The sequence below is a fragment of the Scyliorhinus canicula genome, chromosome 16 (genome assembly GCF_902713615.1).
Source record: "Scyliorhinus canicula chromosome 16, sScyCan1.1, whole genome shotgun sequence".
Lineage (NCBI taxonomy): Eukaryota > Metazoa > Chordata > Chondrichthyes > Carcharhiniformes > Scyliorhinidae > Scyliorhinus > Scyliorhinus canicula.
In genome coordinates this window covers 136952798-137024886 of record NC_052161.1, presented here as the reverse complement: position 1 = coordinate 137024886, position 72089 = coordinate 136952798, and the positions used below count along the sequence as shown (strand labels likewise).

Here is a 72089-nt window from a genome sequence, read left to right as displayed (position 1 = left end):
CGGTGAGGGATTCGCAACGTTTTTCCTGCCGTGAACCTCCCATGGATTCTCCTTTCGTGCCGGCACTTAGCCGCTGAAATGGAAAATCCGGCCCCCTGTCTCCCAAATGGTAGCATTGTGGATAGCACAATGGCTTCACAGCTCCAGGGTCCCAGGTTCGATTCCCGGCTTGGGTCACTGTCTGTGCGGAGTCTGCGTGGGTTTCCTCCGGGTGCTCCGGTTTCCTCCCACAGTCCAAAGATGTGCAGGTTAGGTGGATTGGCCATGATAAATTGCCCTTAGTGTTGGTTGGGGTTACTGGGTTATTGGGATAGGGGGAAGTGTTGACCTTGGGTAGGGTGCTCTTTCCAATGGGCCGAATGGCCTCCTTCTGCACTGTAAATTCTATGATTCAAATGGAGAATCCTGCCGGAAGCCTCCTCATTGTAAATTTAGATTCTCAATAAAGGATTCAAACAGAGATTCAAACATTTGGGGATGATTTCCTGCTGGGAATGATGCTTTGAGTTGTGCAGAGAGGTATCACTGTATGTACTGCCGTTTCCTGCATCATCACCATTGCTTCCAGTTGCTAGCAAGACATACAAAGGCCGGAGTAACTCAGTAACATCAATCAAACTAAAAATCAGATCCATTACGCTTTTCCAGACTGCCAGAGAAAATCACTTAAAAATCACACTGCCTCAATGATTCAGTTAGTGGATTAATTTGTTGCATTCAAGGGCTCAAAGTGCTTTCGCTAAAACCTTTTCTCCATTTAGAAATAGATTTGTTTGAATTGTAACTTATTTTCAGCACTTACGGAAAATGTCACAACTGAGAGAAATATAAGAAAAGTTTAGAGTTACCAGAGGTGGCTATTTACAGGATGCCTGGGTGGATTATTACAGTTGATGGACTGTCAGCATACTCTCACTGGCAGAATAAGGGGAAATCTCATGCAGGCTTTTACTGATGGAAGAGTCCCTTCAAGACTCTAGAATTTTAAAATAAAGTCTGGGTCAAAAATGCTCTTTTATTACATTCAGTGACCCTCTTTGAGGCGTTATTCACAAAATTTGTGCTTGTGATGCACTTTAATGAGATCATAGGATTAACAGTGCAGAAGGAGACCATTCGGCCCATCGATTCTGCACCGACTCTTGGAAAGAGCACCCCACCTAAGCCCACACCTCCATCCTGTCCCCGTAACTCAGTAACCCCACCTAACCTTTTGTGGACATTAAGGGCAATTTTAGCATGGCCCATCCACCTAACCCCCACATCTTTGGTCTGTGGGAGGAAACCGGAGCACCCGGAGCAAATCCACGCAGGCACACGGAGAACGTGCAGATTCTGCACAGACAGTGACCAATGCCAGGAATTGAACACGGGTTCCTGGCGCTGTGAAGCAATGGTGCTGACCGCTGTGCTATCGTGCCGCCCGTAGAGATGCTTGTTACTAAGTAAGCATAGCTTATTCTGGGCTGAAATGAATGGAGGTCTTAATGACTCTGAAACATCGAACGTTAAAGTTGATGCTATAATGCAAATGGTTAATGGATATCATATCCCAATGGTCACCTATTCAAAAAAAATCATTCATAGAGTGTGAATGTCACTGGTAAAGCCAGATCTACTGCCCATCCCTCATTGCCCTTGAGATGTGGAGCAGTTGGTGAGCCGCTTCCTAAAACTGCTGCAATCTATGAGATAACGGCACACCCCACAGTGATGTGGACAGACCCCACAGTGATGTGGACAGACCCCACAGTGATGTGGACAGACCCCACAGTGATGTGGACAGACCCCACAGTGATGTGGACAGACCCCACAGTGATAACGGCACAGCCCACAGTGATAACGGCACACCCCACAGTGATAACGGCACACCCCACAGTGATGTGGACAGACCCCACAGTGATGTAGACAGACCCCACAGTAATGTAGACAGACCCCACAGTGATGTGGACAGACCCCGCAGTGATGTGGACAGACCCCACAGTGATGTGGACAGACCCCACAGTGATGTGGACAGACCCCACAGTGATGTAGACAGACCCCACAGTAATGTGGACAGACCCCACAGTGATGTGGACAGACCCCACAGTGATGTGGACAGACCCCACAGTGATAACGGCACAGCCCACAGTGATAACGGCACAGCCCACAGTGATAACGGCACAGCCCACAGTGATGTGGACAGACCCCACAGTGATAACGGCACAACCCACAGTGATGTGGACAGACCCCACAGTGATAACGGCACAGCCCACAGTGATGTAGACAGACCCCACAGTGATGTGGACAGACCCCACAGTGATGTGGACAGACCCCACAGTGATGTGGACAGACCCCACAGTGATGTGGACAGACCCCACAGTGATGTGGACAGACCCCACAGTAATGTGGACAGACCCCACAGTGATGTGGACAGACCCCACAGTGATGTGGACAGACCCCACAGTGATGTAGACAGACCCCACAGTGATAACGGCACAGCCCACAGTGATGTGGACAGACCCCACAGTAATGTGGACAGACCCCACAGTAATGTAGACAGACCCCACAGTGATGTGGACAGACCCCACAGTGATGTGGACAGACCCCACAGTGATGTGGACAGACCCCACAGTGATGTAGACAGACCCCACAGTGATGTGGACAGACCCCACAGTGATGTGGACAGACCCCACAGTGATAACGGCACAGCCCACAGTGATGTGGACAGACCCCACAGTGATGTGGACAGACCCCACAATGATGTGGACAGACCCCACAATGATGTGGACAGACCCCACAGTGATGTGGACAGACCCCACAGTGATGTGGACAGACCCCACAGTGATGTGGACAGACCCCACAGTGATAACGGCACACCCCACAGTGATAACGGCACACCCCACAGTGATGTAGATAGACCCCACAGTGATGTGGACAGACCCCACAGTGATAACGGCACAGCCCACAGTGATAACGGCACACCCCACAGTGATAACGGCACACCCCACAGTGATGTGGACAGACCCCACAGTGATGTAGACAGACCCCACAGTAATGTAGACAGACCCCGCAGTGATGTGGACAGACCCCGCAGTGATGTGGACAGACCCCACAGTGATGTGGACAGACCCCACAGTGATGTGGACAGACCCCACAGTGATGTAGACAGACCCCACAGTAATGTGGACAGACCCCACAGTGATGTGGACAGACCCCACAGTGATAACGGCACAGCCCACAGTGATAACGGCACAGCCCACAGTGATAACGGCACAGCCCACAGTGATGTGGACAGACCCCACAGTGATAACGGCACAACCCACAGTGATGTGGACAGACCCCACAGTGATAACGGCACAGCCCACAGTGATGTAGACAGACCCCACAGTGATGTGGACAGACCCCACAGTGATGTGGACAGACCCCACAGTGATGTGGACAGACCCCACAGTGATGTGGACAGACCCCACAGTAATGTGGACAGACCCCACAGTGATGTGGACAGACCCCACAGTGATGTGGACAGACCCCACAGTGATGTAGACAGACCCCACAGTGATAACGGCACAGCCCACAGTGATGTGGACAGACCCCACAGTAATGTGGACAGACCCCACAGTAATGTAGACAGACCCCACAGTGATGTGGACAGACCCCACAGTGATGTGGACAGACCCCACAGTGATGTGGACAGACCCCACAGTGATGTAGACAGACCCCACAGTGATGTGGACAGACCCCACAGTGATGTGGACAGACCCCACAGTGATAACGGCACAGCCCACAGTGATGTGGACAGACCCCACAGTGATGTGGACAGACCCCACAATGATGTGGACAGACCCCACAATGATGTGGACAGACCCCACAGTGATGTGGACAGACCCCACAGTGATGTGGACAGACCCCACAGTGATGTGGACAGACCCCACAGTGATAACGGCACACCCCACAGTGATAACGGCACACCCCACAGTGATGTAGATAGACCCCACAGTGATGTGGACAGACCCCACAGTGATGTGGACAGACCCCACAGTGATGTAGACAGACCCCACAGTGATGTGGACAGACCCCACAGTGATGTGACAGACCCCACAGTGATGTGGGCAGACCCCACAGTGATGTGGACAGACCCCACAGTGATGTGGACAGACCCCACAGTGATGTGGACAGACCCCACAGTGATGTAGACAGACCCCACAGTGATGTGGACAGACCCCACAGTGATGTAGACAGACCCCACAGTGATGTGGACAGACCCCACAGTGATGTGGACAGACCCCACAGTGATGTGGACAGACCCCACAGTGATGTGGACAGACCCCACAGTAATGTAGACAGACCCCACAGTAATGTAGACAGACACCACAGTGATGTAGACAGACCCCACAGTGATGTGGACAGACCCCACAGTGATGTGGACAGACCGCACAGTGATGTGGACAGACCCCACAGTGATGTAGACAGACCCCACAGTGATGTGGTCAGACCCCACAGTGATGTGGACAGACCCCACAGTGATAACGGCACACCCCACAGTGATGTAGACAGACCCCACAGTGATGTGGACAGACCCCACAGTAATGTAGACAGACCCCACAGTGATGTGGACAGACCCCACAGTGATGTGGACAGACCCCACAGTGATGTGGACAGACCCCACAGTGATGTGGACAGACCCCACAGTGATGTGGACAGACCCCACAGTGATGTGGACAGACCCCACAGTGATGTGGACAGACCCCACAGTGATGTGGACAGACCCCACAGTGATGTGGACAGACCCCACAGTGATGTGGACAGACCCCACAGTGATGTGGACAGACCCCACAGTGATGTGGTCAGACCCCACAGTGATAACGGCACACCCCACAGTGATGTGGACAGACCCCACAGTGATGTAGATAGACCCCACAGTGATGTAGACAGACCCCACAGTAATGTAGACAGACCCCACAGTGATGTGGACAGACCCCACAGTGATGTGGACAGACCCCACAGTGATGTGGACAGACCCCACAGTGATGTGGACAGACCGCACAGTGATGTGGACAGACCCCACAGTGATGTGGACAGACCCCACAGTGATAACGGCACAGCCCACAGTGATGTGGACAGACCCCACAGTGATGTGGACAGACCCCACAGTGATGTGGACAGACCCCACAGTGATGTGGACAGACCCCACAGTGATGTGGACAGACCCCACAGTGATGTAGACAGACCCCACAGTAATGTAGACAGACCCCACAGTGATGTAGACAGACCCCACAGTGATGTGGACAGACCCCACAGTGATGTGGACAGACCCCACAGTGATGTAGACAGACCCCACAGTGATGTAGACAGACCCCACAGTGATGTGGACAGACCCCACAGTGATGTGGACAGACCCCACAGTGATGTGGACAGACCCCACAGTGATGTGGACAGACCCCACAGTGATGTGGACAGACCCCACAGTGATGTGGACAGACCGCTCAGTGATGTAGACAGACCCCACAGTGATGTGGACAGACCCCACAGTGATGTGGACAGACCCCACAGTGATGTGGACAGACCCCACAGTGATGTGGACAGACCCTACAGTGTTGTTTTCTGCAGTGATTTGATGCTCTGCATAGTGTGTGAGGCCATTTCTAAGTGCAGTTAACCAGTTACATAATAATAATCTTTATTGTCACAAGTAGGCTTACATTAACACTGCAATGAAGTTACTGTGAAAGGCCCCTCGACTACCTACCGTACATTGCTGCGGATCTGGAGTCGCATCCATCCAAGACTGGGTAAAGATCGCAGACTCCCTGCCGCTTGAAGAGCATTCATGAACCAGGTGGGTTTTTAGAACTATCCGATGATTTGATGATTGTTATTGGGGCCAGGTGGAAATTCCCTGCCCTTCCTGATAGCAGAATCATCCGGTCAGGCCGAAGGCCCCCCTCCCCCCCCCCCCCCCCCCGCCCTCCCCTCCTCGTCAAGCAGGGTGAATTCAGTCACGGCGACAATGAAACTATCATTGAAGGTCACAAAAACCCTTCTGGTTGACTAATTCCCTTTAGGGAAGGAAATTTCCCGTTGTGACCTCTTCTGGTCTACATGTGACTCCAGACCCACAGTAACTGCCCTCTGAAGTGGCCGAGCAAGCCATTCCGTTCACAGACAATAAGGAAGGAGCGATGCCCAAGGATATATTTATAAATCTCCCTCAGCTGCTGTGGCGAGATGAGCTGGTGTGTATAGAACGTTGTGAATGGCCCTCCATGCTACCTTGCACTTTTCCATGCCATATACATTTCCATACTTCTTGGCTGAATATTGCAAGATCTGAGCATCTTGTTATATTGCCCTCTTTGCTGCCCTCTCTGTTTGGGAGGTGTTAATACAGTTAGTGCGATCATGGCTGCCTGCAGGTGCTTGAGTTAGCCTAAGTGCAATACCCAATAGAGGCTGCGCACTTTAAACTTGGACATCCTAAGCGGTGGCGGCTGCATTGCACAGCAGAGTAAATTGTCAGTCAATCCATGAATCTTTGGAGAATCTTTGACTGCAGCAAAAACATTTAATTGGGAGCAAAATAAAGGCGACAGGATTAAATTAATGGAATGAATGTTCCAGGGTTTTGCCTGTGACTTATGATCCAACTGAAAATGCACGAGAAGAGAATTCTGGAAGCCGGAGAGAACACTATGTAACCAAAGGAATGATGCACAAGCGGCCAGGTTATGTTTTGTCCATTGCTGCAGTTTTGACGGTCTATGTCAGTAATTGTCAAAAATACATCGTTTCAGATTAAACATTGACCAAACCTGCTTTTTTCCCCCTCCCCACTAGTCTAGACATGTTGATGTTTTCACTCCATTCCAAACCAGAAATCCCAAGTAATGATAAGCATTGAGTGCAATCGTATTGGCTGTGAATCATTGAGTTTGCCTCTCATAAAAAAAATCATTAAAACCCAATAGTAGTATGGTTATAGACTGAAGATAAATGAAACAGCTGGAGATATTTTCCCCATCTCTCTCTCTGTCTCAGCGCAATGTGCTTTTAATCATCTTGAAAAGTTATTTTTGGAAATATGGAGAAATGCCTTTTGCACCATGTTATTTTTCTTTATTACAATCCTTCCAAATCACACAAAGTCCTGTGACTAATGTCCATAAATGTCCCGAATGCACACTGCTGGAACCATTTGATTAGTGAGAAATCATCTTTAAATCGTCAGGACGAGCATCTCCCTTGTTCTAGTGAAATGCTACTTGGAGAATCTGGGAAACATTTTGCCTTTCCAAACATTTCAGCAGAGTTTGCCCAAGTTAGGAAATTGTACAGACTTGTCACCGTGAAGTAGACTCATTTTTTAAAATTAGTCGAGTGTTCACTGGCTGGCAATGCTGAAAATATTTTCCATCCGTGCATCTTCCGTTCTCTGGGTTACCTGCCAAAGGCGTCTCTGCAGGCTGTTGTACAAACTGCTACCTCCGTCTCCTCCTGTCTGACACATCTGTAGCTCGCAGGCCAAGAAAGTGAATGCTGATGCTTTTTGCCTCGTTAAAGAACCTGCATTGCCATCGCACCTTTCAGGACCTCGAGACATCCTAAAGCTCTTCACAACCAATACAATACTTTTCAGAAGCACAATCGCTGTTGCAATGTGAGGGAACACAGCAGCCAAGTTGAGCACAGCAAGCTCCCACCAACAGCAGTGTGATAATGGCCCAACAACCTGTTTTTTGTGAGGTTGACCGAGGGATAAATATTGGTCTAAGGACAACAGGGAGAACTGCCTTGCTCCTCTTTAAATTGTGCCGTGGGGTGTTTTTGCCCATCTGAGTGCTTAACATCTCCTGAGAGACAAAGCAGCTCCTGCAGAGCAGCACTCTCTCAGTATACTGCAGTGGCAACCTTGACTTGGTTCTTACATCTCTGCAGTGGAACTTACATCCACAACCTTCTGACCCAGAAGAGAGAGAGCTGCCCTTGGAGCTATGGCTGCTTCGAAAGCATGGACACCGACAGTATTTCATGGGATTGAAGTTTTGAGTGGATTAGAGAAGTAATTTTAGGAGATTAAAGATTAAATAGGGAGACCCACATGCCTGCCTTACCATGTGGCTCCTCACAATCCCTTTTCCAAATATGGTGTTGGCCTGAAGTTGCCTAACCACAACCTGGGCTATTGTTTGTGGACATTCAACCGGGCGGGTTGAGGCAATCACTGTCTAGGTTTCAGAATGACCCATTCAAGTCAGCAAATCTCTCTCAGTATACTGCAGTGTCAACCTTGACTTGGTTCTTACATCTCTGCAGTGGAACTTATATCCACAACCTTCTGACCCAGAAGAGAGAGAGCTGCCCTTGGAGCTATGGCTGCTTCGAAAGCATGGACACCGACAGTATTTAATGGGATTGAAGTTAGGAGATTCAGTATAGAGCTCCGAAAGAAGTGAGTGCGCTGTGGCATGGAAGCATGATCTCTGGCTTTTATACTCTCCATTGTCATACCCGGTAAAGGCAAGTCCTATTCATAACTCTTAAAACATGTACTGTACTCAGTGTTAAATCTTCTGGGACTGATTTGTCTCATAAAAATGGACAATAAAGAGCTGCAAAAGATGGCCACCACGAGTCACCTGACTTAGTCTTTGGATTCAAAGCTGCTCCATCGTCTCAAAAGGACACATTCCGGCCTAAGGACATCTCACTAGCCACCTCCTGATATATTTTCTGACTTGAATGGGTCATTCTGAAACCTAGACAGTGATTGCCTCAACCCGCCCGGTTGAATGTCCACAAACAATAGCCCAGGTTGTGGTTAGGCAACTTCAGGCCAACACCATATTTGGAAAAGGGATTGTGAGGAGCCACATGGTAAGGCAGGCATGTGGGTCTCCCTATTTAATCTTTAAGCGTTGTCTGCAAAGGACACAGCAAAGACAAGAGTAGCAGAAAGGGTGTGAAGAACTAGAGACTATAACATTGTCAGGTCTTCAAGCATGTTCCCTTTGGCGTTTAACAAAAACAAAACTGACCTCCTGGGGACGAGACTACAAGTAACAGGCAAATCATATGAAATACAAAACTATCAATCTGTTTATAATTTATAAAAGTGCACTACTCTCTTTAACTGTACATTTCTTGAAAGAGAGAGCGAGTGTGTGTGTGTGTGTGTAGTGGGGGGGGGGTGAGTGTGTGTAGGTGAGTGAGTGCTGTAGCACGGGTTCATCAGGATGAATGTGTGAATAAATAATCCTCTTTATTTAAATCCACAAAAAGCTTACCGCTGGTCAGTCGTCCACACGCACAGGGGTTAAGAAACACAAGTATCTTCCTTTCCAAAAGCTCCCAGGTTATGGACAGTCGTGAAGGGAACAGGGGTTTCAATATTTCTCTCTCACCCAGTCCCTAACACCGGCAGTACTCTCTATGAAACCATAGATGGTGCCATCCAGGTGCCAGCCTGGCAGTGCCATGGTGCTCAGTTGGCACTGTCAGCATGGCAGGGGCACTGGCAAGATTCCAGGCTGGCAGTACCAAAGTGCCCAGGTTGCAGTTTGCCTGTGCCGGGGATCGGGCCCAGGGGCTGCCCAGCCCATATGAAGTGGGGTGTGGGAGGGGTGGGGGGGGGGGGTGGGGGGGGGGGGGGGGGGGGGGGGGGGGGGGGGGGGGGGGGGGGGGGGGGGGGGGGGGGGGGGGGGGGGGGGGGGGGGGGGGGGGGGGGGGGGGGGGGGGGGGAGGGGTGGGGGGGGGGCTCGAGAGATCGGGGCGCCATTTATCTCTTCCTCCAATGGCAAACGGAGCTCCTTTGGGAAGGAAATGAGACTGAGTGTGGCCTCGTTGGAAAGTAACAGAGTCCCGTCCGATTGCGGGATCGACCCTGCTAACCCACCCAACATGGGACCATTTTTTTTGAGTAAATCGCGCCCAAAATACTTTCTCTCAAAGGGCCATAAGGCTTTGGAACTCTGTTCCTGAAAAGGTGGTGGAAGCAGAGTCCGTGAATATTGTTAAGGCGAGGCAGATAGATTCTTGGTCAGAAAGAGGGTGACAGGTTGTCTGGAGTAGGTGGTGTGCAGACATGAGGTTACCATTAGATCTAAATTGCAGAGCAGACTGAAGGGGCTGAATGGACCGCTCCTACTCCCTTTGGTATGTGAGATAACCCAAGGTAAGGCTACCACCATTGTCCTATACCAATCCATGCCTGTGCACACATCCCTCATCAACTAGCCCATTCTATCAATGGCTAAGGACAAGTTGATGAACCACATGCGCAGTTGTGAGGGATCATCTAACAGAACTCAGACGACGTGTCTCGTGTGCGCTCAACCTGCTGTGGCATGGGATTTGGGCTTTGGATTCGAATCTACAATATTCATAGCCGGGGGGCCTGAGGGAGATTGCTGCCTATCTTTATCTTTGGAACTGTTCAGAAGCCTGGTCTCAAAGAGAAGACTGAATTTGTTGTTAAAAAAAGTCCTCCTCAGGATGAAGACATCACATCCACCCACCCAACCTCTCTCTCAATCAGCAAAACTCCTGTCAAGAAGTGCGAAATGGGCAGTTGGTGCAGGGTTAGGAACCACCTCGGAATCAACAGCCAACAACCAGCTACCTAAGTTGTTGCCTTGTTCAGGAAGCATTGAGAAGGAGTTCAAGATTAGGATGAAGGGGACCCACTCTCATCGGAGGAAAGCCCGTGAAGTAATCTCTTAGTTTGTTGCACTATTTTTGAAGAAGGGCTGAAGAAGACTGAGGGAGTCATAGAATTCCTACAGTGCAGAAGGAGGCCATTCAGCCCATCGAGTCTGCACCGACCCTCCGAAAAGCACCCTACCTAGACCCACTCCCTCACCATCCCCCCACTTAACCGTTGGACACTAAGGGGCGATTTTTATCACGGCCAATCCACCTAACCTCCACATCTTTGGACTGTGGGAGGAAACCGGAGCACCCGGAGGAAACCCACGCAGACACGGGGAGAACGTGCTAACTCCACACAGTCACCCAAGGTCAGAATGGAACCTGGGCCCCTGTGAGACAGCAGTGCTAACCACTTCTGACCAATATTTATCCTTCGGTACAAAACACAAAATTATCTGGACATTATTACACTGAAGATTGTGGAATCTTCCTGTGCGCAAATTGGCTGCCAATTTTCCTGCCTTAAAGCCAGTGATTACTCTTCAAAAGGCACTTCACTGGCTCGAGATGTCCGGTGGTTGTGAAAAGGTTTCCATAAATTAATTGGTTTCATATTATCGCCATTTTATCCAGAGAGCTTGTTTCTGCTGCTGCTGTAGGTGCCAGCAAACAATTCTTTCACCCTGCCCCAGTTGGAGCACAAAGTACTGCCACTGAGCTAGTTTCAAAACAACTGCAAGCATTCATTCCACACTAGCCTGCCAAATGGCACCGGCCTCTGTAGCTTACAGCGAGATGCCCTGGTAAGCTCTCTACTCTTTGAAGATCTTCCTGTTGGGTCTGATGTCTTGGAAGTAAAGTTAGTTTCTCTGCGATATTGGGAAAAATATTAACTACCCGTCTGGCAAACTACACATTTGCTTGATGTCCTGATCCAAAAACGAAACAGAAAATCCACTCAAAGTAAAACTTCAGTAAAACCTGAAAAGCTGTAGGTTCCTTCAACGGCTCCCATACTTAACTTACCACGACCGCCTGGTGCGATAGGGCGGAACCTGCGCTGAGAAATTTGGGACGTGATTTTGAGCAGAAGAGTTGTTAGGTTGCATGCAGGATGCATGGCAAGTGGAGTTCAGATTGTTTGTGAGCAAGTCACAGAGGTTGGGAAGGAGTCACAGCGTCAGGGTCCCGGGTTCAATTCCCGCTTGGGTCACTGTCTGTGCGGAGTCTGCATGTTCTCCCCGTGTCTGCGTGGGTTTCCTCCGGGTGCTCCGGTTTCCTCCCACAAGTCCCGAAAGACGTGCTCGTTAGGTGAATTGGACATTCTGAATTCTCCCTCTGTACCCGAACAGGCGCCGGAATGTGGCGACTAGGGGATTTTCACAGTAACTTCATTGCAGTGTTAATGTAAGCCTACTTGTGACAATAAAGATTATTTAAAAAAGGGAAAGATTTCAGCACACACACAAACAATGGGCCAAATGGCATCCTTCTGTGCTGTACTCCCCAATGTAAAACAAGCCCTTTAGTCCCTGCCGAGTTAAATTTGGCAGACAGCAGAGGATTTCATGTTGCTGTCGGGTTTTCTGTGTAGTCGTTTAGTGAAATTGAGGAGACAGAAAAAATATCTGTTGGTCTTGGGGAAAAGTCCTCATACAGTGCAGAAGGAGGCCATTCGGCCCATCGAGTCCGCACCGGCCCTTACAAATAGCACCCTACTGAAGCCCCTGGATCTACCCTATACCCGTAACCCCAGTTAACATTTTTTGGACACTAAGGGGCAATTTAGCATGGCCAATCCACCTAACCCGCACATCTTTGGACTGTGGGAGTTACTGCGAAAAGCCCCTAGTCGCCACACTCCGGCGCCTGTTCGGGTACACGGAGGGAGAATTCAGAATGTCCAAATTGCCCTTACAAGCATGTCATTCAGGACTTGTGGGAGGAAACCGGAGCGCCCGGAGGAAACCCACGCAGACACGGGGAGAACGTGCAGACTCCGCACAGACAGTGACCCAAGTCGGGAATCGAACCTGGGCCCCTGGAGCTGTGAAGCAACTGTGCCAAGCACTATGCTACCAAGCTGCCCTGCCGTGCTGACGTTGTGACAGCAGACATCCTCCCTAGTCATTGGGTTTCTCCCCATTGCTGATTTGCTGCTTATCAGTTACCTCCCATTACACACTACAGCGGACCACCTGAAGCAGCTTTCTCCCTTATGTAGAATTGATTGCATTTCTTAAATATTCCCGGAGCAGTAATGGTAAATGTCGTTCGGAAACTGAAGAATTGCCTGCGGAGCACTTGAAGATGCGCTGAACACGTGCAAAGGTTATACAAAATGCAAATCCCTTCCTCTGATTTTAGGTGTTGTTAATCTCATGCAGAAAACTTGTGTGTTTCGGCTCGTCTTGTCCCTGATTTAAGGAAATATTGGAGCTCTCTGCATCTTGACCTTCTGCGGGTAGTTCAATGCTGTGAAATCAGCATTTCCCTGCCAGGTCATTGAAAGACCAGCCAAAGTGCGTGGAACTGAAGAATTATCAGCCTCGCTCCTCCCTGAAGATCATTTATGTTCGTTTTTTTTGCTCTTTTTTTGCCCTCTTTGATCCAGGTAGCTGAAGCTAAGGTCACCAATGATTGGGTGTGGTGCCCATGAAGCCAGAATTGGGGGAGGGTCAGATGCTTTGGAGGGTTGAGGTTACAGAGATGGGAAGAGATGGGAATTTTTAAATGTCGGGGTTAAATTTTTGGTCGCACTGCAACAGGAATCAGAGGAGAACCAGGCACAAATATCAACTTCTTTTGCCAGTGCGGGTTCCCTGTCCCCATCCCACGCCCAAGCCATTATTGTGAAGGTGGGAGTGGGGGGCCAACGGGGCTACCTACGTATAACAACGCCCAACTGCAGTGGGTCTTAAACCCTGCGCCTTGTCACCTTGGAGATCTTGGGCGAGCGCAGTTCAGTACCGGTCTCCACAAATGGAATGGCAATTGTGGGCGTCTCCCAGGAAGCCCCCAGGTGCAGGGTGGCTGAGGCCCCCCTTATTGGTGAGTTGGGGCTGGGGGGGGGGGGGGGGGGGGGGGGGGGGGGGGGGTTGAGAGATCCGTACGCTACTTTTAAATGGCTTCCCGATCTCATTCTGCTCTGAGGGGTTCCAGTGAGCTGAGTTCCTCAGAGCAGAAAACGGGACTAAGTGCAGCCTCGGCCGAGTGATCCCTGCTGACAAAAAGCTCTAAGCCTTGGGGTTTGGAGACAAGGGTGTTGAGAACTGAACTACAGTGAGATTAAAATACAATGCAGTGACATCATTCATCCCAAATGCTCCCTTCTCTCCACGAACATGTAATATAGGAGCACGGAATCACAAATGGGTCATTTAACCTTTACAGCCTGTTCTCCAATTCTCATCATTTTGTTTGCTTCAGGAGACGAGGTCGTTTGAATTAATTAAAAAAGGTCAATGTTATTTGAATGTTAACAGTTCACTTTTGAGATTGTAACCGACTGCGGGTTGAGTATCCCTTGTTCGAAATGCTTGGGGCCGAGACTGTCTTGGATTCTGTCATTTTTCCAATTTTGGAATGTCAAATTGCAAAGAGCCTCAGACTCGGAGTCGCCGGTAATTGCTGTTTCTGACGGGGCGTGGGTTACACAGCTTCCCTCCCGACAGGGAGTCAGGTACCAGGTTCACATTCGGTGCAGCTAACTTGTGCCGTCGTTGGGAAGGATACACACACGCGTGTGCTCGGCCGCAGGAACGGGACACAGTGCCAGGAACAGCCGGCACTGAGGACTCAGAACAGGATTTTGGTGCTGGAACCAATGTGTAGATTTCGGACCTTTTTGTATTTCAGAATTTTGAATAACGGCTGCTCAACCTGTATAATCCTAAATATGAATCTGATGGTGAGCGTCAATGTCCGACTTCTATCACTCCACTCGTCACAAATCACAGGACAAAGCAGCCCACTTGATTGGCACCCCATCCACCACCTTAAACACTCACTCCCTCCACCACCAGCGCACAGTGGCAGCCGTGTGTACCACCTACAAGATGCACTGCAGCAACTCATCAAGGCACCTTAGACAACACCTTCAAAAGCCTTGATCTCGACCATCTAGAAGGACAAGGGCGGCAGTCACGTGGGATCACCACCAACTGCAGGTTCCTCTCCAACTCACTCACCATCCTGACTTGGAAATATATCGGCCGTTTCTTTACTGTCATTGGGCCAAAATCCTGGAACTCAATCCCCAACAGCACTGTGGGTGTACTTACACCACATGGACTGTAGCGGGTCAAGAAGGCTACTCAGCAAGGGCAATTAGAGATGGGCAATGAGAATTGTGGCCTAGCCAATGATATCCATTTCCCGTGAAAGAGTAAGAAACAATATCCAATGATCAAGTCACTGTGGTGGTGGCGTAGTGGTATTCGACTAGTAATCCAGAGACCCAGAGTCATGCTCTGGGGGCCCGGGTTCGAATCCCACCAGGGCAGTTTGTGAAATTTGAATTCAATTAAAAAAAAACAGGAATTAAAAGTCTAATGATGACCATTGTCGATTGTCGTAAAAACCCATCTGGTCTCTAACGTCATTCGGGGCAGGAAATCTGTCGTCCTTACCTGGTCTGGCCTACATGTGACTCTTAAGTGCTCTCAGGGATGGCCAAGAAATGGCGGACAAGCCAGCGACGCCCACATCCCATGAACGGAAAAAAAATAAATAGATTCTAACCGTGAGCAATTGTGAGGTTTAAATGCCACTCAGTGTCGGCATTTCATCTTAGTGCCTGCAAATAACCCACACTGATATTTCGATGAGGATTGACACAACATTGAAAAGGACACTGTATGGAGGCCGCTTGAACGGCGTTCTTTTCAGACAAATGCCAGGGACCTCCAGTAACTTTAGAAAGGATATCTGGAAGGATTCACGTCGGATGAGGTGATGGATAATATTCAATTAGTGTGAAACCATACATCCATATTTGGTGAGTTGTTTGGTCTATACAGTCACAAAGGAAATATCAGGTTCCACCAAAGTTCTGTGTTATTGCGCACGAAATTCCCCCTGTATTAGATTGAGCACTGCTTTAATAAATGAACACAGCTAATATATAACATCGCCAGTCACTTCAACTCATTTTGGTATCTTACGACTAACTGCCCATGGCCAACGACATAGAAACATTGGAAGAGGAATAGGCCATTCGGCCCCTCAAGATGGTTATGCCATCCAATTAGATCACAGCTGATCTGCATTTCAACTCCATCTGCGGGACTTATTTCTGTAACCCTTAATGGACGGGTCTGACAAAAATCTATCAATGACAAAAGGTTATCAACCTGAAATGTTCACTTTGTTTTTCTACCTCCACAGATGCTACCAGACCTGCTGAGGATTTCCAGCATTTTATCTTTTTATTTCAGATTTCCAGCATCTGCAGAAGTTTATCAATTTCGGTTTTGAATTTTTCAATGGACCCCCCCCCCCCGCCCTCCAGTCTTACCAGCTTTTTGGGTTCCAGATTTCCATGACCCTTAATGTGAAAAATCCTTCCTGACACCACCCCTGTATGACCTGACTGAGGACACATGTGGGCTCCACTGGTGGAATGCAGGTCTGGAAAAGAGGCTGGCTCTCTGGAGAGACTCACTGGTGGGAAGAACAGGGTAGGAAGCACCAAAGAAACACCCCAAATGGCCCAACGGCTAATTGCAAATGGGGGGGCGGGATTCTCTGATCCTGAGGCTAAGTGTTGACGCCGTCGTAAACGCTGTTGCGTTTCTCAACGGCGTCAACGTGGCATCAGGTGCAGCGATTCTGACCCCCACAGGGGGCCAGCATGGCACTGGAGCGGCCCACATCACTCCAGCTACTGATCCCCGGCGTCAGATGGGCGCCGCGGATCTGCGCATGTGCAGTGGGATTGGCGCCAATCTGCGCATGCGCAGTGGCTCCCTTCTCTGCGCCGGCCCCGACACAACATGGCATAGGGCTGCAGGGGCCGGCGCAAAACAAAAGTGGCCCTCAGCCTGAGAGACTGGTCCCCCAATCGGTGGGCTCCGATAGTGGGCCAGGCCACAGCGGAGCCCCCCCCCCCCCTGGTCAGACCCACACCCCCCTCCACCAGGCTGCCCCGGATGGATCCATGGCCAAGTCCCGCCGGGAAGGGCAGGTGTGCAAGGCGCCGACGCGATTCGGCTTTTTTTGCATGGCCACTCGGCCCATCCCAGGCGGAGAATCGGCGACTGGCGCCGTGCCGGCGCCAATGGCGCTGATTCTCCACTCTCTGAAGATTCGGCGGGCCGGTGTCGGGGCGGCGTGGTGTGATTCACGCCCAACCCGGTGATTCTCCGGCTAGCCCCGGGGTGAGAGAATCCCACCCGGGGTGTTCTATTCCAGAGAGCTGCTAGGTAACAGATAGTACTGGAAAAAACCTTCACTCAGTTTTAGATTTAATGACAGGGTGAAACTGTACAAGTATACACCTCCTAACTCAACTATACCCCAGTTTCAATAAATATCTCTTTTTAGCTTCTCAGGCGAAACCCATCACTTTCAGTGACTGCATAAGGGTCTGAGTGAGGTCAGTGTTTGACGGTACCAGCAACAGTAATCAAAAGACCATAGGCCGTAGGAGCAGAAGTGAGCCATTTGGTCCATCGCATCTGCTTTGGTCCATCGCATCTGCTTAGCCATTCAATGAGATGAAAAATGAAATGAAATGAAAATCACTTATTGTCACGAGTAGGCTTCAAATGAAGTTACTGTGAAAAGCCCCTAGTCGCCACATTCCGGCGCCTGTTCGGGAAGGCTGTTGCGGGAATCGAACCGTGCTGCTGGCCTACTTGATCTGCATTCAAAGACAGCGATTTAGCCCTGTGCTAAACAGCCCCAGATGACAACTGATCTGATGTGATAATCCTCAACTTCACTTTCCTACCTTATCCCCATAACCCTTGATTCCCTTACTGATTAAAGAGCTTTATTTTAAATTTTCTAATTAAGGGGCAATTTAGCGTGGCCATTCCACCTACCCTGCAGATCTTTGGGTTGTGGGGGTGAGACCTCTGCAGACACGGGGAGAGGTTGGAAACGCCACATGGACATTGATCCAGGGCCGGGATCGAACCCAGGTCCTCAGCGCCATGAGGCAGCAGTGCTAACCACTGTGCTACCGTGCCACCCTGCCTCGAACATACTTAACAACCCAGTCTCTGCAGCTCTCGGTGGTAAATATTTCCACAGATTCACTGTGGAAATTCCACTTCATCTCTTTATCACGCATCCTCTGCAATCATTGTCCATCAGAATTCCAAAGCCCTCGTCTTTAATTATTATGAGCTGGCAATACGGGGCAATAGGAGTCGAGAGAATCTCCGGGATGTCTTTATTTTTGCTTCATTGCGTCTGTGTTTGAAAATCAATCAATCTTACAGATATCCCTTAGGCAGAACACATACGCTTTGAAAACTTAAAAACGTCAATTCAGGTCAGGTCAAGTAGGCAATAAAATGGAGATCTCCATATCATCAGAGACTTCTTCACTCAACAGAAAACAAAGTGGGTCCCTTGGGAGGTTACAGCACTTGACACAGAAACTCTTAGAAATTGAACTTGCAAGTTGTTAGTATTTGACATCTAACAGCTAAAACAAATAAAATATTTGAGTTGTTTAGGTAAATCCACGCAACATAAATCCAATTGCATCACAACATCCAAGTGTCCATCACAACACTATTGCGCATGGAATCATCATATTAGAGTGACCAGCCTGACATCTCTCTGCAATTGGAAACACCTACTTGCATGATGTTCTACAGTCATTAACACATGCTACGCACGGTAGCACAGTGGGTAGCACTGTTGCTTTACAGCGCCAGAGTCCCAGGTTCGATTCCCGGCTTGGGTCACTGCCTGTGCAGAGTCTGGAACATTCTCCCTATGCCTGCGTGGGTTTCCTCCGGGTGCTCCGGTTTCCTCCCACAAGTCCTGAACGACATGCTTGTGAGGCCATTTGGACATTCTGAATTCTCCCTCTGTGTACCCGAAGAGGCGTCGGAGTGTGGCGACTAGGGGCTTTTCACAGTAACTTCATTGCAGTGTTAATGTAAGACTACTTGTGACAATAAAGATTATTATTATTATTGTTATTATTGCAGGAATCAGTGGAATTGGACTTTAACTCGAAATGGTTTACTGAAAGGATGAGTCGAATCTTCACCAGCAGCTACCTTGTCAAAAGCAGCAGCAGCTGTATATTGCTGCTCTGTGTTTCTCAACCTTAAGCTCAGGAGGAAGCTTTTGTTGGGGTTGGGACTTGGGAGAAGTCTCCAGTGGGACTTTACCAGCTCTGAAAACAATCACAATTGCTTTAGCTACAGGTTTGCTTTAGACATTAGGACCTGATTAGGTCGAACAATTTGGCCAGGTTCATCCGGAGTACATTGTAATGTTCTTGTTGGATGGCCTGATTTATTACAAGAACAGTTGTGGTTAAAGTTCTAAACGCTTTATTAACAGTAACTGGGGGTAACTATATACAAGACAACAGATGAATAACTGCAAAATCATGCACATGCAATCTCTCCCTTTTACTTCCTCCAGCCAGTGTCTGGTCAGCTGACTTTACATTCACGTATATGCTAGTGAGACTCCTAGTGGCCAGTCGGTGAATTACAACACAACCACGCTAACACTACATATGTGATTGATACTCCTCCCAGAAGGCTGGCAGATCTATTAGTTTGCTCAAGAGTGTAGAGGCAGCAATTTAAAAAGATGCCTCCATGTGGATTCTAGGGAGTATTACTATGGATCTGGAGTCACCTGTCGGCCAGAGCAGGTAGGAAGATTTCCTTCGCTAAAAGGGAAGCAGATTGGTTTTTAATGACAATCGATAGTGGCTTCATGGTCACCAGTCGACTTCTGTTTAACTCCAGATTTGTTTTTGTATTGAACTCCAGTTCCATCATTTGCTGTGGTGGGATTTGAACCCTGGTTCCCAGAACATTACTCTAGGCCTTCCAGATTACTAGCCGAGTGACCATACCACGACACCACCGCCACACATCACAATGTCAAGAAAATGGCATTAAGCTCATTAAAGCTCATCTCTCTGGCGTACTAACCCTTCCCTCTTCAACTGACAAACATGCAAATATAACATGAGCACATTATCATAGCAATCTTCACCAGCCAGAACCTATATTACCCCTAAATGATTGGCAGGAATGCCCCCTCACTCCAAAATAGGAATGTTTCATCGCAGGCAAGAAGAGATTTAGATGTCCCGAATGCTCCTGCAATGATTGCAGCCTAAGTCGGTAAATTCTTTGCAATGTTCTACATACTGCACCTTCATTAGATTACAAAAGCAAGGAAGTCATGTTGGAGTTGTGCAGAACATTGGTGAGGCCACAGCTGGAGCACTGTGTGCAGTTCTGGTCGCCACATTGTAGGAAGGATGTGATTGCACTGGAGGGGGTGCGGAGGAGATTCACCAGGATGTTGCCTGGGATGGAGCATTTAAGTTATGAAGTGATATTGTATATGCTTGGGATGTATTTGCTGGAGCAGAGAAGACTGAGGGGCGACCTGATCGAGGTGTACAAGATTATGAGGGGCATGGACAGGGTGGATAGGGAACAGCTGTTCCCCTGAGTTGAAGGGTCGGTTACGAGGGGACACAAGTTCACGGCAAGGGGCGGGAGGTTCAGGGGGGATTTGAGGCAAAACCTTTTTACCCAGAGAGTGGTGACGGTCTGGAACGCACTGCCTGGGAGGGTGGTAGAGGCGGGATGCCTCACATCCTTTAAAAAGTACCTGGATGAGCACTTGGCACGTCTTAACATTCGAGGCTATGGGCCAAGTGCTGTCAAATGGGATTAGGATTGGCAGATCAGGTGCCTTTCATGTGGCAGACTCGATGGGCCGAAGGGCCTTTCTGCACTGTATTTTTCTGTGATTATAATTTCATTATGAGGGACATTCATTTGGACATCGTAGACAAACACATCCATTGGCTTTCTGTGGCTTAGAGAACTTCCAGTGTCTTCACTGTAGGATATCAAACTTGTTACATTGCAAATTGTGTCAATGTTCGAAGATCATTTAATACCATATCCAACAATGTGACGGAATTGAAAAATGAGGGGCAAAAATATTAAGTTTAGCAATTTCCCTTGGAAATATTATTTGTATGAATCATTATTCACAAACAACCTTAACTCTGACATTTAACTTATTAACGTGATTAATCACTGTAGTCCAATTTAAAAGTGTCAGTAACAGATACAAGACAGATGAACGCAGCAATCCTAAATCGTCGAGCTTATGTGAGCGGCAATGGTATGCTTGTCAAATGAACAAGCTCGCTGCAGTGCAACTTGCTGAAGTATTCCTAACTGGAAATTAGCGCAAAAACACTTCGACAAAGATTTTTTTTTGACAATATTACATGTGGTGCTTTTTAGTGATACATTTGCTTATTGGATTTAAGGACATGATTTCGAAGAAGAATCCAACATTATGCTTCTGTTTTGATCTTGGTTCCCATATTTTCCCGTGGGAGTTGGTACAAGTCCATCTTATCGTTCTCAGTCAAGATGGAGAAACTGATTCTAAGTATTTCCTGCTGGATCTGATGAACATGATCAAGGAATGAGCTGCATGGGCCACATCTTCCCAGCAGATATTTCAATCCATCTTGTACCATCCTGAGGAATTAGGTGCTGATTGATGTCAGATTTATATAAAGGAATAATAAAGGAAGAATCTTAAATTGGGTAAAGGTTAAGGCCACCTCCTGCAAAATGGTGATGAATCATTAACGCTTAAGAAAAATAGTCATTTCTAATCACCATGATGGCTTAGTGGGTGAATAAAGCTGGATACGTTCACTGGGAAGAGAGCAGGGAATACCCAGGTCTGCTCTATTGGGCACGATTTAACCAACACATTTCGAAGTGTAATTTTGGGTGAGATTGGTGGGGTGTTTCCCGTGGGCTTTTTGGGTGAGATCCACAGCGGAATATGCAAATAAGAGAAACAGTACATGAAAATGAAATGAAATGAAAATTGCTTATTGTCACGAGTAGGCTTCAATGAAGTTACTGTGAAAAACCCCTAGTCGCCACATTCCGGCGCCTGTCCGGGGAGGCTGTTACGGGAACCTACATGTGGACAATGCGTGGTATTTAGGATGTTGACAGCATTAAGGAGGGCAATTAAATGGAGCCCCATCTTGAAAATCAGGGGTGGGCAAACTTTTTCGTGCAAGGGCCACATTCAGAAATTCACAATTTTAAAGGGCCGCATAATATATTAAGTAAAATAATTACTTCACCCGGTTATGATTCTGGGCGCCTCATATAGAACATAGAACAGTACAGCACAGAACAGGCCCTTCGGCCCTCGACGTTGTGCTGAGCAATGATCACCCTACTCAAGTCACGTATCCACCCTATACCAGTAAGTAACCCAACAGCCCCCCCCATTAACCTTAAAAAAAAATTTAAAAATTAAAAAAAAAAATTTAACATTTTTTTTATTTTTTATTTTTTTTAAATGACTTGGTGGGCCGCATAAAGACCTTTGGCGGGCCGCATGCGGCCCGTGGGCCATAGTTTTCCCACCCCTGTTGTAGATGGTGCACATGGCTGCTACTGTGTGTCAACGGTGGAGGGAGAGAATGCTTGAGGAAGGGGTGCAAGCCGACTGCTTTAACCTGGATGGTGTGGAGCTTCTTGAGTGTTGTTGGGGCTGCACTCATTCAGGCAAGTGGAGAGTTTACCATCGCACTGCTGACTTGTTCCTTGTAGGCGGTGGACAGGCTTTAGGGAGTCAGGAGGTGAGTTACTCACCGCAGGTCTCCCAGCCTCTAAACTACTCTTTAGCCACAGTATTTATATGGCTAGTCCAGTTCAGTTTCTGATCAATGGTAAACCTCGGGATGTTGATATGTGTTTGTATAGCTTCTCCTTAAATGCATCAATGCTATTCACCACCGCCACGCCTTGTGCGAGTGAATTCCACACACAAACCACTTGCTGGATCGAGAAATTACTCCTGAATTCCCAATTAGATTAAATGGAAAAAACATTAAAGGGAGTTAATTGATCTGGAAAGAGGGACATTAGGAAGATGTAAATATATACAGCACAAATTGCATTTATTGGTCAGAAGTCAAGAGTAAATGCATTGAAGTGGAAGAGAAGACCTGCATTAACATCACTTAAAAAGCCTGAACCTACTCCTCAGAAGTCAGAGCGAAAGAGGAAATCTGGATGTCAGCTCCTGCCATCTTAAGTGGAATCAGCTGTGTCTGTAGCCCAGGGTAGAGTACAGCTGCTCAACGGGCGAACGGTTCCTCTGATCCTACGATGATGGAAGCGATTCACTTCATTTTTTTTTGTTACCAGAAGCAGAAACAATTCCTCGGCACCTGCCTTTTGTGTGGCGGCTGTGGCACCTTTACAAACGTACCTGGAGCGTTCGGTGGGAACTGGCGGGTTATGGCTGGTCGAAGCCAGCTGCTGCACCTTCAGTGTGAAAAAGCACACAAATGACATACGCCAGATGTCATTCATTCTTCCCTCCCAGGTCCGACCACACTCACTGGATTTTTATGTCAGCCGTAATCAATATAGTTTCAGAGCCAAAAGTGTGACGGGGCAGAGTGCGACTAATGGTTATCCCACTGGAGGGGGTGCAGTAGCTCAGAAAGGTCAAGTGATGAAGTCAAGTTGTATACAAGAGCGGTAATTACTTTAGTGTATTTGTGCGTCATTCCAAATAACTTAGAAAGGACTCATGCGAACTGCAAAATCAAGAAAAGAGCAGGCTGAGGCGCAACTTAATGGAGTTGGATAAAATTATGAAGGGGTTCGATAGGCAGAGGCGATGTTTCCATTTATGGGAGAGTCCAAAAGAACAAAGAACAACACAGCACAGGAACAGGCCCTTCGGCCCTCCAAGTCTGCGCCGACCACGGTACCTGCCTAAACTAAAACCCTATGCACTTACCCAAATCCGTATCCTTCCAGTCCCACCCTATTCATATATTTGTCTAGATGCCTCTTAAATGCCGCTATCGTACCAGCTCCCACCACCCCCCCGGGCAGCGCGTTCCATATATTTACCACCCTCTGTGTAAACAATCTGCCTCGCACATCAGTTCTCAACATTTCCCCTATGTCCTATACATACAGGAAGCTGTATGAATAAGACAACAAGAGTAAATCCAATCGGGAATTCGGGAGGAATTTTTCATTCAGAGACTGGTCAGTTTGTGAATCACATGGGTTGAATTATGCAGGTCGGCATGGCCACTGCCCAGGGTCAAAGGTCAGTGGGAGGAGCCTGCCCAGTGATCGAATGGCTGCCCTGCTGTCATTTCACAGCCAATCAGCTGTTGATCGGCTGCGGGTGAGAGTTCAACTCTTCAGGGTCAGCAGGTCCCACCTCAGAGTACTGCCAGGCCAATCAGAAGCCAGCAGCTCCTCGCTGTGCCGGTAGCGCCAGCAGGAGAAGTGGCCACTGCCGGTATTGCCATCGGGCGACGAGTCTGCAATGGATCAGAAATGTGTAAGTGTTTGGGTGTTGGGAGAGGAGGGTTGGTGAGGAGATCGCCCCCCCCCCCCCCCCCCCAAATTAGGCATTGAGAGGCGATGAGGGAGGGAACCCTGGTGAAGTTACCACCTTAGGAGGGCTCTCCAGTGGACCCGCGGGCCAGCTAGTGAGGGAGCCCTCCCCACCCACAACCAGCCCACGTGGCAATTTGGCTGCAGTGGGATGAGGCCCTTTAATAGGCATTTTTGATTGGGTGGAATGCCATTTGGCACCGTGACTGATCCTACTCATTGACAATGCTACTGGCGTTCAGGAGACTGAATGGGTGATCTCAGTGAAACATCAAACCTTTAAAGGGCTTTGAGCATAGACGGTGAGAAAATGTTTCTTCTGGAAGGGGAACCCAGAATACAGGATTAATCTCAGTGCTGAGGAATCCAGAACTCAGGGTTAGTCTCTGTGCTGGAGAATCTAGAACACTGGGTAAGTCTCAGTACTGAGGAATCCAGAACACAGGGTTAATCTCAGTGATGAGGAATCTAGAACACTGGGTTAGTCTCAGAACTGAGGAATCCAGAACACAGGGTTAATCTCAGTGATGGGGAATCTAGAACACTGGGTTAGTCTCAATGCCGAGGCACCCAGCACACTGGGTTAGTCTCAGTGCTGGGGAATCGAGAACACAGGGTTAGTCTCAGTGCTGGGGAATCGAGAACATTGGTTTAGCCTTAGGGCTGGTAATCGAGAACACTGGGTTAGTCTCAGTGCTGAGGAATCCAGAACACAGGGTTAGTCTCAGTGCTGAGGAATCCAGAAGATTGGGTTAGTACTGAGGACTCCAGAACACAGAGTTAGTCTCAGAGGTGGGGAATCTAGAACACTGAGTTAGTCACAGTGCTGAGGAACCCAAACCATGGTGTTTGTATCTGTGCTGGGGCATCCAAAACAGAGGGTTAGTATCAGTGCTAAGGAATCCAGAACACAGGGATCGTGTCAGTACTGAGGAATCCATAACACAGGGTTAGTATCAGTGCTGAGAAATCCAGAACACAGGGTTAGTCTCAGTGCTGAGGAATCCAGAACACAGGGTTAGTGTCAGTACTGAGGAATCCAGAACACAGGGTTAGTCTCAGTGCTGAGGAACACAGAACACAGGGTTAGTATCAGTGTTGAGGAATCCAGAACACTGGGTTAGTATCAGTGCTGAGGAATCCAGAACACAGGGTTAGTATCAGTGTTGAGGAATACAGAACACAGGGTTAGTATCAGTGCTGAGGAATCCAGAACACAGGGTTTGTATCAGTGTTGAGGAATCCAGAATACAGGGTTAGTGTCAGTGCTGAGGAATCCAGAACACATAGTTAGTATCAGTGCGGAGGAATCCAGAACACAGGGTTAGTATCAGTGTCGAGGAATCTAGAACACCGGGTTAGTCTCATTACTGAGGAATCTAGAACACAGGGTTAGTATCAGTGTTGAGGAATCCAGAACACTGGGTTAGTATCAGTGTTGAGGAATCCAGAACAGTGGGTTAGTCTCAGTACTGGGGAATCGAGAACACTGGGTTAGTCTCAGTGCTGAGGAATCAAGAACACAGGGTTATTCTCAGTACTGAGGAATCGAGAACACTGGGTTAGTGTCAGTACTGAGGAATCGAGAACACTGGGTTAGTCTCAGTGCTGAGGAATCGAGAACACTGGGTTAGTCTCAGTGCTGGGGAATCGAGAACACAGGGTTAGTGTCAGTACTGAGGAATCGAGAACACTGGGTTAGTGTCAGTACTGAGGAATTGAGAATACTGGGTTAGTCTCAGTGCTGAGGAATCCAGAACACTGGGTTAGTCTCAGTGCTGAGGAATCGAGAACACTGGGTTAGTATCAGTACTGAGGAATTGAGAATACTGGGTTAGTCTCAGTGCTGAGGAATCGAGAACACTGGGTTAGTGTCAGTACTGAGGAATCGAGAGCACTGGGTTAGTCTCAGTACTGAGGAATCGAGAGCACTGGGTTAGTCTCAGTGCTGGGGAATCGAGAACACTGGGTTAGTCTCAGTGCTGGGAATCCAGAACACGGGGTTAGTCTCAGTGCTGAGGAATCGAGAACACTGGGTTAGTCTCAGTGCTGGGGAATCTAGAACACAGGGTTAGTGTCAGTACTGAGGAATCGAGAACACTGGGTTAGTGTCAGTACTGAGGAATCCAGAACACAGGGTTAGCCTCAGTGCTGGGAATCCAGAACGTGGGCTTCGCCTTAGAAGAAGGGGGAGGCCATTTAGGACTAAGAGAAGAGATGTTTTCACTGACAGAATTGTAAAACTCTGGGATTCTGTACCCCAGAGAGCTGCACATGCTGAGTATTGGAGTATTTTCAAGCCAAGGGTAGATAGATATTTAGGATACTACGAGAATTAAGAGCGACAGGGATAGTGTGGGAGAATGGCGTTGAGGCACTAATCAGATCAGCTCTGATCTTTTTGAATGGCGGAACAGGTTTGAAAGGTCAAGTGACTGACTCTAGCCCCTATTCCACACTTTCTTACGATAGAGAGTAAAATCGAATGGGATGTAAAGCCAACTATGTCCCTGATTCTGTGAGTTTCCGATGGGTAGGGTTTGTAACCATGAAGACCAGGAGGTCCTTGTAGGTGAATAAACGTGGGTTTATTGTCGACACAGAAAACGGCCACTACTGCGGCGTCCACATCCCTGTTGGGACTACCAGAACGCTGGCCCGTGTCCGGCTTGGTCTTTATACAGTTCGATAACGAGCCCTAGGTGGCCGGGCCTCCACGGGGAATTCGTATACCTGGAGTCCCACGGGGAGATTAATTAGGTTATCCCCATGGGGCTCATGAGGGCTATTATGGTAACAAATTTCCCCACTGTGTCTACCACCTCGGTGGCAGAACAGCAATATACCCAGTGAATCACTCCCTCCAATGAAGGGAAGATGAAAGCAGCAGGAATATAGAACTGGCCCGTGGTTGTAAGCTTTCTTCACCTGAATCAGAATCAGGATTCAACGTGGAAAGTCCCTTCAGTTACATTTCTTCTCCTCTGCGGTGATTAATGGTGTTGTGTGACAAACAAGTTCCATCAGTTGACATGATGCCTCTCTGCTGGGTGGCTCTGCAGGAACTTCTTCCTTTAATTTCTCAGTAAGTGAAGAGATTAAGTCAAATAACGTGGCTGCTGGAAATCTGGATTTAGAACAGTAAGCTCTGGAAATTCAGAGCGGGACTGGCCACATCTGTGGAGAGGGAAACAGAGGTAACGTTTCAGGTTGAATGACTCTTTTTCGGCACACTACTTTGGTTCCTGAGAAAAACGTTTCGACTTGAAACCTTGAGTCCCATGGATCTCGAGAAACATTCAACAATTTAGACTGCTCCAGGTTTTACTGTATTTGGGAGCATGTTGAGCGATAAAACTCAAGCTCTTGACTGAATTATGGTTTTGGCAGAGAGTACTGGAGTTAGGAGCAATGTGAGGTGATTAAGAGCACCAGTTATTGTCAGAAGATTATGATGTGTGAGGAAGACCATTTAGTCAATTTGATCCTGAAGAGTCTCGCACGGTTTAATGATGCCAGCATTTTCACCATTATTTGCCCTGAGCTCCATTTCAAAAGTTGATCACTATCTGTGTGAGGGAGAACTTCCTAGTCCTAGATTATGAGGGGCATGGACAGGGTGGATAAGGAGCAGCTGTTCCTCTTACTTGAAGGGTTGGTCACGAGGGGACACAAGTTCAAGGTGAGGGGCGGGAGGTTTAGGGGGGGATTTGAGAAAAAACCTTTTTACCCAGAGGGTGGTGACGGTCTGGAACGCACTTCCTGGCAAGGTGGCAAAGGCGGGTTGCCTCACATCCTTTAAAAAGTACCTGGGTGAGCACTTGGCACGTCTTAACATTCAAGGCTATGGGTCAAGTGCTGACAAATGGGATTAGGTTGACAGGTCAGGTGTTTTTCATGCGTCAGTGCAGACTCGATGGGCCGAAGGGCCTCTTCTGCACCGTATTATTCTGTGATTCTGAGTCCTAAAGTTGCATTTGCCAGTTTAACCTGCAACCTCTTGTTGTAGTCTCAATGCTTAATATGAGCTAATACTCGGGGCTAACCTTTCCCATGCCAGTTGCTGTTTTACTGATACCTGCCTCTAGATGCCTCTTTTCCAGGTTAAAAAACCCAAGTGTTTTTTTAAGACTTCTGACCCTGGGGCTGAGCCTCCTGGTTTTCCCTGCATTGGACTGAATAGGGTGTACAAAGGGAAATTGGACTGACCTTTGACATGCAATCTACAATTTTGACAGTCAGTCCAATATTATATTGGTTCTGTGATGAACCATCAATCGAACGGGAGACGAGTTGCTGTACAAAAGTTAGGCTTTAATAAGCTAGAAGTTAGCCCTGCGGTCGACTACAGTAAATGGACGACCGCCGGGCATTCTGGGTATTTATACCTCGCTTTGGAGGCGGGTTTAACTCAGCCTCTCGACCAATCGGGGAGCCGTCATATGACTGGTCTCAACCAATCGGTCGAGAGGCACATGACCGACCAGGCCCAATGGTAAGCCAGTGTTCTGCACCAATGGCAGACAGCTATGCAAATCATACCACCACATTCTGTCAACTGGTGCTTGGCATTGTTTGGACAGGTTGAGTGTTGCGACTACCAAGACACCTAGATGACCGTCAAATGCATCCTGAGCTACGGGCACATGTGAGATCTTTCCCTATAGTTCACTGAAGCACCAATGCTATTCTTCTTGTTATTGATGGTTGGCTCCTTTATTCCCTGTACCTGAGTCACCTGGAGCTGTCAGTCGGATTAACTGTCCAATTCTGTAAGGCCTGGTTTCTTCCTGGGCCTTATTGTCTCCCACAGATCTACCTTTGCTTGGCAAAAATACTGCACTAATTTAGGCAACCATGGGTATGATAGCCTTTCTTGGTGAACCTACCTCATGTGTGTCTTGCACGTCACCAAGTCAAACTGCTCTCTGGCTGTGGAAGGTCTGTGTACAGGTTTGCTCCCCTTATTTCAGGAAAGATACATTGTCACTGGAGACAACTGAAAGGAGATTTAATAGGATGATCTCGGGTATGGAGGGACAGATTAAACAGGTTGGGTCTGCACTACTTGGAGTAGAGTGAGAGGTGATGTGGTTGAAACATATAAGATTCTTAGGAGGTTGGACAGGGTAAATGTTGGGAGGATGTTTCCACCTATGGCGAGAGGGTGGAACGGAGGGCATGATGGCAGAATAAGGGGGTGCTCATTCAAGATGGATTTGAAGAAGAATTGAGGAAGGGTGGTGAATGTTTGGAATTCTTTACCCCGGGAAGCTGTGGAGGCTGAATCCCTGATCCTTTTCATGGCTGAGGTCAATAGGTTTTTAATCATAGGGGGATTAATGGTGACGGGAATAAAGCAGGAAAATGGACAAAGTGATTGCTAGATCAGCCATGATCTTATTCAATGGCGGAGCAGGCTCGAAGGGCTGAATGGCCTCCTACTCTTCCTATTTCTTACGGTCTTACTAATTAAACTAGTGACACAACTGAGGTGTCTACAAGATGGGTCTGTGTCAACACATCTCCAAAATTGGAATTGTCTAAACTTGCCACATTTCAAACTTGATCCAAGGAACCACACATATACTTATGAATTTTCAATAAAAATGTTCATCCGAGCAGGTTAATCCCCAAATCCCCTAATAACAACCCACGTGAATGGAATGTATCTGACACACTCCACAATCCTCTCTCAGGCTTCACTTCGATATGAAAATAATCTGACTCATTTAGTGTGTTTGGCAGATTAAATATGGGGGAGGTGTTAATAATAATCTTTATTATTGTCACAAGTAGGCCTACGTTAACACTGCAATGAAGTTACTGTGAAAATCACCACATTCTGGTGATTTGGCCTGTTTGGGTACACGGAGGGAAAATTCAGAATGTCCAATTCACCTAACAGTACGTCTTTAGGGGCAGCACGGTGGCACAGTGGTTAGCACTTCTGCCTCACGGCGCCGAGGTCCCAGGTTCGATCCTGGCTCTGGGTCACTGTCCGTGTGGAGTTTGTACATCCTCCCAGTGTTTGCGTGGGTTTTGTCCCCACAACCCAAAGATGTGCAGGGTAGGTGGATTGGCCACTCTAAATTGCCCCTTAATTGTGAAAAAATGAATTGGGTACTCTAAATTTTTTTAAAACAGTATGTCTTTTGGGACTTGTGGGAGGAAACTGGAGCACCCAGAGGAAACCCACACAGACAAGGGAGAACATGCAGTCTCCACACAGACAGTGACCCAAACCGGGAATCGAACCCTGGTGCTGTGAAGCAACAGTGCTAACCACGGTGCTAACGTGCCGCCCCAAGTCTCACCCTTTATTGTTTATTGTTACCAAGATCATTAGATACAAGAGCAGAAATAGACCAGATGGCCTGCTGAACCTGCTCCAACATTTCTTTGTAATCATGAATCACGGTAGCATTGTGGACAGCACAATTGCTTCACAGCTCCAGGGTCCCAGGTTCGATTCCGGACTCGGGTCACTGTCTGTGCGGAGTCTGCACATCCTCCCCGTGTCTGCGTGGGTTTCCTCCGGGTGCTCCGGTTTCCTCCCACAGTCCAAAGATGTGCAGGTTAGGTGGATTGGCCATGATAAATTGCCCTTAGTGTCCAGAATTGCCCTTAGTGTTGGGTGGGGTTACAGGGTTATGGGGATAGGGTGGAGGTGTTGACCTTGGGTAGGGTGCTCTTTCCAAAAGCCGGTGCAGACTCGATGGGCCGAATGGCCTCCTTCTGCACTGTAAATTCTATGATAATCTATGAACACCTCACATCACTTTGGGAATGCGCCATTCCGTGCAGTTTCTTTGCCTTATCCAGCAGCAGCTCGTTCTCGGGAACAGAATACATCTGTTTTGTGTTGACAGGTTTCTACTTTCGGAAGTTTTCTCAACTGTCCTTTCCATCACAGTCCCCCCCAATGCAACCTGACCTTTGTGCAGTGCTGCATCCTCGCTGGTAACCACAGCCTGGAAATGACTGGAGGTGACGTGAGAAGTATCACCTATGCTTAGTTGGAATGGCTTTACTTCTGAGTTAGAATAATGTAGTCTTAAATTCAGCTGTGGGTTTGAGTTTAGAACTTTGAGCAGTACTGAGGTGATGCTGCAATAACATAAGTGCTGTCTTTTGAATGTGCCATTAATACAAGTTCCCTTCTGATCAGTGTAAATGATTCAATTAATTGAATAGAGACAGGCCCAGACCAAAATACCTTTCTCAGCCAACAACATCCACAGCAGATTAACTGGCCATTTGTTTTGTTTGCTGTTGTGAGCCAGTTGTCTTGTTATGCCTGTGTCATATACCATAACCTATGAAGCAGATGGAGATTTAACTTCCAAACAGCAGCATGGAATATGGACAATTTACCTTTACCCGGTGTTTTGTGCATCGGGGACTAACTCATATCTGGGCATTTCTCTGTCAAGGCATTAAAATGCAAGTTACAGTTTTGGGAGCATTCCATTGAAGACACATTGGAATTCGACCGATCGGTTGTGAATTTAGCAGTTGCTATTGTCTGCATGCCCACAGAACGTGAGAAACAATAATCACCCAGACTTAAAACACAAAATGTGGGGGGGGGGGGGGATATTGAGCAGCTCCTGTGGAGAGAGAAACCGAGTTAAAGTTCTGAGTCTGCACATTGCTGCTTCCTCTGAGTTCTGAAAAAGCTGGCAACACCAGACCTGGTGTCTGCAAATTGAAATCCTACAGTGATTAGTGTGAAGAAAAACACTCAATTTCTGACGGTGCAAATGGCCAACATTCGTTTTCCGTTGTCTGATAATCGCTTCGACCATCAGATCATTTGATTGGACAATGAGAACACCGATACTGTGGTCATGTGACAGAAACTGGCTTGCGGTGCTGATTCATAAGGACAGCCCAGAGTAGTCAGCTTGGGATACAATGATCACAGAGTGAAGCCATCTCACCCAGGAAAAATGAAGAACCCCACCTAGAAATTAACCCAAAGGTGGAGAAGTGGGCTTTTATTTTATTTTCTGATTACATTTTCACTGCAGGGGCTGGACTGGAGCTGATGCATGGACTGAGCCACTACATGCTCATTAGCAGAAACTACCAACTCCCATTGTCGTCAGTGAACCAAAACAGAATCCTCAAGCCATCAACATTCCCAGCCACAATCCTGAAAATTGAAGGTAGGAGTGACTTTCTAGACTGTTTAAGAAAATCTAAGTGCATACTGTATCTTTTGTAATAATCTTTTCTTGTGCAATTGCGTCCTGTGTGAACAAGAGAACTGGTGACAGTAACGTGCTCCAAAAGTATGTCATTCTTTGCAGTGGATGAGAAGATCCTGCATTTATGTCTTTCAGAACCTCAGGATATTCATAGCCAATGAATTACTTAGTTATATGTGGCAATTTGCGAACAGGTTAATCCTACAAACAGCATTGAAATAAATGAACATATAATCTGTTACACTGGTGCGACCAAGTGACTCAGGAAACTCCCTGGGCTGGATTCTCCCAAAATGGGGCTATGTTCCCACGCCGGAGTAAAAACTCTGGCGTTGCACTCCCGAGTTTCCTAGATAGAGAACCTAGTGGAGTGGTGCAGCGACAACAATCTCTCCCTTAATGCCAGCAAAACTAAAGAGCTGGTCATCGACTTCAGGAAGCAAAGTACTGTACACACCCCTGTCAGCATCAACGGAGCCGAGGTAGAGATAGAACATAGAACATAGAACAGTACAGCACAGGACAGGCCCTTCGGCCCTCGATGTTGTGCCGAGCCATGATCACCCTACTCAAACCCACGTATCCACCCTACACCCGTAACCCAACAACCCCCCCCCCCCCCCAACCTTACTTTTTAGGACACTACGGGCAATTTAGCATGGCCAATCCACCTAACCTGCACATCTTTGGACTGTGGGAGGAAACCGGAGCACCCGGAGGAAACCCACGCACACACGGGGAGGACGTGCAGACTCCGCACAGACAGTGACCCAGCCGGGAATCGAACCTGGGACCCTGGAGCTGTGAAGCATTTATGCTAACCACCATACTACCGTGCTGTCTTAAACAGATGGTGAGCAGTTTCAAATTCCTAGGGGTGCACATCACCAAAAATCTATCCTGGTCCACTCATGTCGACGCTATCACCAAGGAAGCACAACAGCGCCTTAACTTCCTCAGGAAACTAAGGAAATTCGGCATGTCCACATTAACCCTTACCAACTTTTACAGATGCATTATAGAGAGCATCCTATCGGGCTGCATCACAGCCTGGTATGGCAACTGCTCGGCCCAGGATCGCAAGGAACTTCAGAGAGTCGTGAATACCGCCCAGTCCATCACACGAACCTGCCTCCCATCCATTGATTCCATCTACACCTCCCGCTGCCGGGGGAAAGCAGGCAGCATAATCAAGGATCCCTCCCACCCGGCTTACTCACTTTTCCAACTTCTTCCATCGGGCAGGAGATTCAGAAGTCTGAGAACACGGACGAACAGACTCAAAAACAGCTTCTTCCCCACTGTCACCAGACTCCTAAATGACCCTCTTATTGACTGACCTCATTAACACTACACCCATGTCTGCTTCAACCGATGCCAATGCTTATGTAGTTACATTGTATATATTGTGTTGCCCTATTATGTATTCTCATGTATTTTCTTGAATTCTGTTTAATTCCCTTTTCTTCCCATGTACTGAATGACCTGTTGAGCTGCTTGCAGAAAAATACTTTTCACTGTACCTCGGTACACGTGACAATAAACAAATCCAAATCCAATCCAATCCAATCCAATCCGAGTTTCCTCAAAAAAATATTGACCGATTCAATGCCCTGCACGGGGTTAGCAGGAACCCAGAGTGATTCACACAGCTTTAGGTCTGGATAAGGGCCCCCGCACTTCCGGTCTGGAGTCCGCGCATGCGCACGGCATCCTCCAGGGGCCACAACGAGCACCATAGCAGACTCAGACCGCAGAGGCAGCTCCAAAATGTAGGCGCCCCCAATTGGCCGCGCGCTCTTGCATCGGACGGGCCCAATATGTGCCCCGGCCACGCATAACGCCCCTCCCCACCGCCCCCCATCAGGGTGGCCATGGACTGAGTCCGCAGCTGCCACGCGTGGTTCCCACGCCGTTGGGAACTCCTCCGGCTGGGAGCGGAGTATCGCTGAGTGGGCCTCTGGCAATGGGTCCCCAGCCACGTGGAGAAGCCGATTCATGGGTCCCAGAGAATCGCCGGAGTGGCGCCGGGCCCGGTTTCGGTGTGAAAGTTGATTCTCCGCCCCCACACCAAATGGGATTTTGGCACTGGGTTGCGGAGAATCCAGTCTCCTGTTCTTCTTTGAAAAGCACCGTCCCAGCTGGGAGGACTGATGGGACCTCAATTGAATATCTCGTCCAAAAGGCAGTGGCTGGGACTTATCGGCTTTACATGCCGGCAGGATCTTCCATTCCTGCCATTGGTCAACCCCGCCAAGCCGGCAGGATCTTCCATTCCTGCCATTGGTCAACCCCGCCATGCCGGCAGCATCTTCCATTCCTGCCATTGGTCAACCCCACCATGCCGGCAGCATCTTCCATTCCTGCCATTGGTCAACCCCGCCATGCCGGCAGGATCTTCCAATCCTGCCATTGGTCAACCCCGCCATGCCGGCAGCATCTTCCAATCCTGCCATTGGCGCAACCCCGCCATGCCGGCAGGATCTTCCATTCCTGCCATTGGCGCAACCCCGCCATGCGGCAGGATCTTCCATTCCTGCCATTGGCGCAACCCCGCCATGCCGGCAGGAGCTTCCATTCCTGCCATTGGTCAACCCCGCCATGGGTTTCCTGCATTCAATGGGAAACCCTATTGGAAGGACCAGAAGGTCCCGCGCCAGCCAATGGTTAGCTGCATCCCTCCATCACAAAACACGCAGCGAGTCACATGGTAAATCCCGCCCCGAGCCTCTGACAGAGCAATGCTCCCAGATATATTTTTTAATAAAGATTTTTATTCCAAATATTTTCAGACAATCACATGTGAAACATTCCAATATAATACAAATGATGTTTTATTTTTTTTAAGAATAATAATAACCCAACCCGTCTACTTCTTCCCCCTGCCCCCCACTAAACCCCCCCCCCCCCCCCCCCCCCCCCGCCCTCCCAGTTGCTGGCCACAAACAAATCTTTCAAAATCTTAGAAAAGATTAAGTATGTCATTAGAGCATGGGGCTATGTCCCCACGTCCTAACTCCCATGCTCTAATCTCAGAAACTCTGCCAATTCCCCAACCACGCCGAGGCCTTAGATGGCGCGACGGTCTCCATCCCAGCAGGACTTGTCTCCGGGCTATTAGATAGGCCAAGGCCAGGACATCAGCCTTCTCCCCCTCCAGGAGCGTTATTGAGTCCGACACCCCAAAGATGGCCACCAATGGACACAGCTCCAGCCTGACCCCCACAATCTCCAACATAGCCTCAAAAAAGGAGACCTTGCACCCAAATAACTTAGTGCAAGACCAGAGCATGTGTGAATTGTTCATTGGCCGCCGCAAAGAATACTCATACCTGTGCTCTCTTCCGGGGAAAGCAGACCAAGCAGGCCACTCATGCATGTTCTAGTCCTATGAACTATTTTGAACTGTATCAGGCTCAGCTTAGTGCAAGAAGAGGTGGAATTCACCCTGCACAAAATCTCACTCCATACCCCTCCCTCCAGTACCGGTTCCTCCTCCCATTTCCCCTTTACTTCCTCCAATGGTACTCTCCCCGTCTCCAACATCCCTCCATCATCGGATATCTTCCCTTCCCCTATCTCAACTCGAGATAGCATCTAGTCCATAAGTGTACGTCCCGGTAGCTGAGGGAACAAAGACAGCTCCTTAGGAACAACGTTCCTCACCTGCAATACCTAAACAAACTCTGTCTCGGGAGTTGAAATTTCTCCACCATCTCCTCCAGTCCCGCAAACCTACCCTCCACCAACAAATCTCTGAACCTCTCGACCCCCTCCCTCTTCCAAACCTTATACATTGCGTCCATCCCAGACGGCACAAATCTATGGTTCCCACAGATTGGTGACAGTAATGATAGCAATTTAAAATGCTGCCTAAATTGGGGCCAAATTCGTAGAGATGCCACCACCGCTGGGCTCGTAGAGAACCTGGCCAGAGAGAACGGAAGAGGGACCGTACCAATGTCCTGAAACTCAAAGCTGCACAGGAAGCCTCCTCTATCTGACCCCATCCTGACCCCGGCTCCCTCATCCACCCCTGCACTTCCTCGATGTTCGCCCCCCAGTAATAGAACATCGCCAGGCCTCCAGAACGCCGTCGCCTCTGTAGGAAGACTCTTCGAATCCTGGGAGAAAAAGGCCGAGATTAATTTACGAACTCTAACAAAAAAGATTTAGGGAGGAAGATGGGAGGGTGCTGGAATACAAATAAGAACCTCGGTAGAAGGTTCATTTTAACCTTCGGCACTCTCCCCGCCAAGGACAACGGGAGGTCATCCCACCTCTTCAAACCTCCCCAGTGGTGCTGCTGTCAATGGGGTTTCTCATTATTCCCACCATCCACCAGCAGAGATTCATGGAGGGCATTGCTGTTGGCCTACACAAACGGCCAGAAAATCCCGCCCTACATTGCGAACATCTTCCAGTGTTGACGACATATTGTGGACCTGCCAGATCTGCTGAGCATGTACAGAATATTCTGTTGATGACTTACAGCATCTACAATGTTTGTTTGTGTATTAGTAGCTTGGAGTTAAGCCCAGGGTTTTTAACATTTGATTATCACCTGTCCACTTATGGAAAATTATTATAAACTTAAAATTCTATCATCAATCTTTTTTGTAAATGCTCATTAGCATTGGGATTTAGGACAGATTAGTGAGAATCAGTCGAAGAAGAATCAGCTCTGAAGAAGAGTCATAGGGACTCGAATCGTTGGGCGCAAACGAATTGCCTCGTCACACGTGACTCGGTGATGCGCTGAGGCCATTAAATGTCGTGGGAACCCTCACTGGGTGAAATTCAGATTTACATATTTAAATGAGCCATTGGGCTTATTTAAATATGCCGGCGCCCGATTGTCCCAAAACCCAGGAACAAAGACCGGCCCCGGGAGACATCGCCGTGACTGCGTTTAGCACTGACCAGGCGCAATGGCACCTGGGCAGGGGTGGGAGTCTGTTAGGCCATTGGAGGCCCCCCTCCCTGGGTGGTTGTGCCCTGGCAGGGTGGTACCCTGACACTGCCGCTGCCACTTGGGCACTACCAGCCTGGCACCCTGGCATTGCCACCCTGGAGTTCCCGACCGAGGCCAGAATAAAGAGTCCTGTTTGATAGTGTGGTCGTTCCCGGTGCTGCAGGAGCTGAGAAACACCCCAGCATGGTGGCACAGTGGTTAGCACTGTTGCCTAACAGCACCAGGGTCCCAGGTTTGATTCCCGGCTTGGGTCACTGTCTGTGCATTTTCTCCCCGTGTCTGTGTGGGTTTCCTCCGGGTTCTTCCCACAAGTCCCGAAAGACGTGCTTGTTAGGTGAATTGGACATTCTGAATTCTCCCTCTGTCTACCCGAACAGATGCCGGAATGTGGCAACTAGGGGCTTTTCACTGTAACTTCATTGCAGTGTTAATGTAAGCCTACTTGTGACACTAATAAAGATTATTAATTATGATAATATTGTTCGCGGCGAAAATGGGACTCTGCGTTTTGGGCGTGAAATCGCGCCCATTAACTTTGTTTCTCTCTCTCTCTGCCAGACCTGCTGGGTTTTTACACCATTTTCTGACTTTATTTCAGTCTCAACGTCTGCCCCTGTTGGCCTTTGAAATCACAAGAAGATTTTTTTTTAAGTGACCTGCATTTCAACCAAAAACAATTGCTATGAAAATGCTGAATCCTGCAAGGACCTAATGTCACTCTGGCTCAAGTTTCTGTTTCTGCTTTGTGTTCCAAACGGGATTTCTGTGATGTGACACCCGACAGAGCTGTCTGGTATAATATTCCAAACTGACACCCCAGCAGGTGGAACTGACCAGATGGATCTGCCTCCGCCAGGGACAATTACATAAACACAGCAGCTCGACAGCAACCTGAGTGATTTGCAGGAAATTAATAATCCCTTTGAACCCTGAATGTTACTGGCAATTTGCGGCCCTCAAATCTGTTTCATATTACCAACCTCCTCAACAAAAGGCATCTTTCAACAAACCAGCTATGATTGCCATCAACAAAGTACGTGATCAGAATCTGCATGAATTGGGAAAAAATTAATTGGACGAGGGCTTTGGAATGTCTGTGATGTTGGCCAATTAAATATTTTAATTTGATCATTTCCAAAATCTCCAGAGTCCGCCTGTGTAACATCTTGCTTCTTGATTTGAGCTTTTGCCTTCACTATTTCACAGGAGAGTCGGGGATTATCCCCAATGTCCCGACCGATACTGATCCTCCAATTACCATCAATCTGGTCATTGTCAAGTAGCTGCTTGTGGGGATTTGCTGCTCACTCATTGGCTGCCGTGTTTGATATAACATCGACTCCAAAGTACTTTATTGGCTGTAAAGCTCTTTGGGGCAATCCTGAGATTGTGAACGGTGCTATAGAAATACAACTTTTCCTTTTTTACCCAACGTCCAGCACCCAACTGTCCGATGATGGTATTTATACTCCACATGAATCTCCTCTTACCCATCTTTATCAAACCCCACCATTTATCCACTATTCCCATTTGCCTCATGTTTATTGAGCTTCCCATTAAATGTATCCACACCATTTGCCTCACGTACTCCTTGTAGCAGCGATTTCCACATTCGACCACTTCCTGAATTCCTAATTGGAATTATTGGTGACTATCTTATATTGATGGTCCCTGTTGGAAGTGGAAATATTGGGCGGGATTCTCCCAACGGGCGGCTAAGTACCGACGCTGGAGTAAAAACGGGATTGTTTTACTCCGCCGTCGGCGCCCGTTCCGGGACCCCATTCTGCGGCCCACAGTGGGCTAGGATGGCGCTGGAGCGGCCGCCACCGGCCCAGCTGCCGATCCCGGACTGAACCCGGTGCCGCGGGGTCCGCGTATGCGCAGTTGGGCCGGCGCCAACTAGCTCATGCTCAGTGGCCTTCTTCCCCGCGGCAGCCCCGACGCCAAATGGCGCAGGGGTACAGGAGCCAGCGCGGAGAAAAGGAGTCCGGGGGGGCAGAGAGGACGGCCCCCCAATCGGTGGGCTCCGATCGTCAGCCAGGCCACTACGGAGGGCCCCCCGGGGTTGGAACCCCCCCCCCTCCCCCAACAGGCCGCCCCTGGACCCTGCAATGCTGAGGTCCCGCTGGCTCAGAATATGTTAGAAAGGCGCTGGCGGGACTCGGCGTTTTGTTGATGGCCGCTTGGCCCATCCGGCCCGGAGAGTCGACACATACCCCAACCGGCACCGCGCCGGCCACGCCAGCGCCGATTCTCTGCATTGCGGAGAATTGCGTCCCGGCGTCGGGACAGCGCGGCGCGATTCGCATTAACCGTGCTCCAAGGGTGTGTGGATACTCTGAGCGTAACGTTAGTTACAGCAGTGGAGATTTTGGTCTCATTCTCAATCAGCGTCTGCTGGCCGCCTTTTTGTTGAAAGTGCTGTGATTGAGGACGGACCCCGATCTGCTGAACGGTCCAGGCCCACAGGTGCCAATGTGCTGAAGGCCTGTCAACATCTACCTGGACAGCGTCAAGAGTCAGTGACGAGAGGAGAGGGGAGGAAATTGGGAAGAACGGTGAGAGAGGAGAAGAGCAGCAGCATTGTCAAGACATGGAAAGGCCCATCAGTCCTCGATGAAGGCAGGAGACGGCGCAGGCTGACAAAGATGTGCTGTCATAATTCGAATGGTAATGTCCAGGGAAATGAAGCAAAGAGCATTTAAGCCCTTTCCCTTCTTGTAAGTGTGGGAGTGCAAAACCTGTAGGAACCCCGCAGAATTTCAGGACAATAGTTTTTTTGATATAAAAGGGGATGTTAAGTGTTTGGTCCATTGTCCACTTCCTCTGTTTCCCGATGGGGGGGTGGGAGGGAGGAAGGGGGGACGGGGGGGGGGGGGGGTGGGGGGGGGGTGACGGGGTAGTGCTGTTGGAGATGGAAGATTGGGAATCAATGTAGAAGAATAGGGATGACAATGTGCAACTGTTTTTGACTACTTTACAGAAAAATATCCCCTAATGTCTCATCAAACTAAAAATGCAAATAAAAACAGAAATCAATCAACTTTCATTCCCACAGCTCTGGCATTAAAGGTGTCAATGAGATCAAATGAATGACGAGGGAACTGAATCATCAGAAACTGACATTTCAGAAGGGTATTTTTAGCAATGAAAGGTTAAAACAGAGAACAGGTCCAGTATACAGGAACGTATTTTAACTCCCTTGACTTGCACGGTGCATCTGAAACCCAAAAACGTGTAACGTCCTGGACCTTGCACACTCACAGGCATGTCAGCCGTCGCTCAGCCGGTGCTCTCTCTCCTCCGAGTTAGCATTGTGAGTTCAAGGCCCACCTGGGCACAAAGACCAAGGCTGACACTCCGATGGAGCACTGAGTGAGGTACAGTTCCTTGATGCAACGTTAAATCTGCCTGCTTGGGTGGACACAGAACTATTTTGATGAAGCGCAGGACCTCTTGGTGTCCTGTCCAATATTTAATCTTCAATCAATGTCATTGAAACAGATTATCTGACCCTTACAGCACTGCTGTTGGTGGGATCTTGCTGTGCACATATTGGCTGTCACATTTCCTATAATACAACGGTGACTACATTGAAAAAGGGTAATTCGGGTGGCACGGTGGCGCAGTGGGTTAGCCCTGCCACCTCACGGCGCTGAGGACCCAGGTTCGATCCTGGGTCACTGTCCGTGTGGAGTTTGCACATTCTCCCTGTGTTTGCGTGGGTCTCACCCCCACAACCCAAAAAGATGTGCAGGGTAGGTGGATTGACCACACTAAATTACTCCGTAATTGTAAATTTGTTCTTAGGAAAAATGATACTTCATTGTAACGTGCTATGGGCCACCCTCTGGTCACGAAAGACGTAATAGAAATGTAAGTCTTTTTTTCTTTTACATATTAAATAATCATAAAATGCCACAGCACAAGATGAGGAAAGGTTATTCATTGCCCTGTGTCTGTTCTCTGTAAGAGCTGTACCCTTGGTGTTTAAATGTTTCCTTTTATATATTCCTCCAGTTCCCTTTTAAAAAAGATTATGAATTCTATCACCACCGTATCATCGTATCATAACGTAATAACCATCCGTGTGGAAAATAAGCTTCCTATGCTTTTGCTACATCCTATTAGATACTATCTTAAATTGCTGCCCCCTAGTAACACATTAACCAGCCAAATTAGATTTTTTTTTGGAGCTGCATTATCAAAACCTCGAACCGGAGCGGCACGGTGGCGCAGTGTGTTCTGTTGCCTACGGCGGCGAGGTCCCAGGTTCGATCCCAGCCCCGGGTCACTGTCCATGTGGAGTTTACAGATTCTCCCCCTGTCTGCATGGGTCTCACCCCCACAACCCAAAATGATGTGCAGGTTAGGTCGATTGGCCACGCTAAATTGGAAAAGAAATAATTGGGTACTTCAACTTTATATTTAAAAACAAAATTGAAACTTTGAACCGTCTATCGGATTTCCTAGTTTCTTCCATTCTAGTGGAAGAAACTCAGATACTCTTGTCTGACCTCATTAGAGTCTCTCATCCCTGCTCAAGGAGGTCTTGTGGCCCAGTGATACAACCCCTACCTCTGGACTAGACATAGGGCGGCACGGTAGCACAGTGGTTAGCACTGTTGCTTCACAGCTCCAGGGTCCCAGGTTCAATTCCCGGCTTGGGTCACTGTCTGTGCGGAGTCTGCACGTTCTCCCCGTGTGTGCGTGGGTTTCCTCCGGGCGCTCCGGTTTCCTCCCGCAGTCCAAAGATGTGCAGGTTAGGTGGATTGGCCATGCTAAATTGCCCCTTAGTGTCCAGAAAAGGTTAGCTGGGGTAACTGGGTTACGGGATAGGGTGAAGGTGTGGGTTTAAGTAGGGTGCTCGTTCCAAGGGCCGGTGCAGACCTGATGGGCCGAATGGCCTCCTTCTGCACTGTAAATTCTATGATTCTATGATCCCGGGTTCAAGTCCAACGCCAGCACTCGTTGACCATGGAAGGAGCGTTCATAATGTGGCTTAAAGGGCTGATAATCAGCTCAGGAATTCTTCCACCACTCTCCCCCCATTCCCCAAAAAGGGTAAAATAGTGTCTGTGTGAAGATATGTGAGTAAAATCCCTGCTACCATATATGTTATAGCATCCACCAGTGAGTGTTCCTTTGAACTCTGAAGTTCTCTAACCCCCCCCCCCCCCCCACCCAATGCACAGTAGAAAATAGGCTAGATCGCCCACCTAAGACGTGCTGTTAGGTAAGTTGGACATTCTGAATTCTCCCTCTGTGTACCTGAACAGGCGCCGGAGTGTGGCGACTAGGGGCTTTTCACAGTCACTTCACTGCAGTGTTAATGTAAGCCTACTGGTGACAATAAAGATTATTATTATTATTACAGCCAGGCCAATCATAAGCTTAATGTTAAGTAAGCCAGTGGTTGGGTTTTTCCGGTTCCATCCAGGGTGGATATCCTTGCCGACGAAGCGGACCAGTCAGTTGACAGGTGGAAAATTCTGGACCTGCAGCGGGAGAGACCAGCAAATCCTGACCAGTGCCGCTGGATTAGGGAGGGCACAGTTCGGACAGGTTCACTCCCCTGATTACTATTCAGCAACTTGCAGAGTGACCAATAGTACGTACCTTTAATTTCAGGAATGGTGTCTTATTCTGACTGTCCTGTGAGCCTGAAGGGATGTCTTTTGTCCCATACGTCTAGGATGGGCTGTGTCAGACTCTCCAGAGAGAGTATGGGCGATTTGAGCAAGTGACTGAGTTGGTCAGCGGAGAGTTGGCGATGCTGAAACTCAACAAGACAAGTTGTAAGTTTTAGTTGATTTTAATCACCATCCCAGCTATTATGGTCTTAAAAAAAAACGTTGTCGCACCCCCACTCATGTTGAACAGCCCATCCCCACGGTCATAGCAATTCCCACTCACCCTGGTCGGAGTGACCTTTAGTTTGTTTCTTAAGAGTTGGACAACTGACCAGCAACTTCTGTTGGAAGTGGGTGAAGGTTGGTTGAAGTCACCATTCAGTCTCTTTGCAATGATTGGATACCCTGCTGGCATGCATTGATAATGTTGCTTGAATGGGTACAAAAGGCCATCTATGCAACAATACTCTGGAGTGACTAATGTCTTTGGACAGTGAGGTGAACGTAGCAAAGTCAAGGATAAGAATCTGGAAATTTCTGCTAACTCTTCTTGCTTTACAGTTTGCATGGCACTTCATCCAACAAGATGTCTTTAGGCAGGTCTGTTTGAGAATCAGAAGCCATAAGAATTTTATCGCGGAGAATGGAGTCTGCTCTGTTAAGTTAGTTCTGTGCACATCGTAGAATAGATCATAGAATTCTTACAGTGCAGAAGGAGGCCATTCAGCCCATCGAGTCTGCATCGACCCTCTGAAAGAGCACCCTACCTGGGCCCACACCCCCGCCCTATCCCCGTAACCCCACCTCACCTTTGGGCACCAAGGGGCAATTTAGCGTGGCCAATCCACCTCACCTTTTGCACATCTTTGAACTGTGGGAGGAAACCGGAGCACGCGGAGGAAACCCACGCAGACACGGGGAGAACGCACAAACTCCGCACAGTCACCCAATTCAAAATCAAACCCAGGTCACTGTCACTGTGAGGCTGCAGCGCTAATCAATGTGCCACTGTGCTGCCCTGGGTCCCTGGCATTGTGAGGCTGCAGTGCTAACCACTGTGCCACCCTGCCACCCACTGCAGAGATCAGAAAAAAAATGAAGTATTCATCATATTCTTTTCGCACTTGAAAACACAGCAAAAATGAACTTCCTTTGGCATTAAAGCCAGGTGGTAAAGTGGGGCGGGACATTTGCAAAGATCTCCCATTAGTGTGGTTGTGTAGATTGTTGGGTAAAAATTCTTGTTTGCTTTTGTGATGTTGTCAGATTGCTGGCCATTTCAAATAAAGACAAAGGCAATCAGACCATTGTCATGATATGCAGATATGCAGATAATGATATACAGACAGCACAGACAGGCAGCTAATGAACACAGAGAACAGAACATGACCAATGAGCAGGCAGGACACTCAGGGGCGGTATCTCACTATAAAAGGCACGAGGCACTCACACCCCGCCTCTTTCCACTGATGAACATCTACAGAGTGAGTCAGGGTGTATGTACAGTATCATACCTCCAGCACGTGGCTAAGAGCTAGTCTGGTTCAGTCAGACAGAGTAACCACACTTAGGTTAGCAGAGAGTCAAACTCATAGAGAACTGTGCTAACTGTGCTACTGGTTCAATAAATCAGATTGAACTCACTTCAAGGTCTGGAGTATCTTTTGGTTAAAGCTGCATCCAGTTGCAGCCTGTGTTATCCCAGAGTACACAACACAAGAACCATGTTGCGTTTTAACAAGACGTTTACACGGTGTTAATTGTTCACCAACTGAGCGTTAACTGCATTCAGGAGGTGAACTTTAACGGAGGATTTACCTGTGTTCACATAAGGGTAAACAGAAGGAGAAGATTTTTGTGTGAGGTCTATGGTAAATAACACAAGTCTGTGATTGAATAAGGGGTCAGTTCCAGTCTTCTGCTCTTCACCACCTGACTATTTGAATTTTGATATGTGTCATTTTATAAAAAAAAACATGTTTTCTCCAGGATATTCTTCATTCATGTAAAAGTGCAGGTTATTAGTTTAAATTTATACTTTTCCTCTCCCCTCCCCGCCCTTTCCATCCACTCCTCAGTATCTTGTCTTCCATCTGAAGCGTCACTTAACCTCTGTTCACATCTGGCAGCAATGTGGGGTTGGCATCACACAATGTGGGCTGGTAGCAATGTGGGGTTGGCATCACACAATGTGGGCTGGCAGCAATGTGGGGTTGGCATCACACAATGTGGGCTGGCAGCAATGTGGGGTTGGCATCACACAATGTGGGCTGTAGGTATTTCAAAACCAACTCCCCGTCAGCCCCAGAAGGACAACCAAATGCAAATATAATTCTTTATTTATTCGTGGGTCGTGGGCATCGCTAGTTAGGCCAGTCTTTACTACCCATCCCTCATTGCCCTCGAGAAGGTGGTGATGAGCTGCCTTCTCGAACCGCTGCAGTCCCCGAGGTGTAGGTACACCCACTGTGCTGTCAGGGAGTGAGTTCCAGAATTTTGGGAGTTGAAAGGTTTCGAGAAGAAACTGCAGAGCTGAGAGAGGATGAGTTTTGGATGAGCTCAGGTTTTTTGGAGGGTAGAATGTGGGCGGTCGGCCAGGAGTGCAGTGAAATAGTCACATCTGGAGGTAATGTAAGGCTTGGGTAAGAATTTCACAGCAGTTGAACTGCGGCAGGGACAGAGCTGTGTGATGTTATGGAGGCGGAACTAGGCAGTCTCAGTGACATCATGATGTGTAACTGAAAGCTCATGTCCAAGTCAAATATGGCACAAAGGTTGCAAAGTGTCTGATTGTTGTCAGAGAGAGGGATGGAGTTGGAGGTTAGGACTGAAGACAACGGGCGGGGTTCTCCCTTCTGGGGACTAAGTCACCACGCCCGCCGGAAAATGGGCGGGAATCACTCCAGACTTTTTCCTAGAGTGTCCGGGGTGATTCTCCGTCTTCAAGGGGGCCAGCAGGACTCCGGCGTGGGTCCCACAGCTCCGGCTGCCTGCGGTGCCCTGCAGATACGCCCACGGGACCCCACATGCCTCATGCCGGCCCCCTCGCATCATGGCCCGGCGCGGAGGAATATAGCCCCCCACCCCCCCCCCAGAACGAGCATGCCGACCGTTTGTGTGCCTGGCCACCGTGGAGGCCCCCCCCCGGAGTCAGATCCCCCAGCCCTCCCACCAGGACAGCCGCCCCCCCCCCCCGGAGTCAGATCCCCAAGCCCCCCCACCAGGCCACCCCCCCCCCCCCCCCGGAGTCAGATCCCCCAGCCCTCCCACCAGGACAGCCCCCCCCCCGAGTCGGATCCCCCAGCCTCAGCCCTCCCACCAGGACACCCTCCCTCCCCCCCCCCCCCCCCCCGGAGTCGGATCCCCAGCCCTCCCACCAGGACAGCCCCCCCGGAGTCGGATCCCCAGCCCTCCCACCAGGACACCCCCCCCCCCCCCCCCCGAGTCGGATCCCCAGCCCTCCCACCAGGACAGCCCCCCCCCACCCCGAGTCGGATCCCCAGCCCCCCCACCAGGACACCCCCCCCCCGAGTCGGATCCCCAGCCCTCCCACCAGGACAGCCCCCCCCCCCCCGAGTCAGATCCCCAGCCCCCCCCACCAGGACACCCCCCCCCCCGGAGTCGGATCCCCAGCCCTCCCACCAGGACACCCCCCCCCCCCCCCCCCCCCCCGAGTCGGATCCCCCAGCCCCAGCCCCCCCACCAGGACACCCTCCCCGGAGTCGGATCCCCAGCCCTCCCACCAGGACACCCCCCCCCCCCCCCGAGTCGGATCCCCAGCCCTCCCACCAGGACAGCCCCCCCACCCCGAGTCGGATCCCCCAGCCCTCCCACCAGGACAGCCCACCCCCCCCGGAGTCGGATCCCCAGCCCTCCCCCCAGGACACCCCCCCCCCCCCCCCCCCCCCCCCCCCGGGAGTCGGATCCCCAGCCCTCCCACCAGGATAGCCCCCCCCCCCCCCCCCCCCGGAGTCGGACCCCCAGCCCCCCCACCAGGACAGCCCCCCCCCCCCCCCCGAGTCGGATCCCCCAGCCCTCCCACCAGGATGGCCTCTGCAGCCAGAACGCCGGCTGGGACCACATGTGAACGACGCCAGCGGGACTCGGCCCGTCGAGCGCAGAGAGCGCGTGCGACTGGCGGCGACTGCGTGCCGGCGTGGGAGCCTCTTTTGGGTAATTCCCAATGGGGTATCCCACCCAATGGGGTCAGTCTTCCTAATATTTAATTGGAGGAGATTTCTGCCCGTCCTGGATGCCAACCATCTGACTGAATAAATGGATTCAGTCTCTTTACAGTGTGGCCTCCTCTGTACTCATCTGGATCACAGAGTCACAGAATTGGTACAGAAGGAGGCCATTCAGCCCATCGTGTCTGCACCAGCTCTCCAAACGAGCATCATGACTTCGTGCCATTCTCCTCCCTTTTGCCCCTGTGCTCCTGCACATTGTTTCTATTCAAATAATTATCTAATGCCCTCTGGAAAGCCTCCATTGAACCTGCCCCCAACACACGTCCAGGCCGACCGTCCCACACCCCAACCATGCGCTGTGTGAAGAAGGTTTTTCTCACATCGCATTTGCTTCTTTTGCAAATCACCTTAAGTCTCTTTCTCTCTCGTTCTTGATCCTTTTACAAGCGGGAACAATTTCTAACTCAGTCCAGCCCCCTCATCATTTTGAACACTGCGATCAAATGTCTTGTGTAAGTTCAACATAACCTCTTTGTACTCTAAACCCCTCTGAATAAAGGTGACTCACAATTTTCCAACTAAGATGGGAGACGACAATAAACGGAGTCAAGTTGACCACCGTTGCCAGTGCTGATTTTCCCCTGACTTCTTGCACAAACAACGCCTGAAGAACACACTCTGTTCCCATCCCATTCTCAAGCATGACTGCATGCAGACCTGCCCTGTGGTCTTCCTGATATCGATGGCACGTGTGGCCTGAAGAGGGCAGTGCACTGTAAATGTCATGCCCAGGACGTGGGAGATCTCTGCAACCAGAGTTCCTCGGATACAATGGGGGAAGGGGGGGGATATGCTCCCCTCCCTGCCTTTGTGGTCCGACATGTTTCGAAGCAGAAGGGACAGAGAAACGCAAGCCCCTTTGTCACCTGCACATACCCGAAAGCACTGACCATTGTCCCCACACACAAAAGAGGAGGAGGAATTCCCAACGCTTCCACCCGACCACCCACCAGCCCCTGAAGAAACCAAGGAGCCTCCCGTCCAATCAGCTGCTCCACTCCTCCTATTCCCGCTTCACCGATCCTCATCCCCACCCGGGTCTCCTCCAACTGGTACAGCATCAACTATTTGTATTTACACAGGTCATTTTAATATGGACGTCAAACAATATCTGACACTGAGCCACATACAGAGACAACAGGGCAAGTGACCAAAGATTCGTCAAAGAGGTGAGATTTTAAGGTGTATCGTAGGAAAGAGGGGGGTAGTGAGATGGAGGGCACGGTTCAGCAGACTTGTGTTAAAGTCCGCGGGATGCTGTGTTTTGTGGGGTGTTTCTTAGCAACTGCACACTATTCAAGGGCACTTTGAGGTTTATTTTGGCCTGAGGGTGAGTAAACCCCAGTTCCAGGGTGCTGGGTACCGGGGGAATGCCGGGGCGTCACCCTTCCCTGTCCCTGACCACCTGGGGGCATCAATGGCCTGGAAAGCCCCCCCCCCCCCCCCCCCCCACCGGGTGCCGGTATGACTGGTCCAAGTTTGTGTTGGAGTGAATTGCCGAGCTTGTAGTCTAGTCTATTGGCATGGTCAACACTGATGGAGGCATGATAATCAGGGCTACACAAGCAGCTGGATTTGGAGTAGCTGTCACTCTGTTGACTAATGCCTGGGCGGTGCCTGGCTGGGTAGTTGGTTGGGATGTTGCTCTGATCTTAGCCAAGGTCACCGAACGTGAAAACTGCTGACGTGAGGTAGAATAAAACAGGATGGTCGACAAAAGTCTGATAACCGCAACAAGAATCTTCGGGAAACAAAGATCTTCCGGGACCTTTACCGAGCTTTCACATCTGCCCTTCCCTCTAACTTTGTCGCTTTTCCACTGAACACTCCCAAACCAGTGTCCGAATGCCACCGCCTCCAGGGTCAGCCAGCGATCAATGACTGGAAGCTGGCCTCACTTCCCCTCCAGAGCCCGAGCTCAAAATCCCTCACTGCAGCCTGGGAGTGCTGCATTGTCAGAGGTACCGTTGTTTTTGGCTGAGATGTTATCTGCTGCGGGGGATTAAAAATCAAGTGGGAACAGGGGGCGGAATTCTCCGGCCAGGCCAGAGAATCGCCTTGACCAGCGCAAATCGCACCCCGACGCCGAGACGCGATTCTTCCAAGATAGTGGCTCTGGCGTGGTCGGCGCGCTAGAGTGCCCCCCCCCCCCCCCCCCCCCCCCCCCCCGTCAATTCTCGGCCCGGGATGGGCTGAGCAGCCATAGCAAAAAACCTGAGTCCCGCCAGCGGCGTTCTACCCTGCTCTCAGCCGGCGGGACCTCGGTGTGGCAGGGTCCGGTAGCAGCCTGTAGGGGAGGGACAGGGGGTTCCGACCCCGGGGGGGGGGGCCTCCATTGTGGCCTGGCCCGTGATCGGAGCCCACCGATCGGCGGGCCGGCCTCTTGAACTGGGGGCCTCCTTTCTTCCGCCTTGGCCCCTGTAGCCCTGCGCCGTGTTGCGTCGGTGTCGGCGCAGAGAAGGGAGCCACTGCGCATGCACGCTTTGGCGCCGGTGCCACTGCACATGCACGGAGCCCACGGCGCCCAGTTGACGCCGGGATCAGCAGCTGGAGCGGCGTGGCCCATTCCAGTGCCCTGCTGGCCCCGCGATGGCATTTCCGGCGGCCTCAGGATCACAGAATCCTGCCCAGGATTAGAGTCTCGATGATCACTCATCCATGAGTTATCTGGTTATTACCACGTTGCAGTTTGTGGGAGTGTGTTGTGTACAAATCAACTGCCAGAGTTTCTCATGTGGCAACTTTAACATCCTGCTTTATATTATTTCTTTGTAATATTTCTGTAATCAAAGATCCTTCACCTGTTTCAATGTTTTTCCTCCACATTCTCCACAATGGCTGCCCGCCAGTGATCACATCCAGTTTAGTCTCTCGTTTTGGTAACCATGGAGACGGCAATTTCAGCATTATATCATTACAAAGCAAAGTGATTGCTGCCTTCTGTGAATCAGGTCCGAGCTCACCCTGTACTCTAGAAACCAGCGGAGGTCACATCGGGGGGAAAAAATTATTGCTAATTGGCAGAGGATTAATAAACTCCACAGCAAGGCGGCAAATGACTTAATATTGCAATGGACTGAAAAACAAAGGTTCTTCAGCCACACAGAAGTTAAAGAAAATAGACCGGCACGTACCTAACTGAGTTCAACTGGTATTGAATCAAAGTATTTGTCAAGCCTTGATGTAAGGTTACGCTGGGTAAACAGTTGAATGACTGTGCAAACCATGTTGTAATGGATAGTGGGTGAGCAGAAAGCTCGATTAACACCACAAGACCATAAGACATAAAAGCAGAATTAGGCCTCTCGACCCATCTAGCCTGAAGTGTTGGCTAGTGTAGACTTGAGAGATGAACAGACACTTCCAACACTGATGAAGGTTCAACTCAATTTTATTAACTACTTCTAACTAACTAACACATGATGACTGTGGCTCTAAATGATGCTAACTTAAACTAGAGACCTAAGCCTTGTCCGAACCAGTTGATTCTCTCAGCACGTGGTGTGAGTCTGTGCTGGGCTGGATGAGTTCCTGTTACACTGAGAGGCAGCACCCAGAATGAGCGGGAACCGTGGTGCCCTCTGCCTTTATAGTGTGTGTATTCTAACTGGTGATTGGCTGCGGTGTTTGTACATGTTGATTGGCCCCTGTGTGTGTCCATCAGTGTGTGTCTGCACCATGATATACTGGTGTATATTATGACAGAGCCTGCACCGCCATTCAATCATGGCTGATATTTTTCTCATCCCTATTCTCCTATCTTCTCCCCATAACCCCTAATCTCCTTATTGATCAAGAACCTATCTATCTCTGTTTTAAAGTATTCTTTACTTATTTTCTCCTTGACACGTCTGGCTGAATCATCTGTAGTGTCACGTTAATATCAAGTATTTACATCTTTATTTCATTCTCCCCACCCCAGTCTTAACTCCTCTTGCATTTCTGGGACAAGTGTAGTTCTTTAATAATAATTTTTTTAAAAATTAGAGTACCCATTTCATTTTCTTCCAATTTTATTTTAAAATTTAGATTACCCAATTATTTTTTCCAATTAAGGGGCAATTTACCGTGGCCAATCCACCTACTCTGCACATTTTTGGGTTGTGGGGGCGAAACCCACGCAGACACGGGGAGAATGTGCAAACTCCACACGGACAGTGACCCAGAGCCGGGATCGAACCTGGGACCTCAGCGCCGTGAGGCGGTTGTGCTACCCACTAGGCCGCCGTGCTGCCCTATTTTCTTCCGTAAGAAGTCTTACAACACCAGGTTAAAGTCCAACAGGTTTGTTTCAAACACGAGCTTTCGGAGCACGGCTCCTTCTTCAGGTGAAAACCTTCACGTTTCACCTGAAGAAGGAGCCGTGCTCCGAAAGCTCGTGTTTGAAACAAACCTGTTGGACTTTAACCTGGTGTTGTAAGACTTCTTACTGTGCTCACCCCAGTCCAACGCCGGCATCTCCACATCATGGCTATTTTCTTCCAATTAAGGGGCAATTTAGTGTGGCCAATCCACCTAACCTGCACATCTTTGGGTTGTGGGGGTGAAACCCACGCAGACATGGGGAGAATGTGCAAACTCCACACGGACAGTGACCCAGAGCCGGGATCGAACCTGGGACCTTGGCGCTGTGAGGCAGCAGTGCTAACCACTGCGCCTCCGTGCTGCCCACCTTTTTAAATAATAACCCTTATTATTGTCACAAGTAGGCTTACATTAACACTGCAATGAAGGTACTGTGAAAATCCCCCAGTCGCCACATTCTGGCGCCTGTTCGGGTACACAGGGAGAATTCAGAATGTCCAATTCACCTAACAAGCACGTCTTTCGGGACTTGTGGGAGGAAACCGGAGCACCTGGAGGAAACCCACGCAGACACGGGGAGAACGTGCAGGCTCTGCACAGGCAGTGACCCTGGGCCAGGATTGAACCCGGGTCCTCGGCACCGTGGGGCAGGAGTGCTAACCACTATGGGCAGCACGGAGGCGCAGTGGGCTAGCACTGTTGCCTCACGGCACCAAGGTCCCAGGTTCGATCCCGGCTCTGGATAACTGTCCGTGTGGAGTTTGCACATTCTCCCCGTGTTTGTGTGGGTCTCGACCCCACAACCCAGAGATGTGCAGGCGAGGTAGATTGGCCGCGCTAAAATGCCCCTTTATTGGAAAAAATGAATTGGGTACTGTAAATTTTTTTTAAAAAGGAGTGCTAACTACTGTACCACCGTGCCACCCTCCCCATCCACCAACTTAAATATTCACTCCCCTGACTACCAACACATGTTAGCAGCCGTGTGTACCATCTACAAGATGCACTGCAGCAACTCACCAAGGCATCTTAGACAGCACCCTCCAAAGCCATGACCCCTACCAAGGGCACCAGATGAATTGGAGCATCACTACCTGCAAGTTCCCCCCTAAGCCACTCACCGTCCTGGCTTCGAAATATATCGCCACTCCTTCACTGTCGTTCGGTCAAAACCCTAGAACGCCCTCCCTAACAGCACAGTGGGTGTACCTACACCATGTGGCCTGCAGCGGTTAAGAAGGCCGCTGACCACCACCTTCTCAAGGGGCAGTTAGGGATGGGCAATCAATGCTGGCCCAGCCAGCGACGCCCACATCCCTTGAAAGAATAAATTAAATAAAAAACTTGCTCATGCTTCTTCAGGGAGGACGGTTGGCACGAGGAGAATTTCCTACTCAAGAAATGACCTTTAAATTTCAGTAGAACAGAATTAATACTTTCCCACAAAAAACCCAAGGAGCGCGATTTCAAATCTCCACCATGCAGCTTTCGAGTTTCAATTCAGATTCAGAAATAAGGAGATGTGATAAACCTGATTTCAGTAACCGTGACAGGATCTGTCAGTTTTGATGAAAGAAACACACCTGGGACTCTGATACCTTTTAGGGAAACCTTTTAGAGAAGCTTCTGTCCTTACCTGGTCTGGCCTATGTGACCAGAGTTGAACACCAAAATGGTGGACACTAAAGAGCTGTCAAAATTAGCACTGTTGCTTCACAGCGCCACTATCCCAGGTTCGATTCCCGGCTTGGGCCACCGTCTGTGCGGAGTCTGCACGTTCTCCCCGTGTCTGCGTGGGTTTCCTCCGGGTGCTCCGGTTTTCTCCCACATGTCCCGAAAGCGTGTTAGGTGATGTGGGCATTCTGAATTCTCCCTCCGTGTACCCAAACAGGCGCCAACTAGGGGCTTTTCACAGTAACTTCATTGCAGTGTTAATGTAAGCCTACTTGCGACACTAATAAAGATTATTATTATAGCAACTGGACGAAGAGGTGTTCTCCCATTTTTCATTAAAAATGGAATTTTACCCACCTCACAACTCAGCCTTTCCCCCAGCGTTTGTCTTTTGACTAGGAGGCCTGTGTATTCAGTTCTGGCGCACAGTTCCCAGTGTTGTCAGCTTGGTTACTATTTTGTTACCGGTGTGGTAGGTAACATGTGCTACTCAAACTTTGGTTAGTGATGAGCTCTTCTGAATCTCGATGTAGAAGACTCAAACTCGTCCAGTAGTAACAAAAGGTTTATTAAGTAACTGCAACAATAATTGCATGAGTTCTTTAACTTTGATACTAGTGATAAGGTTAACAAGATCTAACTACGGTAATGATACGTAACTCCACTAACCAGTCTGCTATTGCCCTGGTCACAGTGCACCCAAGAGAGAGACCCAATGTGGTTGCTTTATATACCCCTGTTGGTCCGGCCCTCTAGTGGTCATGTGGTGCTACTGATTACACATTAACCCCTTATGTACATGCACATATCGAGATCACTACAGTTACTGAGTGACCTTTCATGTCACCCACTCTTACAGCTCTAGAGAAAACAGCTTTATTCCCCCATGGCAGAGCCTTTGGTGAAAGCAGACAAGTAAAACGCAGGGCTGGTTCGGACTTTGCTGTAAATGCTCTCATTTTCCTGGCACAAACTACTGGCTGTGTCAGTCCAATTAATTTCCCCCCCACCCCAAAAAAAAAATACTCTGGCTGCACAGTTGTATTAGCCTTTCCTGGGGAATGTTTTCTGTTAAGAACCAGGAGTTATGAATTCGATGTCAGTTTTTATAAGTAAACTGGAGCGAGCTATAAAAATAATCAAATTGGCTTCGAGCCTCTTGTGTGGTGTCTGTGTCTGTCTTGTGATGTGTGGCCAGAAGCAGCCAGCGAAACCACGATGGCTGTGAATAATTTCTCTTCAGGAAACGGTGATGCAGATATGTGACCCATTCCTTTTGTTAACCGAGACTCCAGCTAAAGGATATTGCGGTGACTGTACAGCGTCAGCCTCTTGTTAAATCATTGCAACTTCCCCTCACTGGTTATTCAGTAGCAACGAATGCCGGGCAGGAATCCACAGTCCCTTTGAAATCTGGATGGGAGCTCCCCAGATGGCTCAGCTGTGCAAACGTGCCGCCCAATGTCATTCTGAGTCATGGGGGACAGGAGGGTGGCAGCTTCAGTCGCTGGGCCCCGGCTCAGTGAGTTGATTCCAGCTGCTGTGCATTAAGCGGGTGGGCGTGTTCCAATTCATGCTCGCTGTCGAGATGGACTTGTAAGAGCGGGGTGATGTGAAAGGGTACTCAATAACCAAGCTGGCAACACTGGCAACTGCTTGCAATGTGTGCAGAACTGAGTGCAAAGGGCTCCTCATCAAAAAACAAACACTGGGGAAAGATGTGCAGAATGAGTTGGGTCAAATTCCTCTTTTAATATAAATTTAGAGTACCCAATTCATTTTTTCCAATTAAGGGGCAATTTAGCATGGCCAATCCACCTACCCTGCACATCTTTGGGTTGTGGGTGTGAAGCCCACGCAGACACGGGGAGAATGTGCAAACTCCACACGGGCGGTGGCCCAGGGCTGGGATTCAAACCCGGGTCCTCAGTGCCGTAGTCCCACTGCACCGCCGTGCTGCCCTTGATTTCTTCCAATTTGATGGCATATTTGCTGCTTGACGTGCTGTCTCCTCTACACTGACTGGCCGATCACATTACAGAACAGCTCAGTTCGGTGCACAAAGGCAACGCTTGCCATTTCAATTCTCCATCTCTTCCCTGCTCAAACCTCTTGGTCCTTGGCCTCTGACACCGTTTCATTCTAAATCACAGCAAACTCAAGGAACTCATCTTTCCGTTCGTCACTCTGCCGGCTGAACAATACTCACAGTTGAGCTCGATTTAGATCATAATCGCCACTCGCGTTTTCCAGACACGGGGTGCAGGTAATGTTGCTGTTGACATTCTGGAAGTATTTTGTGCTTCTTGTCCCACCTCTTTTTGCCTTACACCATCATCTTTTTTGTCATTTATCCCTCCGTCCTCCCCTTTTGTGCCTTGATCCCCTCCGCCTGCCCTGCCTTTGAATCTGCATACAAACAGTTGAATTTTTGGGACAGATTTTCCAGTCCCGCCCAGCCTGGGACTGGAAATTCACACCCAAGATAAATGGCCCTTTTTTACCATCCCTCCCGTGGTGATTCCCAGAGCGGGCGGGGCTGGAAGATTTCGGCCTTTAACATAGAATAGAACAGTACAGCACAGAACAGGCCCCTCGGCCCTCAATGTTGTGCCGAGCCATGATCACCCTACTCGAACCCACGTATCCACCCTATACCCGTAACCCAACAACCCCCCCCTTAACCTTACTTTTATTAGGACACTACGGGCAATTTATCACGGCCAATCCACCTAACCCGCACATCTTTGGACTGTGGGAGGAAACCGGAGCACCCGGAGGAAACCCACACACACACGGGGAGGATGTGCAGACTCCGCACAGACAGTGACCCAGCCGGGAATCGAACCTGGGACCCTGGAGCTGTGAAGCATTTATGCTAACCACCATGCTACCGTGCTGCCCATCTTCCGGCTCGGGTGAAAAATATTGCCCAGGAACATTGGGATGAGTTTTAATGGGGTCTCCGGAACCCCAACATCGTGCCTCCTCTCTATTTTACTGCACCCACCACCCTGCTCTCCCCCTCTCCCCCCCCCCCCCCCACCCTCCGCCTCCATTCCCCCTTCCTTGGGGCTAGTAGAATTCAGGTAAATTTGTTTCTCTCCCCCCCCCAGGTAACAACGACAGTTTACATCTGTATAACGTCTTTACCGTAACAAAACCTGCCAAGGTGCCCTACAGGACCATCAAAAGGCAAAGTCTGACACCGAGTGACATGAGCAGTTATTAGGCGAGATGGCCAAAGGCCTGGTCAAAGAGGTGGGTTTTAAGGAGCGTTTCAAAGGAGAAAAGTAATGTAGAGAGGCTCAGAGGGGCTCAGAGAGATGGGCAGCAGACTTTAGGATGACCTCAAGCTGACAGAGGGCTGAAGGTGGGAGAGTAGCCAGGCATGCAGAACATTTCCAGCAGTTCCGTGTATTTATTTCCAATTTCCAGTGTTTCGCTTTTGCCTTCATTACAAAGGCACTAATCATTAATAAACAAAATTCCAAATACACATTCATTGAACTGCTATGCTGAGGAAATGTAGGTCTGTCCTGATGACAGACACGATAAATATCAAAGAACCAGCCTTAAATGACCCAATGATAAGAAACTGTGACTCACAATGACTTCATCGCTATAGTAACATTTCAAGCATTTGCACATTTCCACTTACAGACGCATTTGGTATGTTGCAAAGATACAGCTGCCTGAAAAAAAGAACAACACATGAATCTGATATTTAAAGAACGCACTGTGCTATAATCATAAACGTTAAGATTGGAAAAGACTCGGTCCGTCTGTGCCCCCAGAGAAACATTACAGGAAATAGGCGATCGGTGTGACATCAGTTACTAGCTGGGGCCACCTTTCTTTTCTATTCCTTCATGGGATGTGAGCTTTACTGGTGAAGCCAATATTCATTGGCCATTCCTTTTTTTTTATAAATTTAGATTACCCAATTATGTTTTCCAATTAAGGGGCAATTTAGCATGGCCAATCCACCTACTCTGCACATCTTTGGGTTGTGGGGGCGAAACCCACGCAGACACGGGGAGAATGTGCAAACTCCACACAGACAGTGACCCAGAGCCGGGATCGAACCTGGGACCTCAGCGCCGTGAGGCGGTTGTGCTAACCACTTGGCCACCGTGCTGCCCATTGGCCATTCCTAATTGCCCTTGAGAAGGTGGAGTTGAGCTGCCTTCTTGAACCCTCGCTATTCACAGTGCTGTTAGGGGGAGAGTTCCAGGATTTTGACCCAGCGGCAGTGAAGGAACGGCCGATATATTTACAAGTCAGGATGCTGAGTGGCTTTCCATGTGTCTGCTGTTCTTGGCCTTCAGGATGGTCATGGTCACAGGTTGGGAAGATGCTTTCGAAAGAGCCTTTGTTTTGCTGCAGTGCATCTTGTAGATAGTACTCTCCCCACAGTGCGCCAGTGGTGGAGAGAGTGAATGTTTATGGCGGTGGCTGAGATGCCAATCAAGCGGGCTGCTTTGCCCTGGATGGCATCAGGGTTCTTGAGTGTTGTTGGAGCTACACTGATCTGGAAAATTGGGGGTTGTTGCGGTTTGGTTAGAACTGCTAGGCTTTTCTTTCCTTGCATTTCACATGTTCATCAACAGAGTGCCTCATCGTGTCTCTCAGAAATGTTTCGATGCATTTTTCACACCATTCAATATCATCATAATCCAAGCACAACACTGAATTGTTTGGACACACTGTTGTCACACCAACCTCTTCAGCTCTTTTAAAGAGAACAGCTTTTGTATTTGCTACTTTTTTTTGGTGAAAAATGGGCAGTATCTAGTTTCCCCATCTAGAAAAGGAGAGAGGAAGAGAATCAAACAACTTAATAAAAATAAAACGTCACAGTACCGGCTGGGACTCAAGTTAATGTGTGTTGAGGGTGGTGGTGGGGCGAGGGGGTGGGGGGGGGGGAGCGAATTGTTGAGGGGTAGTATATTTACAGAATCATAGAATTTACAGTGCAGAAGGAGGCCATTCAGCCCATCGAGTCTGCACAGGCCTTTGGAAAGGGCACCCTACTTCTTTAAAAATAAATTTAGAGAGCCCAATTATTATTTTTTTCTAATTAAGGGGCAATTTAACGTGGCCAATTCACCTAACCTGCACATCTTTTGGGTTGTGGGGGTGAAACCCACACAGACACGTGAAAGAGCACCCTACTTAAGCCCACAGCTCCACCCTATCCCCGTAACCCCACCTAATCGTTTTGGGCACGAAGGGCAATTTAGCATGGTCAATCCATCTAATCGGTACATCTTTGGACTGTGGGAGGAAACCGGAGCAGCCGGAGGAAACCCACGCAGACACGGGGAGAACGTGCAGACTCCGCACAGACAGTGACCCAAGCCGGGAATTGAACCTGGGACCCTGGAGCTGTGAAGCAGTAGTGCTAACCATTGTGCTACCGTGCTGCCCAAAGATGTGCACGTCAGTTAGATTAGCCATGATCAATGCGTAGGGTCACGTTGATAGGACGGGGGAGTGGACCTAGGTAGAGTGCTCTTTTGGAGGGCTGGTGCCGACTCGATGGGCCAAATGGCCTCCTTCTACACTGCAGGGATTCCAAGGATTCTTCTATGTGCCTGTTGTTGTGCAGACACATGCAGCCATTCTGCACCAAATGAGATCCCACAAACAACAATAAGGTGAATGAGCATTGTGTTTTGGGGTGGCTGTTTTATTATAAACTGAGCACACAATTAGATATTGGGAGAAGTGATTAAAAGCATGATCATGTGGGGATATTTTAAGGACTTCTTAATGGAGGAGGGAGGGGCAAAGAGGCAGAGAGGGAGGTCAAGATCTGATCGCTGAGGAAGCAAGGTGCAGCCGCCATTGATAGAGCAATGAAAATCGGCGTGGGGTCTGCTGTCAGACTTGGAGAACTGCAGAGCTCTCGAACGTTCAAGGGAGGTTATGGAGATAGAGAAAGGGTAAGGCCACGGAGGGATTTGAAAACAACAAAATGATGAATGGTCTTAGTATTCCCTGCAGTGCCTCTCTGTTCAATGTAACAAATCAAAGTGAAAGATCTGAATACCAAAATTCGAGTTTTTTGCCAATTCTGAAAGTGTTGTACAAACATCAGCTTCCATGTCAATTCCAGGCCATTTCTGAAATGACATTGTGATGAGGTCCAGCACTAGCTTTTGGAATTTATTTTTAAAAGAGTTATTTTAGAATATTTCCTCCTCCTCATCAATAGTTAAGCTTTTGTTAGGCTTTTGGGACCCTAGTCATTCGCTGTCTCAATGCCTTTTGACACGCCCTTTGCTACATCAGGATTTCGTTATCAAAGATATTCTGTTATCGAGACCATCTGAAGAGCCACAGAACTCAAAAAAGTATTTAATCACAACGGGATCATTAGCACCAGGGATTCCATTTCCTGGGTTAGACTGGGAGCCACTTTCAAAATCAGCCCAGGGTTAACCTTCCCCAAAATGTTTCTGCTTCTCATTTCTGTTCCGCCCTTTGGGAGGTGACACGGTAGCACAGTGGTTATCACTGTTGCTTCACAGCGTCAGGGACGCGGGTTCCATTCCCGGCTTGGGTCACTGTCTGTGCGGAGTCTGCACGTTCTCCCCGTGTCTGTGTGGGTTTCCTCCGGGTGCTCCGGTTCCCTCCCACAAGTCCCAAAAGACGTGCTTGTTGGGTAAATTGGACATTCTGAATTCTCCCTCTGTGTACCCGAACGGAGACTGGGGGATTTTCCCAGTTGCTTCATTGCAGTGTTAATGTAAGCCTACTTGTGACAATAACAAAGACTATTATTATTAAACAGAAATTAACCCCTGCGCTCTCTACCAAAATAGCCTTTCAAAATCAGGTTACAATTCTTCACAGGGACACTTTTGACATTCTTTTGTGGGTGAATTTAGAAGGTGATCAAGGGCTGGGGGGCATTGTCTAAAAATTGGATCCAGACCTTTCAGGAATCAAAGGCAGACTCCTGCGGAATCTAGAACTCTGACAGAAAACAGAAAACACTGTCAATGCTCAGCAGGCTGGACGCTATCTGTGGAGAGAAAAAGCAGAGTCTATGGCTGGGATTTTAGTGCCCCTGGGAGGTACGGGGTTGTTGCCAATGTGTGTGCCTGGAGTGGGGGAGGGGGGGGGTCTCCATGTGCAAGTGGGGGGGTAGTTCTTTTCTTTAACAGAGATGGAAGCCCTTTAAAAATGCCACCCCGATCTCGGAATTCCCGACCATACCACCTTTTTCCAGCCCCCCCCCCTCCTCGCCCCCAGTGTGATGGTGTGGGCCATGCCTACTTTGTTCTGCATAGCGCGCTGGGTTACCTGCTGAGAAAATCCGACTGTGTAGCTGCCGATTTAGTATTCCATTCAAAGCTCAGTTACGCCTCATTCATTAAGGCATAACGCTTTCTATTATTTTTACAGAGAGGATGCTATATAACAACAATACCATATTTGACTGGGCCTATATTCACTAGAGAGTTGGAAAGGATGAGAGGAGACCTTGATTGAAACATATAAAATTCTAACAGGGCTGGATAGAGTAGATGCAGAGAGGATGTTTCCCCCTGAGTGGGGAATCTAGAACAGGGGACACAGTCTCAGGACACGGGGTAGATCACATGGGACTGAGATGAGGAGACATTGCTTCCCTTCGAGGATGGTGACCCTGTGATGTTCTCCACCACAGAAGGCTGTGGAGGCCAAGTCACTGAATGTATTCAAGAAAGAGATAGATACCTTCGCGACCCATGCCGGCGATCTTCACGACCCACGCCGGCCAACCTGCGCGTACCACCATTTTCTCTTACCTTGTTTGTTGCTGACAAAAATGGAGGAAATGGTTTTGGGTCCTGTAATAATATTCACTCATGTATATCATGAGATGCAGACAGGCAGTGATTGACACACAGGATAACCAATGAACACGCATGACACAGAACAACCAATCACCAGACAGGACACCACCACTATAAAGCCCACAGGGCATTAAGGAGAGAAAACGGGAATATGGCATTGAGATTTAAGGTCATATTGAATGGTGGAGCAGACTCAAATGGCCTACTCCTGCTCCTAGTTTCTATGTAAAAAGATGAAGTCTGATTTCTGTGCTAATTGTATCTGCAAAGGTCTGCGTCCTTTGAATGTCGGCAGAGATGTGGGACTCCGTATTTTCTTGACATCCTTTCCACATCTGCCCCCAATTAAAATGGATTCAAATTACATTTTCATGCAGCGGGAGAACCTTATTTGTCTTTACTGATGGCCGTGATCAAACCTGGTTCACTGTATCCCCTGAGGATAAGGTGCTGAGCAAAGAATCAGGGCCCAGCCGTCGTTTCCCTGCCGGTTTTCTGAAAAGCGTCCCACGGGAACATTATAAAAAAGACAAGCTGAGGAACAGGTGACCAATGAGCATCATTTGTACTCATATATCCTGGTTCTCAAGAATCACATTTGGCTGGGAAGGCTAACTCTGTTTTCTTCTCCACAGATGCTGCCAGGCCGACTAAGCGTTTCGAGCATTTTCTGATTTTATTTCAGATTTCCAGCATCCTTACATTTTCCAAGACTTGTTCTGTATTAATATCAGGGAAACAGCACGAGCACAAAAGACTTGCGTTTACATAGCGCCACCAGCTCTTTCCTGTCAATAAAGCGCTTTGGTCTATCTGGAGCAGTGCTTTTCAAACTTTTTTTCCGGTGACCCATTTTTACCAACTGGCCGACCTTCACAACCCACGCCGGCCGACCTTCGCAACCCACGCCGGCCGACCTTTGTGACCCATGCCGGCTGACCTTCGTGACCCATGCTGGCTGACCTGCACGTCCCACGCTGGCCGACCTTCGCAACCCACGCCGGCCGATCTTCGTGACCCATGCCGGCGACCTTCGTGACCCACGCCGGCCAACCTTCGCGACCCATGCCGGCTGACCTGCGCGACCCACGCCGGCCGACCTTTGCGACCCACGCCGGCCGACCTTCACGACCCACGCCGGCCGACCTGCGCGTACCACCATTTTCTCTTACCTTGTTTGTTGCTGACAAAAATGGAGGAAATGGTTTAGGGTCCTGTCATAATATTCACTCATGTATATCATGAGATGCAGACAGGCAGTGATTGACACACAGGGTAACCAATGAACACGCACGACACAGAACAACCAATCACCAGACAGGACACCACCACTATAAAGCTCACAGGGCATTAAGGCTCTCTCTCTCACAGGACACAGCTACTGAGATAGTCACAGTGCACAGGCCAATGAACATCATCACCATGTGATAGATAGCTAGTCTGGTCAAGCCAGAAGGAGGTTATCAGTTAGGTTAATAGAGTGTCAACACACAGCAGATTATGCACAGCAATCAACAGGTTCAATAAAACAGTGTTGGACCATCTCCTGTGTCGGAAGCCTGTTTCTCGTTTTACTGCATCCAGTTGCAGTCGATGTTAGACCAACACAGATAACACATCAGGTTCCTTTGACCCCAATGGTCCCTTTGGCCCCAATGTTCCCTTTGGCCCCCGAACTTAAAAAAAAAGGCTGCGACCATATAAAAACAAATGCGGCCACACTGTGCATGCGTGCCCGATCGTCGGCACACATGCACATAGTTTTGCGCATGCGCACTGATGCTCGTGCACGCATGCGCAGTGCGGCCGGATTTTGTTTTCATCTGTTCCTGGCCATTTTGAAGGCCGCTGGCAGCCGGCATTATTAAAAGCCGGCTTCTGCGGCTGTTGCGCGCAGATTTGCGCGATTGGGAGCGCCGTGGCGGACGGCTCCACGACCGTCTCGACACCCGCCCACCACCCACCCGCGGGTCGCACCCCAGCGTTTGACAATGCCTGATCTAGAGGACGTTGTTTAAATTTCTATTTCAGGCCTATTTCGCTATGTCTGAATACAGCCTGGCTTCAGAAATTGAAGGCAATGAATCGAGATACATGTCAGGGGACCAATGTGAACCTGCTTGGAGGCTCCTATAAGACAATATTTTTCTTGTAATTAATGCCACTGGCTCACTGGCCTCACTCAGCTAGGGGTCAAAATTCCACAGGGACAAAAGCAGCCGATTTGTATTCATGAATAACATAAACATTAATTAACTCTCCGAAACTGAGAAAAACATACAAAGTACTAAGACGTGGAGCATTATGTTTCTGATGTCGCCTGAACTGGGGAGCAATGAGTAAAGTGGAAATAGGCACAGAGGTTTATTCTGGACACAAAGGAACTAATTTTTAAGGTAAACTGTTGCGAGATTAGAAATGTAACGATATCGTATAGTAAAGTTAATATTGGCCATCACATTACATAATTAAGATATCAACAGGTTGACAAAGGAAGTTGCTAGATCAACACTGGAAATCAGATTACCTCGGCATACATGTTAAAGTTTATTGACTACTTGGAATATACATTGATACATTTCTGCACAACTGATATAAATGTGTTCTGCAACGTCGAATAAAATATTACACAAAAGGTTGAGGTTACAATAAACACATTGAGAGGAATTTGAAGTGTTTTACCACGAGGTGGATGTACGGTCCGTGGATCCTGCGGTCACCTTCATTTCTGGCCCTTCTCGCCCCCAACTTTGCCCCCCTCCCACCCGACCGCACCTAACCTCACCCCACAGAACGTAAAGGCGGAAGGCACAAAAATGCACAAATTGATCACTGCTGAACTGTTTTGGTGCTTTTTCAGTTGCAAAAACACGCCTGTCTGAATAATTGCCGAATTGAAATCCAAGCTGACCTCTTGCCAGGATGACGGTAAAGATGGTCAATATTCCGATGTGTGGGTCTTGAAGCGAGTAGAGATGGAACTTGCTGATAAACAAGGCGATGGAGGTACATGGCGGAGACATCACTGCAACAGAGACAGTGCAGGATAGATAGAGCCAGTCCAGTGCAGGAGCAAATACTCCAATCAACAAGATGCAGACACAACCATTCAGTATATTTCACAGAGTATTAACCACTTTCAAAAATAAGCGATAACTTCCTGAATTCCTCTCACAGAATCAAAGAAGTTATTGACATGAATTCACGTGAACAGAGTGTCCAGTGTGCCAAATATCAGTGGCAGGATTCCATTCTTTGCCCGAAAGACTTTATGAAGGTCAGTGTTGGAAGCGATGGTGGGTCAAACTATCAGCATGTTTGTGGGTGAAGTGTGTTTGGTTATAAAATTTATTGTAAATGGAAAATTTTTGATAACATTTTTTTAATAAAAAAGAACTATCTGCATGTGACCAGCTGCAGCCATTATCGGACCAGCAATGGTCCATTTTGAAACACAGAATTTAAACAAGAGAATATGGAAGAGGGGCAGATTTTTTAAAATTGCCTTGCTCCATCCTTTGTTGGCATGACAATTTAGATAGCTTTACAAAATCATCAATTACATTATTGTAGGTAAAATCATATAAAGACGCACTTTTAATCGTCAATATTGGTGAACTTGTCAAATGTCGCTGACACATCGAAATTTGCAAATAATTTAAAACTTTTTTCCATACTGAAAAAGAACATTCACCAAAAGCATTTGTGACCGGTATCGTTAAAAATATTTTCAGAATGGATTCCACATTTTGAAAGGTTGCCTGCAAACCATCATGCACAAGTCTGGACAAATCAGCTGGTGATCTCAAAGCACAGAGCTCATCTATATCGATGAAATGAAAGATATGTTTCACTTCATCTTCAAAAACATTTGTGTCTATGTACTCCTGGTAGAATTCACTTAATTTCTTACTGCATAGAACATAGAATTTACAGTGGCTTTTAGCATTCTCGTCCAAACCTCTGTCAAAACGCTCGCAAAAAAAATCAACAATTTTCTTCAGAGATTAATTTCTACTCTGTAATTGCAGCATTATTGTGTCACATAACATTGGCAGTCTCAACGGTGATCTTCTCTTTCCCTTTTAAAGTGATTTGATTGTCCCTAGTTACATAGAAAAATAACTTCCTGCATCTTGTAAGCTGCTCATCATTAGAATGATGTATATTCATCATTAATATTAGTGTCTCTGCCACTGAGCAGTCATTTTGAACTTCCATTACAAAATGCTTAACTGACTCTCACAATTGTGCCGCATTCAATAAAGTTGTGTCAACATTTTGCAGTGGTTTGCTGACGTTGTTAATTCTTTGACATAAGAAATGTCAATCGAACCTGGGACCCTGGTGCTGTGAAGCAACAGTGCTAACCCACTATGCTACCGTACCGCCCTATGAAACAGCAAAGCTCTTGGGAGGGGAGGGGGATTTGTTTGGCACTAGAGTTAATTGGGAAACACTCACTTTTGTTCATATTCAACTTATAGACAGAGAACGAGCCAAAGGTGCTGAAAATATTCATTATTAACACGGGCAACAGGGTTAGCGATATATAATAGGAGGTCAACAGCATGGAAGGACACAATGTGCTCCACACCAACTCGAAGGATACCCTCTAGCAGCGTGGATGACTTTAAGGTTATTGACAGGGGTTCTATCGCCAGGGCAAAGAGCAGTGGGGACAGAGGGCACCATTGAAGCGTTCCCCTGGATAAGGGGAGCGTAGAGAGTTAATCTGCGATGCATCCAGAGAGACGACAACTTCAGGGACGGTCAAGGCAGGTGAGGAAAGTATAATGTCAAGAAGACAACGTACATTTGAGGATAATTTGCGTCCCTTTATAAAGCCAGTTTGGTCATCAGATGTTATGCCAGGGAGACATGGATCCAAGTGGCACCTTAGCTAACAGCTTTCTGTCTGCCTTCAGAAGAGAGGTTGCTTTGTTTTACTAATAACACCTATACATATAGATATAGATTCGCAGAAATCCTTGTCAGATTATAGGGTTGTGTCAAATCTCCACGGAGGCCGACCATTCACTTTGGATGGAAGAGCCAGGTCAAGAGCAGGCACGTGATCTGATATAACTATCCAGAATTGTGGGGGAAAAGAGCTCGGTCCAAAAAAAATAGTCGATGCATGAGTAAGCACTGTGGACATGAGAAACAGGAAAATTTCCTTGTGACCGGGTGGGGGAAATACCAAGGGTCGACACAGCCCATTTGAGTCATAAAAGTGAAAAGACCTGATGCGACCATCAATTCACTCGGCGACTCGAGTAGAAGTAAACAGTTGTTTTAATCAACTTACAACTGTGCCTGCCTGCGACCGGTACATTACTGAAGGCGGTCCCGCAGGTCAGCTGCTCTTATACTTCCTATAAGGGGCGGAGCCATGGGCGGAGCCCATACATGCTCCACATCTCCCCCTGTGGGTGAAGCCACACAGTGGCCCATAGATGGAGCCCACAGGGTTAATAGCATGGTATTACTGTATACTGGTGAATTAATAGTACTTATACATTCACCACAAGACCTTGGGAAATTCCGGAGAGGGTGAAAGTCTTTCGACTTGAGTGACCCAGCTTTGGATCTAGAACACAGTGTAGATCCCTCCCGAGAATAAGAATGTGGGTGTCTAGATTAGGAAGGGAAGAAAGAAGCGATGTGATAAATTTCGTATTGTCCCAGTTTGGGGCATAGGCATAGAGGAGTTTGAAAAGATGTGCCACTAACTATTGTACAACGTCCACCTGGGTCTGAGATTAGATTTAAACAGGGGGGGGGGGGGGGGGAACTGCATTCTTCTGTATTCTTTGTTAATCAAAATTGCCGTTCACTAGCTCTGCTGTTAAAGCTGCAGTGAAACACTTGGCCAATCCATGCTTTAGGAACCTGGTGTAATCTCTAACACAAAAATGCATTTCCTGCAGGATTTCAACATCAGCGTAGTGGCTCTTGAGATGCGAAAACGTTTTACTGGGGGTGGGGGGGGGGGGGGGGGGGGGGGGGGGGGGGATGTGATTCCCACCTATCAGCCCAAGCCTGAATATTGTCAAGCTCATACTGCAAATTGGCGCAGGACCTTTCAGCATACGAGGAGTCGCGATTGATACTGATTGCTGTGCAATCATCCACATTGATTGTCTCCTGTGTCTGTCCTTCCAGGTGATATTTGATAGTGATGTTGTGCAATTGTTTAAACAGATTGTTTCAAATATATCTCATTGAGGGTCACAAGGGTTAAAGTCAATTTCCACAGAATACAGTTTCAGAAGAAAACCTTATTTAAAAATGCATTTATTTTGGCTGGACAATGCGGTGGGGAATAAGTACCGTTTGCAATGGTGGCTGGGGTAGCAGAGTCTGATGGGTGGCAGGTTAGTCTCCTTACTCACCTGTACAGACGAGATTTAAATCTCAGTTTAAATAAAAGGGATCTACCACCCCCTCCGGGGAGAGAACACAAGAGGTGATCGTCTCCCTGGACGCAGAAAAGGCCTTCGACAGAGTCGAGTGGAAATACCTCATAGAGGTACTGGAGCGGTTCGGGCTTGGAACAGGGTTCACCGCTTGGGTAAAGCTCCTGTACAACGCTCCCATGGCGAGTGTACAGACCAACAATACCAACTCCCAATACTTCCAGCTGCACAGGGGCACCAGACAAGGATGCCCACTGTCCCCGCTGCTGTTCGCACTAGCAATCGAACCGCTAGCAATCGCGCTCAGGGCAGCAAAAAATTGGAGGGGGATCCGAAGGGGAGGTAGAGAGCACAGAGTCTCACTCTATGCGGATGATCTGCTCCTCTATATCTCGGACCCACAAAGCAGCATGGACGGAATCATCGCGCTCCTGAAAGAGTTTGGAGCCTTCTCGGGCTACAAACTCAACATGAGCAAAAGCGAGATCTTCCCATTACACCCGCAAGGGGGGGGGGGGGCAGCACTAAAGGGGCTGCCGTTCAAACAAGCCCGACATAAATTCCGCTACCTGGGGATCCAAATAGCCCATGACTGGAAAGGGATCCACAAATGGAACCTCACCAGCCTGACGGAGGAAGTTAAAAAGGACCTGCAAAGATGGAACACACTCCCGCTCTCCCTCGCGGGGAGAGTTCAGACGATCAAAATGAACGTACTGCCCAGGTTCCTCTTCCTGTTTAGATCCATTCCGATCTACATCCCCAAGGCCTTTTTCAAAGCGCTGGACAAACTCATCATGGCGTTCGTATGGGGGGGTAAAAATGCTAGGATCCCAAAGAAGGTCTTACAAAAAACAAAAACCAGGGGAGGGTTAGCTCTCCCGAATCTACAATTCTACCACTGGGCAGCAACAGCCGAGCGAGTAAGGGGATGGATCCAGGAGCCAGAAGCTGAGTGGGTGCGTGCGGAGGAGGCCTCCTGCATGGGAACCTCCCTCCGGGCCCTCGCCACGGCAGCACTCCCATCCCCACCCAAAAAACACTCCAGCAGCCCAGTGGTGACAGCCACCCTCCAATCCTGGAACCAACTGCGGCAGCAACTTGGCCTGACCAAAATGTCGAACAGGGCTCCCATCTGCAACAACCATAGGTTCAAACCAGCACTGACCGACGCCACCTTCAAAAGGTGGAGGCAGGACGGGGGGACACTGACAGTCAGGGACCTATACACGGACGACAGGATCGCAACACTGGACGAACTGACAGAGAAATTTCAGCTAGCTGGGGGGAACGAGCTACGGTACCTGCAGCTCAAAAACTTCCTACGATAGGAGACAAGGACGTACCCACAACCGCCACGACAGACACTACTGGAAGACCTACTGGACGCAAGTATCCTAGAGAAAGGGAACTGTAGTGACATGTATGACCGACTGGTAGATAGGGACGACACCGTACTGGACGCAACAAGGAGGAAATGGGAGGACGACCTGGGGATGGAGATCGGGTGGGGACTCTGGAGCGAAGCACTGCATAGGGTCAACTCCACCTCCACGTGCGCAAGGCTCAGCCTGACGCAACTAAAAGTGGTACATAGAGCCCACTTAACAAGAACCCGTATGAGTAGGTTCTTCCCGGAGGTGGAAGACAGATGTGAACGGTGCCAAAGAGGCCCGGCCAACCACGCCCACATGTTCTGGTCTTGCCCCAGACTCGTGGAGTACTGGACAGCCTTCTTCGAGGTAATGTCCAAAGTGGTGGGAGTGAGGGTGGAGCCATGCCCGATAGTGGCGGTCTTCGGGGTTTCAGAACAGCCAGATCTATTCCTGGGGAGGAGGGCGGATGCCCTTGCCTTTGCCTCCCTGATCGCCCGCCGTAGAATCCTGTTTGGCTGGCGGTCAGCAGCACCGCCCAGAGCTGCGGACTGGCTGTCCGACCTCTCGGAATCTCTCCAAATGGAGAAAATCAAATTTGCCATCCGAGGGTCGGACGACGGCTTCCACAGAACGTGGGAGCCATTCATGCAACTGTTCCGGGACCTATTTGTGGCCAATGTACAAGAGGAAGAATAGTCGGGGGAAGGTAGCGGGAGGGGGGGGGGGGCTACAGGTTCGTTACGGGGGTTCGATGGCTAGCTAAGGCCCAAAACCAAGCTAAATAAACATGTTGAGGGGGGGGGGGGGGGGGGGGGGGGGCGCAGTTACTACTACGAAGATGCTTACCTGTAAATATGTATGTTAATTTTTGCGTGTTTGTTTTTGTTTGTTTTTTTTTGTTTCTCTCTCCTAACAATTTGTAATTTGTTCAATATAAAATACGAAAACTGTTTTTCCGGTTGCGGCTATGACCAGCTAAGTCGCACATTTGGCAGCTCCTGCGACAAAGGTGTTTAAGGGCCGATTGGAGGGCCCCGACGGTACTGCAAAGACGAATCCCGGTGGGGGAAGGTTCCCTGAGGAGAGTGAGACCAACTTTATGGTCGGTACTCGAAGTGGGGCGACAAAAAAAGCGGCAGCATCTCCCCGAAAAAAGCGGGGGAAGAGGACCAAAATGGCGGCCGGTGGCGCACTAGAAGATTGGAGAAAATGGGCGGAGGAGCAGCAGGCCGCTCTCCTCCGGTGTTTTACGGAGCTGAAAGTGGAACTTTTAGAGTCTATGAACGCGACGACCACAAGGCTGATGGGGGCCCAGGCGACCCAAGAGGCGTCGATAAGAGAGCTGCAGCAGGAGATGACTGCAAGGGAGGAGGAGGCCACGGTCCTCGTGGGAAAGGTGGAGGTGCACGAGGCACTCCACCTGAAATGGCAGAGCCGCTTTGAGGAGCTGGACACTCGAATGAGGCGGAAGAACTTGAGGATCCTGGGCCTAGCAGAAGGCCTGGAGGGGCCTGATCTCCCGAAATATGTAGCGGAGATGCTGAGCTCCCTGATGGGAGAGGGGGCCGGTCCATCGCCTCTGGAGCTGGAAGAAGCATATCGGGTCATGGCTAGGCGGCCTAGGGCGAACGAGCCCCCGAGGGCGGTGCTGGTGCGATTCCAGCGTTTCTGTGATCGGGAGAAAGTGCTGAGGTGGGCCAAGAGGGAGAAAAGCAGCAAATGGGAGAATTCGACGGTGCGGATATATCAGGACTGGAGTGCGGAGGGTGGCAAAGCGGCGGGCCCGGTTTAACCGGACGAAGGCGGTGCTGCACGCAAAGAGGATCAAGTTCGGAATGCTGCAGCCAGCGCGCTTGTGGGTCACCTACAAGGACCAGCACCATTACTTTGAGTCCCCAGAGGAGGCATGGACTTTTGTTCGGGAGGAAAGCTGGACCTGAACTAGAACTTGGGAACGCCGGCGGTCGAGGCCGCCCGAGTACCCTTGACTGATCAAGTGGCCCATGTCTTTCTTAGGCCAGGTCGGAACTTGGTTAAAGTTGATGGATCGTTTGGTTTCTTTGAAACTTGTGTTATGGGGGGGTTTCTTTGTTCCTTTTTGTGTGTCTCTTCCCGTTGCCAACTTCCCTTAATTATTGTTGTTGTAGGGGGGGCTTTTTTACTGTTTTTTGATCTGTTCTTTAAGGGTTATGGTTACTGTTCTGTTCGATGGAGGGTGATGGTTAAATACGTTATTATTGGGTAGTTATTTAGTTATGCAGGCATAGTTATGTATTTATGTATTTATTTGAGATTTGTTATTTATATTGTTATATTGTTAAGTTGGGGAGGCGGGACGGGGGGGGGTGCAAGTTGGTTATGCGGGTTTTCTTTTTCTCTTTTTTCTTCCTCTCGTTTTAAGGGGGCTTCTTTATGGGCTTGGATGGGGACGGGGGTGGAATTGAAGATGGCGGGGGTAGGGTGTGGCCGGGCGAAAGCGCGGGCTTTCCCCTGTTTCCCGCGCGCGGGACGGAGGAAGGGGGAGGAGAGAAGAGTGGGGTGTGGCCAGCAATGGCGGCTTTTCCCGCGCTGAAGCGGGGTCAGAGAGGGATGGCAAGGGGGGGGGGGAGGCCCCTCCCCCCCCACATCGGGAGGAGTCGGAGTGTGGCAGGGGCAGCCGGGTCAGCGAAAATCAGCTGACTCTCGGGAGTACGATGGTGGATACACCGCGGCTAGGAGGGGTCCTAGCCAGGGGGGGGGGGGGGGGGGGGGGGAAGGGGGGTTAGGGGGGGATACCGGGTTGCTGCTGGAAAGGCCGAGGACGGGAAGGGAAGAACGGGAGGAGAGAGGGGGGGGGGCCATCGCCATGGGGAACGGGTCAGAAGGGGAGGGTCGACCCGGGGCGAACAGGGGACAGGACATGGCTAATAGACAGGGGAAAGGGACAGGTCGCTCCGCGACCCGGTTGATTACTTGGAACGTGAGGGGGCTGAATGGGCCGGTCAAGAGAGCAAGGGTTTTTTCACACCTAAAGGGACTGCAGGCGGATGTGGCAATGTTGCAGGAGACTCACTTGAGAGTAGTAGACCAGGTACGCCTGAGAAGGGGGTGGGTGGGACAGG

General features: G+C 49.1%; 1 long non-coding RNA gene across 1 annotated transcript; it reads left to right on the top strand.

Annotated features, from left to right (window-relative positions):
• The first annotated feature begins 31942 nt into the window (after nt 1-31942).
• Nucleotides 31943-38605, top strand: LOC119979747. The gene is made up of 2 exons (XR_005463776.1): nt 31943-32455; nt 38071-38605. It is a non-coding gene; the product is annotated as an uncharacterized LOC119979747 (long non-coding RNA).
• The last annotated feature ends 33484 nt before the right edge of the window (nt 38606-72089 follow it).